This window comes from Oncorhynchus mykiss, chromosome 18, assembly GCF_057628025.1.
Source record: "Oncorhynchus mykiss isolate SJ-2025 chromosome 18, ASM5762802v1, whole genome shotgun sequence".
In the NCBI taxonomy this organism is placed as follows: Eukaryota; Metazoa; Chordata; class Actinopteri; order Salmoniformes; family Salmonidae; genus Oncorhynchus; species Oncorhynchus mykiss.
Genome location: NC_143039.1, coordinates 30,871,314 through 30,943,402, shown reverse-complemented (window position 1 = coordinate 30,943,402; position 72,089 = coordinate 30,871,314). Strand labels below are relative to the sequence as shown.

General features: G+C 41.5%; 3 protein-coding genes and 1 long non-coding RNA gene across 5 annotated transcripts; 3 read left to right on the top strand and 1 right to left on the bottom strand.

Annotated features, from left to right (window-relative positions):
• The first annotated feature begins 3,901 nt into the window (after positions 1–3,901).
• LOC149975468 (uncharacterized) lies at positions 3,902–18,059 on the top strand. The gene is made up of 3 exons (XR_016488373.1): positions 3,902–4,121; positions 16,767–16,827; positions 16,925–18,059. It is a non-coding gene; the product is annotated as an uncharacterized LOC149975468 (long non-coding RNA).
• An 11,466-nt stretch (positions 18,060–29,525) lies between these two features.
• Positions 29,526–34,685, bottom strand: LOC110495847 (uncharacterized). Its single transcript, XM_021571319.3, is given in 3 exon segments — positions 29,526–29,887; positions 29,889–31,117; positions 34,427–34,685. Coding segments are annotated over 3 exon segments (1,488 nt in total). The 5' UTR covers positions 34,566–34,685; the 3' UTR covers positions 29,526–29,767.
• A 3,809-nt stretch (positions 34,686–38,494) lies between these two features.
• LOC149975467 (uncharacterized) lies at positions 38,495–46,453 on the top strand. The gene is made up of 2 exons (XM_021571318.3): positions 38,495–38,963; positions 43,960–46,453. Exons 1-2 carry the CDS (start codon positions 38,651–38,653, stop codon positions 44,760–44,762), a joined length of 1,116 nt encoding a protein of 371 aa, XP_021426993.3. The 5' UTR covers positions 38,495–38,650; the 3' UTR covers positions 44,763–46,453.
• A 154-nt stretch (positions 46,454–46,607) lies between these two features.
• LOC110495846 (uncharacterized) lies at positions 46,608–54,324 on the top strand. Of its 2 annotated transcripts, XM_036952287.2 has the most exons (3): positions 46,632–46,906; positions 51,181–51,369; positions 52,422–54,324. In XM_036952287.2, the coding sequence occupies exons 2-3, from the start codon at positions 51,348–51,350 to the stop codon at positions 53,417–53,419; spliced, it is 1,020 nt and encodes a 339-aa protein (XP_036808182.2). In that variant the 5' UTR covers positions 46,632–46,906; positions 51,181–51,347; the 3' UTR covers positions 53,420–54,324. The 2 variants fall into 2 exon arrangements, with proteins under 2 accessions (XP_090064241.1, XP_036808182.2); XM_090208115.1 differs by lacking the exon at positions 51,181–51,369 and having other exon boundaries at positions 46,608–46,906.
• Positions 54,325–72,089: the final 17,765 nt, after the last annotated feature.

The window sequence follows — 72,089 nt, the reverse complement described above, 5'->3', positions numbered from 1 at the left end:
TAAAAGCGCAGAGAGCATCATGAAGAACAAGGAACACACCAGGCAGGTCCGAGATACTGTTGTGAAGAAGTTTAAAGCCGGATTTGGATACAAAAAGATTTCCCAAGCTTTAAACATCCCAAGGAGCACTGTGCAAGCGATAATATTGAAATGGAAGGCGTATCAGACCACTGCAAATCTACCAAGACCTGGCCGTCCCTCTAAACTTTCAGCTCATACAAGGAGAAGACTGATCAGAGATGCAGTCAAGAGGCCCATGATCACTCTGGATGAACTGCAGAGATCTACAGCTGAGGTGGGAGACTCTGTCCATAGGACAACAATCAGTCATATATTGCACAAATCTGGCCTTTATGGAAGAGTGGCAAGAAGAAAGCCATTTCTTAAAGATATCCATAAAAAGTGTCGTTTAAAGTTTGCCACAAGCAACCTGGGAGACACACCAAACGTGGAAGAAGGTGCTCTGGTCAGATGAAACCAAAATGGAACTTTTTGGCAACAATGCAAAACGTTATGTTTGGCGTAAAAGCAACACAGCTGAACACACCATCCCCACTGTCAAACATGGTGGTGGCAGCATCATGGTTTGGGCCTGCTTTTCTTCAGCAGGGACAGGGAAGATGGTTAAAATTGATGGGAAGATGGATGGAGCCAAATACAGGACCATTCTGGAAGAAAACCTGATGGAGTCTGCAAAAGACCTGAGACTGGGACGGAGATTTGTCTTCCAACAAGACAATGATCCAAAACATAAAGCAAAATCTACAATGGAATGGTTAAAAAATAAACATATCCAGGTGTTAGAATGGCCAAGTCAAAGTCCAGACCTGAATCCAATCGAGAATCTGTGGAAAGAACTGAAAACTGCTGTTCACAAATGCTCTCCATCCAACCTCACTGAGCTCGAGCTGTTTTGCAAGGAGGAATGGGAAAATATTTCAGTCTCTCAATGTGCAAAACTGATAGACATACCCCAAGCGACTTACAGCTGTAATCGCAGCAAAAGGTGACGCTACAAAGTATTAACTTAAGGGGGCTGAATAATTTTGCACGCCCAATTTTTCAGTTTTTGAATTGTTAAAAAAGTTTGAAATATCCAATAAATGTCGTTCCACTTCATGATTGTGTCCCACTTGTTGTTGATTCTTCACAAAAAAATACAGTTTTATATCTTTATGTTTGAAGCCTGAAATGTGGCAAAAGGTCGCAAAGTTCAAGGGGGCCGAATACTTTCGCAAGGCACTGTATGTCCAAACCTTTTGACTGATACTGTTAATATAAAATTATATTCATATCGGTAGATGAATTTATTTCTACTGGATGCCTTTTATGAAGATTCTTGATTGTGCTTTTATTAGTGCTGCCAGAGTTTTTATAATTTTTTGCACTTTTTTTCTCACTAATAATTTGCCTTGTCTGAAAGCTCTCAAAATACACTGCTAACGTCCAAATACATCATCTATACAGCTAAATACAACAATGCGCTGTCAACACAAGTTGCCATTGAGGTTATAGAAAGTATGCTTTATGAATTTACCAGATTTTGCTTACTGTTACTTTGGACAGAATCAAGACTTCAATATTCTTGTAAAGCCTGGAGAAATGTAACCACTATCAAATTATAGACAGAGCTATGGAGTCAAGTACTGACCATCCATAAGCATGCTTTGACGCTATACAGTGTTTGTTTAAATGTACTTGTTTCGAAACATTGGAGTAAAAATAAGCTTAGAATTTGGGTTCTGATGTTCTACAACAGTTGAACTAAGCTCATGAGGCAATGGGTACATCATTCTTTATCATTCTTAAAATGGATGTAGAAAATGCGGATTGTCCCTTTTTAAATTACAGTTCAATTTGAGCATATTCTGAATTTGCGATTATCAGCAAATCCTGCAATTAACTCGATGACATTTTGAATTGTTGACAGCACTGTTTTTTATTTTTGTGTGTTTTGCGCTTGAAGAGCAAGTCTAAACAGAAGAGGTCCCATCGTGTATCATTCAGACATGAAAAATCTTTCCACCCTTCATCATGATTCTGAAGGATGGTCATCAGATGTATAAGCCTTCTGTTTGGCTGGTGGGCCGAATCCAGAGCCCATTCCTCACTCAGAAGGGTGTACCATGCCAATGTGTCATGTAGTAAGCTGTCATCATCCCTCATCTACCCCCTCCAACAATTTTCATATTTTCATGTAGCTCTGCTCTCTGCAGCGTTCTCTCTCCTCTTTCATCTTCTTTAAGCTTCTCTCTCTCTCACTCTCTCACTCACTCACTCACTCACTCACTCTCACTCTCACTCTCACTCCCTCTCGCATCAGGCAGGAATGTGAGGAACAGAACACAAAATCTCACATCATCCGAGCCATCCTTCCATCTCTTCTTTGCTTTGGGAGGCAGAAAATTACACCCTTCAGCTCTCCAGTCTACTCTGCCAATTACCTGTGACCCGTATTCATCCGTCCCTCCAGGGCGCCCAGCCGTCCTCCTCCAAATGGGTCAGAACTGAGCTTAGCATGGTGCCCAGTACTCTCCAGCTGTCTCTCACCCACAACAAGGGCTGCGGAAGAGAAGTTTCTCTCTCCATCGCAGTCTGAAAGCTCTCCGGGCCCATTAGTTTAGTGGGTGGGAGCTTTGTGTGTGTGTGTGTGTGTGTGTGTGTGTGTGTGTGTGTGTGTGTGTGCCTACTTTTGCACTACTTCTCCAGATGTATTTTAAACCCTACTACTATGATAATGCCTTCTCATCTCCCGCTGTCTCTCAGAGAGCCCTCGTAAGTGACATATTGTTGTATTTTCTGTCAGCACACAAATTCCAGGAAAAAAAGCTCCTGTGAATAAAAGGGCGACTATTGTTTCTTTGTGCACCTGTCAAATAAAAGAAAGCTGCAGGACTGGATGGCGACTAATAATCGGTCCAATGATTAGATCATGTTGACAACCAAGACTAAAATGTGGTGTTTCATCAGGTGGAAACATTTTGAGTAAGAGTAAGTAGTAAGACACCAGTCTTCTCTCTCAAAAACACACACCCTCACACACTCTCCACCAACTCTAAATGGGGCATTTCATTCAGTCAAATATATTCGATGCTCAGTCTGCTGACTGAGGTGGGGCTTCTGCTGCCGCCCCCTGTGTGCTGCAGCTCAGAATATACATGAGTAGAAAGGAGTGTCGCTGTACATTTCTGAAATGGAATTGCATTGTTAGGTGAAGCAATTATGCAGTCGCGCGTGCACGAGCGTGTGCACATACATTATATACAAATATTTGTTTATGCAAAAACTCACTGCAGAGAACACCAGAAGAAGAACTATCACTGTATTATCACATTGAATTATTGTAATGTTTTTTTTTTAATGTCAATTAATCCCATAAGGGATGGGTTGCCAAATGGCGATTTGTCATTCCTTCATGCATTCCTTCATTATAATCCATTCATTCAGAAATGCAACTCATACACACACACATTGCCCTCTATACACAGTGCTGTCTGTCTTGTATGCTGCTGACGCACAAACATCACAGCAAGTCATGGTTTACTTACTAGGCAACACTCAAATTGATTCAATCCTCTTTGCTAACAGAAGACGAGGATGTCAAACAGAACGACTCCTTCCCTCAAACATGTAAGCCTATCTTCCCAACACACACATGATGACGGCAAAGTCTAATCCTTTGTCTTTCGCCTCTGCAGCATAGATTTACAAACTGGAGATCAACAAAGAAAATTGGCTGCGGATGATTTTCCTTCCTGTTTTAATGTGATGTTTATTCCACCATACAAGCTGTACAGTGCAGTACGCGCAGATATGCAGGGACAGATTGCAGTTAGTCCCTGTCTCTGTGACAAGACAGGAAGTGACAGCTGGTGGGATTGTGAAAGAGGAGAGGAGGTTCAGTAGGAATGAACTGAGTCAGGTTGTGTGACTGGCCGAGCATCTGGAATAAACAGGAAGCGTTCAAATTGCAGTAGGAGACAAAAAAAGTCAACTTGGCTGCCCTGAGACGTTAGCTCAGTCACGAACCCTCTGGGTGTGTTGATCCTCACAAAATGGACTATGGCCTTATTACTATATCTCAATGGGTTTGTTAACCTACAGTGGAAGGGCAGAGTGAAGTAAGTTCTACTTTACAATAACTTACTGTATGCTCTGATAGTCACCTGTATTCTGCCATAGATAAGAGCTATACAGAGTCTGAATGTACAGAGCAAGCTGGATGAGGAAGGGTTTAAGGGACTGGTAAATATGTAGTCTCGGATGTCCCAGACCTCGGAGCATTGTGAGCTAGGCAATGGCCAGAACAATGGAATATTGAGGGAGGCAACCTGTCTGTCTCTAGAGAGACTAGTAAATATGTGTAAAAGGAGTGAACGAATGCTCCAATGGAGACACAGTAGGAGCTGATTTCCTGCCAAACACCTGCCATCTTGTTTGGAGGACAGAGATATTCATTACTCAATATTGAACCAACGTCTTCTCTGTAGGAGAACAGACCAGCCTGGCAAGCGTATATAGGGAAACAACCTGTTTGTGTCTCCACATCCTTCTCTTTGTACTTCAGAGTGGTGATGATGGGAGAATGTAAATGGATTGATTACAGTCTGCCTCTTGGTCATAATAAGGATATTTATGAGAGATGGAAGACAAAACTCACATCAAAAAGCTTTCACGCCGAGTACCCAGGTAGGAATAGACAACTGTGGTAAACATTCCACGTGTTTTCCTGTGATTCCTCTGCATGTCCAGGGGGTGAAGATCAACATGGGGATAATAGATCTGATTAGATGGCTTTGATGTGACCTCCAGGAAGTAGAGTGGATATTCCCAGAATCTCAGGCAGGCGGGGGGGGGGGGGGGGGGGGGGAAGAGTGGATAAAGGAAAGGGGTTGGTGATAGGGTTACATGCAGAGTACTCTACAGTCTGTCTGTGTTGCAGATTGATATCATAGTTTGGATTCCATGAACAAAAGGAAGTTAGGGGAATTCTTGTGGTGTGTACTACATGTAGTTTAACTAGTAATTGAAGTACATTTTAAAGTAGCTTGATGGTAGTTGAACTAAAGTCTCGGTAGTGTTTTAGTAGTTAACTTTGTTTTGCCATGTAGCGGTGTAGCTAATTAATGGAACAACACACAACTTTTTTTTGCTAAAATATACATTTTTTAAATTATTAAGCTGGCAAGAATTTCCTTTCTTTTTCAGGAGCAGACCCACCTAATTCTCAATTGAAATATAGTTTTTGTGTCTAACAGGCTACATTACACATTCTGACTGCAGAGCGATCTGTTTTCTTGCAATTTGTAGTCTATGAAGTTTCAGATTTCGATATAAAAAAAATCACAAAGTAGTTTTGTATATTCTTCTCAAGGGTAGCTTTGGTGTAGCTTAACTTCTTCCAGTGTGAAGTCATTGGTAGCTTGATAAACTATGTTTTCAGAGACGGTTCCCCAACACTGTTTCTAGGCTAGAACCTATTAACTGCTTATTATCGGAAATTGACAACAGGCTCCTCCTTCTCCTCCAAGCTCACTCACTAGAGATCTGAAGAAATGGTGATTGTGTAATAACACAGGACTGAGGGCCTTCTCGGAGTATGTAAGTGGCCAAGAAGCCCTGCTGTGTCTTGCAACCGGCTGGTGTCAGAGTGCCAGACGGACTGATAGTAGCTGCCAACCTCAAATGAATGCAATATATCGACCGTCAGAGACTGAGATTATAAACGGCTTCTATTGATTTACAGTCTGAGTCAGAGATCACGTCTGTGTGTCTCTGTGGTTTTGAGAGACAGAAGGGGAGACGAGAGACAGGAAGAGAGTGAGAGATGCTTCATCTGTGTCTCGGTATTGGAACCGGAGAGATGGAGAAAGCGACTTCTAATGTCTCTCTCAGTATTGGGAGGGGGTAGAAGGCGAGAGAGAGAGAGAGAGACAGTATCGAGTGACACACAGATCCCTCTATAAACACTTTCTCTCTCTGTCAGCCAGGCCTCGGCGGGGGTGTTTGGCACTGAAGGTCAGACACCATGCCAGTTGTATAGCTTCAGACAGAAGAGTAGCCACTCAGAACCATAGAAAAAAAAAACTCAAATTTCTCCCTCAAAAGGATAGGTTTCCTTAGTTTCACAGCAAAGTAATTGGGAGATTGTGATTTAATATCTCCGCTCTGTTGAGCGAACAGCTTGAGTTGAGATAAGCTGGTGGATGAACATGAAAATAACATGAAAGCGTGACATAGGACAGTCAGAAACACACTCTCCAGAATAGACTACCATCTTAGATATTAAGAAATATGTATCTAAACAAATGGACTTTATGTTCAAGTGGACCATCTCCCAGCACCACAACCATACCCAGGAAGGATGGTAGTAGCCTATCCACCAAAGTTGGGGTCAATTCCATTCCCTGTCGGGTGGAACATGGAACTCTTCAATTAGAGAATAATCTAATTCTGACTGAATTAACTTCAGACTGACAGAGTTGACACTCACTCTGTCGTTCATTTCAAACACACGTGGGTAAAGGATTCCATAGGAATTTTGGAGAAAAGAGACATCCTTTATATATACAGTATATATACACTGCCGGTCCAACGTTCTAGAACACCTACTCATTAAAGGGGTTTTCTTTATTATCACAATTTGTAGAATAATAGTGAGGACATCAAAACTATGAAATAACACGTATGGAATCATGTAGTAACCAAAAAAAGAGTTAAACAAATTGTATATTTGAGATTCTTCAAAGCAGCCACCTTTTGCCTTGATGACAGCTTTGCACACTCTTGGCATTCTCTCAACCAGCATCATGGAATGCAATTAACAAGTGTGCCTTCTTAAAAATTAACTTATGGAATATATTTCCTTCTTAATGCATTTGAGCCAATCAGTTGGGGGGGGGGGGGGGTATACAGAAGATAGGCCAAATCCATATTATGGCAAGAACAGCTCAAATAAGCAAAGATAATCCATCATGACTTTAAGACATGAAGGTTAGTCAATATGGAAAATGTAAAGAAATTTGAAAGTTTGAAAGTGCAGTCGCAAAAACCATCAAGCGCTATGATGAAACTGGCTCTCATGAGGACCGCCACAGGAATGGAAGACCCAGAGTTACCTCTGCTGCAGAGGATAAGTTCATTAGAGTTACCAGCCTCAGAAATGCAGCCCAAATAAATGCTTCACAGAGTTCAAGTAACAGACACATCTCAACATCAACAGTTCAGAGGAGACTGTGTGAATCAGGCCTTCATTGTCAAATTGCTGCAAAGAAGCCACAAGAGACTTGCTTGGGCCAAGAAACATGAGCAATGGACATTAGACCGGTGGAAATTTGTGGAACTCCGCAACGAACTCCGCAACGTAAAGCATGGAGGAGGAGGTGTTATGGTGTGGGGGTATAATTTATTTAGATTTGTTTAACCCTTTTTTTGGGGGGTTACTACATGATTCCATATGTGTTATTTCATAATTTTGATGTCTTCTCTATTATTCTACAATGTAGAAAATAGTAAAAATAAAGAAAAGCACTTGAATGAGTAGTTGTTCTAAAATGTTTGACCGGTAGTGTATGTACACTGTATATACAGTATATAAATAATCCACTTAACGAAAAGATGGCAGCTAGTGTAATACACATCGTCATGAAAGGCCCACAAAACTGCCAGACGAAGAAGGATAAGGCACAATCAGAGTATTGTACATTTGCATTGCATTCATTTAGCACTCTAAGCCACAGTCCAGGAACAAGTCTAGGACCAAAAGGCTCCTCCACAGCTTCTACCCCCAAGCCATAAAACTGCTGAACAATTAATAAAATCGCCACCTTTACATTGATACATGTACACTTCGCCCCCCACCTACATGTACAGATTATCCACTAACCACTAACCTGCACCCCCGCACACTGACTCGGCACCGGTGCCCCCTGTATATAACCTCGTTATTCTTATTGTGTTATTTTTTATTATTACTTTTTATTTTAGTCTACTTGGTAAATATTTTCTTAACTCTTCTTGAACTGCACTGTTGGTTAAGGGCTTGTTAGTAAGCACTTCACGATAAAGTCTACACTTGTTGTATTCGGCGCATGTGACGAATAAAGTTTCATTTGATTAAAAGACGTGAACAACAGCACAGACAGAAACGAGCATCCGAAGGAAACGGCTTCGAGGTACTGTAGCAAGTGGGAGAAAACAATTACCGTGCTGAAAATAGAATCAAATCAAGTCCAGAATTCAATCTCCACAACACAAACCTCAAGGTGCCTTAAAAGTTGGTAATACAATATATTGTGTTCCTATATGAGATAGTAATACACTCTTAGCTCAGTGATCCACTCTCCTGTTTCACATACTGTAGCACTACGACATGGCTTCAACAATTTGGAACTGTAATGTCCTTGAACATTCTATATAATGGAAAGCATCCATTCTCTGCTACCTCTCTCCTCACGTCTGCTCGCCCCCCCTCTGAATTCAAAGCACTGTGCCTTCCAATTCCCTCACTCTCTCCACCACGGGAACTAAATCACTCCATTTCATCTGCAAATTGAGCATTGACCTCTTAAAGAGGTGCGAATGATGTATTGGTTTTCTCCACGCACTGCATATAGATATCCCCCTCCCCCTCCTCTCCTCTGAGTCTATCTATAGGACGTTGAAGGACGTGGAAGAATCGTGTGATCAAGGTAGTGGAAGGGTTAAACAGAGGTAGAGAGAGAGAGAGAGAGAGAGAGAGAGAGAGAGAGAGGAATGCGAGGAAGAATCTCGCTATGTTGTTAACCCTTTCACTTCATGTTGGTTTCTCAGGCTACTCTATGTGGTGGGATTGAGATACAGATGATATTTCTATACTTCAATAAACCATGGTAGACAATTGTAGAGCCAAGCACAAAATATGCAGATATGGTGTTATCCTGAGTGCAACATGTTTACTGTGACAATACTTCAATTTGGAAGCTGCATGTTTGTAATATGTCTGAAACTTTGGCAAGCTGAGTTGTTGATTAACCCAGTGAACGGTTACAGGATAGACCCCAGAGAGGCTGGTTAGGGTCGAGACTAGGAGCTCTGACTGTGGGAACAGATGAGGAGGATGACTTCATCACATGTGCTCTCTCTTCCTGGAGCCAGACTTTCCAGTGGGGGACAGGGAATAGCCAGGTTATAGTGTGTCAGCTCACTCACTCACTCACTCACTCACTCACTCAGAGATCAGCACTCAGCTAGTGGCTGAAACACAGGAGCAGTAACTAAAGTTAAAATCTGCCTCTCTGAGATTGACTGTACTCTGCAGTCAGGATGCTCCTGTCCTAGACACGTGTTTGCTCATAACGAGGGTTGATTCAGCAGGAACGTGTTTGGCAGAATGATCATCTGTGTCTGGAACACAGAGAACTCTTAGTGCCCATCTATTAGGGGTACTTGAGTCACGCAGCATTACCATAATTACACCAAACATCACCCCGCTATCTCTGTTCTGTACATCGTAATGTGGTGACACATACTAGTAGATGCTGAGTGGCCAGGCTTCTCCACCAGGACTCAATTGTCTCAAGGGTGCTTCGACTTAACATGTGTGTTTTGTATGAAAGGCACTTTCAGTACATTCATATGACTATCTGAACATGTACATGTTGCCCCATTGTAAATATTTTGGAATCCAAACGCAGAAATGTCAAATTATATTTTACTTGACGTTGTCACACTAACACTGATTGCACCTTTAGACGACAAAAAAACAGCCGTTTCCAACTTTTTGTTAACCAATCATGTCACTGGCGTAATTCCCTGCCTAAGCTGTAATAGCTTTGTCTGTTGAATTGACATCCGCAGCATTTATCTTTATCCATTGAATTCTTCGCAGTGAATCTATCACCGGGGCTTTGTGCATTCTGCCATATAAATCCTGCCCTACTTTTGTGGATCAGATTTAGACAGAGACAGTACATGCTGAGTTGCATGAAAGTGCTTTAACTCGTTTCACCACTGACAAAGGCTGTGAGAAATATGGACTCACTCCAAGCATTGGGCCTGCCTCCATCCTCTCCAACATAACCATTATTTGACGCAGTCCCTTTTTCTCTCGCTCTCTCTATAAGCCCTGTATAATTCCACACACATTGTGAAAGGCAACATCGGCTGTGGTTGGAGTCTAACGCTCGAACCATTTATTGACTTGTCACACTATCAATAGTCTATCCTATTTTCGTGCAACAACACATTTGTGTAGCTTTTCAGACTGTTATTGAGATGAAAGCTGATGATGATGACGATTATTGTGTGTGTGTGTGTGTGTGTGTGTGTAATAAGGTGGCTTTAGAATCTCTCTCAAAACCACTGAAAGCTCCACAACCACAGTAGACGCCACTGGAGAGCACATTAGGCACACCCCATTAGGCCTGTGGTTTGATCACGAAACACGCTCGTCTTCTAATGCAATCAGGTGATATGACCGCAATGATCTCTCACCCTTTTAAAAGGCACAGATCCTCGGCTTACACCGTGTACCAGTCGACACACAGGGTACTGTAACAGAGACAAGTCAATAAGTAGCCTATAATCGGGGGTTTCACCCCAGTGTAATACACGCTGCCTGATAATAGTTGAGGGATCGCGAGGCAAGTTAAAACTCAAAATATTTTTTACTTTGAAAAAAAAATCAAAAAAGTGCAATCTTCTTGTGTGTAGACTACACATTGACATTGTAATAGACAGAAAACATCCTTCAGTTATTTTGAAAAATATTGTGGTGCTTCAGGCCTGAAGGTCCTGGCAGATAGAGGAAGGAAGTGTTTTGTTGAAAGGAGCTGCAGCCACACGGTCAGATAACCACTAACAGGGAGAGGCTAGGTGGGATTACTGGAGACGACAGTGAGTAGGGGCATAATTTGGTTTTCGGTCCATGCAGGGTAACTGCTGGGAGTTCCATGACAAGAAGTAATTGGAGACACACACATACAGTTAATGAGAAGTAACTCGAGATCCCTACTGATAGATTAGATTCTGACTCTGTTATTTTAAAAGAGATAGTTATAGGCTAAGTCTGAGTTCATACCTGCTTTGACATGGTAGTGGCTGGTGGTTATGTTTTTATTTATGACTGGCCAACTAGATCAGACTTCAGGACTAGAGCTTCTTAAAGGAGCCTTGTGGCTTGGACCAATTCTATAACTCAGTTTACAGATTGACTGGTGGTGGTTAGCAAACCTGATCCAGAAGCCCGCAGGCAGGTTTTAATTGCTGTGGTGATGGGTCACACTCAAGACTGTATGGGAGTCAGGCTGTTTGCATGCAATAGTACTTGCGTGTTACAACAGAAAGGCATCTTACCTGCCATACACCCTAATCAGAATGCACAACCACTCATAACATCTCTGGAAATTATGACACTGCTTTTTTCTCACTCTGAGACAGACTCACTCTGAGTACCCACATGAAAGAATACTACAGTTTACTATAGAATATTACAGAACTTACTATAGAATTCTATAGTAAACTGTAGTATACTATACTACACACTGTGTTATCCCTCAATCATGTGTAGTACTTACTATAGAATGTTGTAGCATACTGTAGAATACTATAGTGAAAACACCGTAGCAAATACTACAATGTCTGCAAAAACACTACAGTCTGCAAAAACACTACACTTTTTTAACAACAGAAAATACTACAGTATTGAATTTGCATTTTCCCTGCTCATTCCTCTCCTCATGTCGCAATTTGTGCATACCGTAAGTGAGAAATCTACATGCCAAGTGAAGACCATATATTGTCTTCACTACATGTTATAGAAAAGAGCAGAATCTCTGAACTCTGTTCAGACCCCAGCCCGTCCTTCCTTCTTTCCTACCTACAGGTTATGAAAAATTAGATATTTTAAGATTTCTCGAGTAGGTTTCCTGAAGGAGAAAGCCTCCACTTCTATTTTTTTATTTTTTTATTGAACATTTATTTAAGTAGGGAAGTTAAAAAGGGAAACCCAGACGCAAACTACCCAGTGACGCGAGCCTAACAGACGAGCTAAATGCCATTTATGCTCACTTCGAGGAAAGCATTACTGAAGCATGCACGAGAGAACCAGCTGTTCTGGATTACTGTGTGATAACGCTCTCGGTAGACGATGTGAACAAAACCTTTAAACAGGTCAACATTCACAAAGCCGCTGGGCCAAACGGATTACCAGGACGTGTACTCAAAGCATGCGTGGACCAACTGTCAAGTGTCTTCACTGACATTTTCAACCTCTCCCTGACCGAGTCTGTAATAACTATGTTATGTTTCAAGCAGACCACCTGCCTAAAGGATTACCGCCCCGTGGCACTCACGTCGGTAGCCATGAAGTGCTTTGAAAGGCTGGTCATGGCTCACATCAACAGCGTCCTCCCGGATACCCTAGATACACTCCAATTCGCATACCACCCCAACAGATCCACAGATGACGCAATCTCAGTCGAACTCCACACTGCCCTTTCTCACCTGGACAAAAGGAACACCTATGTGAGAATGCTATTCATTGACTACAGCTCAGCATTCAACACCATAGTGCCCACGAAGCTCATGAGGACTCTGGGACTAAACACCTCCCTCTGCAACTGGATCACCTAAATTAGAGACTGTTTTTTCTGCTATCGCCCGGCAAGCGGTGCCGGAGCGCCAAGTCTAAGACCAAAAGGCTCTTCAACAGCTTCTACCCCCAAGACACTTGGGGGTACTCACTTCACCCCCACCTACATATACAGATTACGTCAACTAGCCGGTACCCCCGCACACTTACTCAGTACCGGTGCCCCCTGTACATAGCCTCGTTATTGTTATTGTGTTTTTGGGGTCAAGTTTAAGGAGCTCCTTTAGCACCTCGGACTCAGTGACTGCCTGCAGGGAGAAACTTTGTAGCGGGGCAGAGGAAAAAGAGGGAGACGCATCGGGGATAGTCGCATTAGAAGGGGTGGAAGATGAGGAAATGTTGGACAGGCAAGGAGGCAATGGCTGAGTCAAATAGGAATCCTGACTTAATGAAGTGGTGATTAAAGAGCTCAGTCATGTGCTTCTTGTCAGTAACAACCACATCATCAACATTAAGGGACATGGCCAGCTGTGAGAAGGAGGGTTTATTCTCCAGATCTTTAACCATTTTCCAGAACTTCTTGGGGTTAGACCCACAGAGAGAGAACTGCTCCTTAAAGTGACTAACTTTGGCCTTCCGGATAGCCTGAGTGCACTTATTTCTCATTTGTCTGAATGATAGCCAGTCAGCCTGAGTATGTGTGTGCCGAGCCTTTCGCCAAATGCAATTCTTGAGGTGGAGTAACTCTGCAAGATCACGGTCAAACCAGAGGCTGAACCTGTTTTTAATTCAAATTTTGTTTATGGGGGTGTGTTTGTTAGCAATACCACTGAAAATCTCAAAAAAGAAGATCCAAGCATCTTCGACAGAGGGGATCAAGCTGATTCTATATCATTTTACAGAGGCCAGTTCATGAAGGACAGCTTGCTCATTAAAGTTTTTTAGCAAGCGTCTATGACAAACCAAGACAGATCATTTCACTGAGCAGCCATTACGAACACAGGCTGTAAAACAGTGATCACTATGGTCATTACAGAAAACACCAGACTGATACCTATCAGGATTATTTTTGAGGATAACAGAGGAGAGTAGCCTTTTCTGGGTGTTTTGAGTCATACCTTGTGGGATTTGTAATAATCTGAGAAAGATTTAGGGAGTCCCATTGCTTTAGGACTTAAGTCAGGTGGTTTAGAATGTCCCAGTTTAAGTCACCAAGCAGGACAAATTCAGACTTAGTGTAAGGGGCCAGGAGAGAGCTTAGGGCAGGTAGGGTACAGGCCTGTGCTGATGGAGGATGATAGCACCCAGCAACAGTCAACAAAGAGCTATTTAAAAGTTGAATGCTTAAAACCAGCAAATCAAATTGTTCAGAGACAGACTTGGTGGAGACAACCGTGCATGAAGGTGATCCTTGGTAAAAAGATTGCCACTCCATCACCTTTGGAAGATCTGTCTTGCCGATAAAGGTTATAACCAGAAAGGTTAACATCAGTATTCAAAACACTCTTCCTTTACTACGTCTCAGTAATGACCAACACATCTGGATTGGAGCTGTGAACCCACACTTTCAATTGATCCATTTTAGGTGATAAGCTTCTAGTGTTAATTATGTATAGCTTTCCTGGAACTAGGTTAGTGGTAATCAGATGAATGGCATCTTGGCTGTTTTCTGAAAGTCATTTGGTGGAAAAATAAATCTGAGCTCAAATTACATCTCAGGCCAGCCAGGGAACCATGGAGCATTTTCTCCCATCATGCTTAGAAATCAATGTACTTTCTCCTCAGGTTCTTTAGAAAGTGAGTGGCTAACGAGGATGAGGACAGAATCCATTGTGAACACAATACAGAGAGGCCTGTACAAGATTACAAAATCTGCACCACACTGGAGAAAGGAATAATGGTGTGACAGCGGCAATGATTTTTCCTGTCATGTTCAAAATGTCCTTGTCCTCAAATTACATTTTTTTTTCTAAAGTGAAGCTACACTCTGCTTAAAAAACATGGACCGTGATTCTCTTCAGTGTCCCTTCATATGTGAAGACATAACGGTAATTTCCAGAAGCCATTCAGAGATAGGTGTTTCATGCCTTATTAACTTCGAGCCAGATGTGCCCTTGCCAGGCATATAGACTCTCTAGTTCTCCTTCCTGTCTTCCTACTTCTATATCAACAGCCCAGGGAGGGAGAGATGCTGCTTCCATTACTCTAGTTTCCCAACTAGCAGCCTGCAGTCTGAGTGGCCCATCCCCATAATAGCCTATATGTAGCTTGGTCAACCCTGATGAAAAAAAAAAAAACAGCATAAACCAGCCTTCATTTTTGTTTTCAATGGTGACCAGTCTTTGCTGTATTTTTGCTGGTGACCAACATAAATTGGTTACCCAAAAAACCAGCATCAAGTCACCTTATGCTGACTTCCAAAGTGATATCTAATTTCCATTGGAATCCAGCCTGAGTGGCAATGTCCAACAATTGGAATGTTATCTTCACCCACAATCTGCATTCAGAATGACTGCCAGTGTAAAATAGATGAATGAGACTAGCTAAGCCATCTAAACTGGAAGAACCAATAAGTGCAATACGTCCAACTAAACGATTGGATTAGTTTAGTCAAATGTATTTCATCTTTGTGTAGCATTAGATAAATTAATTGATTCATGAATCAATCAATGTACACGCAAAAACACAGATGTTGAAACAAACAATTCTAAATAATCAAACTGCGATAGACCATGCTGGGAAATATGATAATGATGGGTGTGGTTTTGCAGAACAGCTTGACCAGGGATGCACGACTCCAGTCCTCAGGGGACCGGAGTGGTGTCACACCTTTCCCCATCCCTAGCAAACACAGCTGATTAAACTCATTTCATTCTAAACTGAAGATCATGATTAGTTCATTATTGGAACAAGGTGGATTAGTTGGGGCAAAAGTGTGACACCAATCAGGCCCCTGAGGACTGGAGTTTCACATCCCTGAGCTAGAGCATGCTGGACCAGCATACACAAAACAAACAAAAAAGGGGTTCTTTGTCAGGGAAAGTCAAGGAAACAACTACAAGTTACTGTTTTTTTTTTTAGCTGAAATAAGGTCTTATTGCTGTAAGATGACAGTATGCTGCTGAATGCTGATTACTAGTCTATACCTCACTTGGGATTTGAACCCAAAACCGCCTGCATACGAATGAAAATAATTTCCTGCTACACCACCAAATCTGTGGCATGACAGAGATTGATCACAGATTTAATGGCAAAAATAAATTTATGCTCTCTGCTAAAAGTTGGCCTGAATCAATTAAATAATTTTCTGATTATCTGACAACACCAACATAAAAAATAGCAGTGCTCGGGGACATTTGATGCAAAGTGTGCATAGATGCTTTGGGGATTTGAACTTGCAAGCTTTTGGGTGGAATGACATAAATGTGTTAGCAGTGTCACCAGGTACTTTCAAAATTAGGGTACAGTTAGGGTACAGTGTTGTTCCCTGTGGTTCAAAAAGGTCAAAGGTACACATACGGTAGGAACACATAGGAATTCATGGAACTGGTCAGTTCCTTTTAGGGTACATGTGTGGATAATCTAGTGTAATGGTACATTTTTTTCTACCCAATACTTTTAATAAAAGGTACAATCATCTGCTTTGAAATTTAGGTGGGGGCAATGAACCAGTGGGGCTCATTATCATATTTGGGGGTGTAATCTAATATATGTGTATATGTGCCAACTGTCAGTGGAAGTGTTGTACCAGTTTAAGTGGTTGATGGTTGTTGTCAGAAGTTAAGCACCTCTTTTAACACTGTCAGTTCTGCAATTGTTGTAAAAGCATATGATATTTAAGAGCGTCCTTTGCATTTCACCGTAACCTAATGGGAGTGTGTTGCCTGGAAATTGCTCTAATGTTGTATTACTACATGGCAACCAGCTGACAGTAAGTTATTGAAAATTAAACAGGAATTTCCCAGTGACCAACAGCCATTAAGTTACTGGAAAATGCACAGTAGACGGTAACTTACCGTCAAATTACAGATAATCTTTAACAGTGTGTGCCTAAAGCATATCTGAAATATCCTAACCTAACCTGGTATTGGTTCTATCTGGAACCAGAGGGTTCTTCAAAAGGTTTCCCTTACAGGGACAAATGACAGAATGCCTATTGGTTCTAAACTTTTATTTTTTTTTATCATACCCACAGATCCAGTGGCATACATTCAGGTTGCTAGCAACCGAGAGGTTGTGAATTAAATGTCCAAGTGGTGAGAATTTTTATGTGATTGTTCAAAAGACCAACTGGTTGAAAAAATATCAGAATTGGGCTGCCTGCATAATCACAGTGGCTCCCTCTCTCTCCAGAAGAAACAGAGCTAGACCAGTGGCTCCCTCTCTCTCCAGAAGAAACAGAGCTAGACCAGTGGCTCCCTCTCTCTCCAGAAGAAACAGAGCTAGACCAGTGGCTCCCTCTCTCTCCAGAAGAAACAGAGCTAGACCAGTGGCTCGCTCTCAGTCTCCAGAAGAAACAGAGCTAGACCAGTGGCATCCCTCTCTCTCCAGAAGAAAGAGCTAGACCAGTGGCTCCCGCTCTCTCCAGAAAAAACAGAGCTAGACCAGTGGCATCCCTCTCTCTCCAGAAGAAACAGAGCTAGACCAGTGGCATCCCAGGGGATGTACCCGCCCTTACACTCCACTTGAGAGAACCCTCCACTAACGGAGAGCTGTCAGACAGGAAGTGCTATTTCACTTTGGTTGCATACTAAAAGTCACCCTATTCCCTACACAGTGCACTACCTTTGATTAGGGGCTAGAGGGCTCTGGTCAAAACTAGTGCACTATGTAAGGAGTGGGTTTCCATTTGGAACTTACCTGTCTGCCTCTGTCAATGGCAGCTCTTTCAATGCAGTGTTAACACACTTTTCCAAACCTCCTGCTTTCATTAATGCTGTCCTCTGTCTCCACTGACACAGTCCGACAGCTGGGTGAGCAAAGTTAGTTTAATAGAGAAGTGCTTTGTGTCAGGACGCACACTCTGGAATGGCTTGGGTGCCTAGGGAAAGACTTACTCCATTATAAGTACATTAGAAGAATCATGAAGTAAGTTTTCCATACACAAAGGGATGTGTGTGACTGTTGTGTGAAGAAGTGTACTAGCAGTGGTGAAAAAAATACTTTAAAGTACTATTAAAGTTGTTTTTTGGGGGTATCTGCACTTAACTTTATTTTTGACTACTTTACTTCACTCCATCCCTAAAGAAAATGATGCCATTTTTACTCCATACATTTTCCCTGACACCCACAAATAATTGTTACATTTTGAATGCTTAGCAGGACAGGAAATGGTCCAATTCACGCACTTATCAAGAAAAGAACATCACTTGTCATTCCTACTGCCTCTGATCTGGCAGACTCACTAAACAACACATGTTCATTTGTAAATGATGTCTGAGTGTTGGTGTGCCTCTGGCTATCCGTAAATAAAAAAAACAAGAAAATAGTGCCGTCTGGTTTTCTTAATATAAGGAATTTGAAATCATTTATACTTTTACTTTTGTACTTAAATGTAATTGCTAAAAAATAATTACTTTTGATACTTAAGTATATTTAAAACCAAATACTTTTAGACTTTTACTCAAGTAGCATTTTACTAGGTGACTTTCACTTTTACTTGAATGATTTTCTATGAAGGTATCTTTACTTTTACTCCAGTATGACAATTGGGCAATTTCTTTACCACTGTTTTTGGCTTGTCACCAAAAACACTCAAACTTTTACAGATGCACAATCGAGAGTATCCTGTCGGGCTGTATCACCGCCTGGTACGGCAATTGCTCTGCCCACAACCGTAAGCCTCTCCAGAGGGTAGTGAGGTCTGCACAACGCATCACCGGGGGCAAACTACCTGCCCTCCAAGACACCTACACCATCCGATGTCACAGGAAGGCCAAAAAGATCATCAAGGACGACAACAACCCGAGCCACTGCCTGTTCACCTCGCTATCATCCAGAAGGCGAGGTCAGTACAGGTGCATCAAAGCTGGGACCGAGAGACTGAAACAGCTTCTATCTCAAGGCCATCAGACTGTTAAACAGCCGTCACTAACATTGAGTGGCTGCGGCCAACATACAGACTCAATCTCTAGCCACTTTAATAATTCATAATTGGATGTAATAAATGTATCACTAGTCACTTAAACAATGCAACTTTATATAATGTACTCTATACCATCTACTGCATCTTTCCAATGCAGTTCAGCCATCGCTCATCCACATATTTATATGTACATATTCTTAATCATTCCTTTACACTTGTGTGTATAAGGTTGTTGTTGTGAAATTGTTAGATTACTTGTTAGATATTACTGCACGGTCGGAACTAGAAGCACAAGCATTTCGCAACACTCGCATTAACATCTGCTAACCATGTGTATGTGACCAATAAAATTTGATTTGTGTACTAGTTTCATATCCACACTGTATGTGCTGTCTTCTACCATTGCGGCTCCAAGTGGCAAGGAGAGGTAAGTGCCACGAGTTACAGAGCGCAAGAGAGAGAGCGATAATAAACTTTTGTTTGTCTACTTCACTTGCTTTGGCAACGTTAACATATATTTCCCATGCCAATAAAGACATTGAATTGAGAGAGAGATAGAGAGAGATTGAAGGTTGGGAAGGAATAGGTTGAGATGGATCATGGTGGCACAGGGCAACTTAAAGCTGGAATCAGTAATGGTAAAACTGTTACGTCAGTTCGCGATATTACAACAAAAACATTACTCCAAACAGCGAACGCCCCTCCCCCCCTCGGAAATCATTGCACATAATTACATGCGCATTAATACAGTACAGTAGCCTATGTATTGCGTTTTTTTTATTTATTACCATGATGCTATTCGGCTCCGTCTTATAAACGAAACAAAAACAATAATACATGTGCAGAGGCGAACGGTGTTTATATTCCCTTTACCCCTAGTTCAGGACTCCAGCCAATAGGACAGGCTTTGGATAGATGGGATGCCGCTAATGTCAGAAGTGACAAGTTAAGAGAACTTGCTGATCTAGTAAAAATGGAAAAAAAATCTCCCTGACGAACTCAAACATGCAACTTTTGACATCTCTTTTCCATTAGCTGCATCATTTCTAGACATGACCCAGAGGACAGTCATTGAGGAGTGTTGCTAGTGTGGCATATTCCATTGGTGGCCTGAAGATATTTTATTTCTGTGTCTTTCTTGCACTGCCGCAATTATGCAATCTGGACATTACCCAGTCCTATGCTCTGAGTCCAGACACACTTTGGTGAGTCACTGGATTGCTTGTCCAACATGATTGTTTTCAGGTGATTTTGAAGTCGGTACAATTCTTCAACCAATGCGATTTTAGCTAGCTAGATAAGCTAGCAAACGTTGCCAATAATAAAAGTTAGCTAGCTTGCTTAACATTGACAATATGGTCAAACTAGCTACATTATCCACATTGATAAATCATTTTGTGATTGTCAAAAACTGATTTGTTGTCATCTTTAGGTTGAAAAGATAAAAAGGTACAGAGATTTTTTTTTGTCTTAAAGGGGCAGTGTTACATTTTGAGACCGGCTTGAATAAGCTAAGTAGACAACAAGTAGCCAAAGGGTAGCATCATTTGTCTGACTCTCTGTAATAATGGTATGGGAATAATGATGCATTTTATTTGGAAAGTGGTTTCTTGCATCAAACAACACAACATTTTTAAGCCACCTTGTCTGAAGGACTAGTGGAGAAACAGGTTAATGTCAAGACCTGCATGTTTTTTTCAATAGTCTAATGGAATATAGGCCTACATTGAACACCACACATTGTCTGCTACTGTAGGCTGAATGATCGACCAGCTATTTCCGTGTTAAAATGTTATGGGATGTATTTTCTCTGTTGTTTTTGATGGTAGACCACTCTGGTAGGCCTACATTACAATCAAATAGCCACAGCAGCCTACTTGACCACTGTTAAAACAATAACTTAAAGTGGATACAGCCTCAGTGTTCACAGTAAACTCAGAATTTTCACAACGTTCAAGTTTACATTAGGCAGACTGAAATCCCCCCCCCCCCAACCCAAAAAAAGGGAGGGAACAATGGCTACACTTCATGTATGCAACTCAGAAATCAAGCGTTGCCTATGAATTCTCATAGGATCATGATACACTCATGAGAGAATCGACATCGCTGTGGTGAATGTGGCAAATGTTTTTTCTCTCCCCAAGCTGGATATCTTAACTATCACATGTTTCTTTCGAGTTTGTTATCTGAATAGTCATAGGAGGATTCACACAGGGGAGAAATCATATTGCTGACAGGTCTGTGGCAAATGTTTTGCTCAGGTTAGTTCTCTGAAGTATCACAATATGATTCACACAGGGGGGGGGGGGGGGATCTTATGTAGCACTGGAGGTAATCACGTGTTAAATAGAAATATCGTTTCTTTCACTCCTTCCAATCTGAATCGTCTGAGGAGACGGAGGGGAGGAACCACATTAAATACCATGACTGGCAAATCGTTCACAATTGCCTTTTATTTGACACTGCGTATGAGACATTCACACATTACACGTTTTCTGTAGAAAATGCTTTAGTGCCAGAAGTGCATTAAATAGTCACCGGAGAACACACAGAGGAGGAATCGTACAAGTCAAATGAATGCTTCAAAACAAAGCCCGAAAGCCCAACGGCTCACCTAAGGAAACACTTGATTGACCTTTACTCTGGTAGCCTTGAGGCTCGCTCTCCATTAAAGGTCATAATCAGGGCATATTCTACATAACCTGTCATTTTCCATTCTGTAAAACTATTTTTCCACTGAGATCAGAACATTGTGTAGCCCCACCATGAAACTATGCCCTGTGTGGGAGAAGGGCATCAGACAGAAGATTAAGAGGCACATTTTGTAACTTCCACCTGTGAATGGAGACCCGGATCTTGGGTGAATAATATACTGTATGCCTTTGGCTATTTGTAATACTTCAAATACAGTTACTATTGTTCATAGTTTTTTAAACTTGATTATGTTGTATAGTCATCTTCTATAACTGCCAGTTTCACTACAGATTGTGTTCTTTTTCTGTTTGTATCAGTAGGTGGTAAGACCACAAACACACCACAGCGTTCCCATCAGAGGAGATTGGTTGGAGGAGCTATATAGGATTGTCTCATTGTAATGGCTGGAATGGAATTCATGGAACGGAGTCAGACATGTGGTTTCTATAGGTTTGTGTTTGGTACCATTCCATCAGCTCCATTCCAGCCATTACAATGAGACAGTCTTCCTAGAGCTCCTCCCACCAGCCTCCTCTGGTCCCCATGCACTATAAACGGTACAGACCAGAGATAATGGGGATAACTACATGTGGGAAAGAGTTATAATAAGGTGATCTAGAATGATCATTTCTTGCATGAACTTAATTGAAAGACAAAACATTGGGCATGTTCGAGCGGGTCACCTTTTGTCAAACCTTTTAAAGTGTGTTGCACTTCGGGGACAAAAAGGATCCGACTTGTGCCTACAGGAACTTTACAACAACCGTGTCATGACGTTTCGACTGCAGTCGACTTCAATTTTCTGCAGGTGCTCCTCACCATCATCGCCTGCATTGTGGAAAGCATTATTTGTCAACCAATGATTAGAGTGTTTTTGTTTGACCCACACGAGTGGGATGAAAGACGTGACTGAAACAGAAGGCAGCTTTGCTGCGATTCATATGTATACAGTAGATGTGAACAAATGAACGTGTTATTTGAAGCACCCTCTCCTCAATTGATGATAGTGTACACACGTTCAGTATATTTACAGTTTGAGTGTGTGATATGGGGGTTTGGAGACATGTTTATGGAAACACTGCCATGTTACACTGAGCCTTGCTGTTGGAAACCACATCAGTGTCCGACTTTCGGCTGCAGTCGGATGATTCGGCCTTTCCACACAAACAAGCCCATTGTAACACAGGTGACTCCTGAAAAACTGAAGTGACAGTGTGTGCTAAATCAGGGAATGCAGATATCAATAACATAGAAGGTCATTGAATTGGGACTGGTAAAACGGTGTAACGCACTTGACACAGAGGGCTCTATTCAATCTGCATTGCTGAAGTCTTACAGATTAAGCGGTATACTTTTAAAAGGTCATTTCTGACTGAGCTGACATATACAGCATTTACAGTGAACGCAGTCTCAGCTAACATTGCCTTTACATTTCAATCGCCCTGTTACGCTGAACTTCCACGATACGGATTGAATAGAGCCCCGAGTTTGCACTTATACAAAATGCACTTAACAGGAGTCGACTGTAAATCATTACATAATAATCATCATTTGTATTTTAAGCACTTTTCAAGACACCCAAAGTCACTTTAAAATAGGGCTGCAATTTGATCCTTATTGCGGAAGTTCAGCGTTACGGCGTGATTGAAATTTAAAGGTAATGTTCCCGCATTCGCGGCGACTGCATTCAGGGTAAACACTGCAGATGTCGGCTCAAATCAGAAATTACCTTTAAATGTCTATCATACAATCTGTAACGCTTCAGCGAGAGGGATTGAATAGAGCCCATAGCGAGAATCAACACATTTTTAAAAAGGGATAAAAAATAAAAAAAATCACACATTAAAATAAGTAAGTGTATAAAAGTACACAAAACATAAGAAAATAACTAACTATTTAAACTAGACAGGAAATAAAAGCTAAGACAACAGTTAAGCCTGTGTGTCTTTAGTGTGGGCTTGAATGTGTGTATGGATTGTGAGGTTCTGAGATGGAGAGGAAGGGAGTTGCCGAATTGGGGGCTGCACTACTAAATGCACGGTCAGTCTTCCATGGAGCAAAGTCTGGTACGAGGGATGGTTGGGAGGCCAGTGTCAGAGGAGCGCAGTGAACGGGTGGGAGTGTATGAGTGCAGGAGGCCAGTGTCAGAGGAGCGCAGTGAACGGGTGGGAGTGTATGGGTGCAGGAGGCCAGTGTCAGAGGAGCGCAGTGAACGGCTGAATCCTAGGCTACGTCAAGGAAAAATAGTTGCAGAGCCTTTATGCACAAAAGAAAACAATGGGTCATTCTAAAAAAGTTACCACATTCAGTTCTTCAAATGGTAATGTTTGAAGCATTGTACAATGTAATTAGAATAGGGAAAATAGTGTACATTAATAGTAGTCCTGTAAGTTATAAGAGCATACAATTATAATTCCTCCAGCATTCCATACTTTGTGGGAAAGGGGCAGAAATACCATTCAAGTTGAGTTGCTTTGAGTTGTCTTCAGCAATCATAAAACGCTCTGATCAATATCTCTTACCAGTTTATAAAATTAGAGTGCACGGAGAATGGTGCCATTTTTATTTAACTAGGCAAGTCAGTTAAGAAACAGATTCTTATTTTTGAATTTTTACCCCTTTTTCTCCCCAATTTCGTGGTATCCAATTGTTGTAGTAGCTACTATCTTGTCTCATCGCTACAACTCCTGTACGGGCTTGGGAGAGACGAAGGTTGAATGTCATCACCGTAAGGATGGGATGGTGGCGCAGTGGTTAAGGGCGCTGTACTGCAGCCGCACTGCTTCTTAACACAGCGCGCATCCAACCCGGAAGCCAGCCGCACCAATGTGTCGGAGGCTACACCGTGCACCTGGCAACCTTGGTTAGCGCGCACTGCGCCCGGCCCGCCACCGGAGTCGCTGGTGCGCGATGAGACAAGGACATCCCTACCGACCAAGCCCTCACTAACCCGGACGATGCTAGGCCAATTGTGCGTCGCCCCACGGACCTCCCGGTCGCGGCCGGTTACGACAGAGCCTGGGCGCGAACCCAGGGACTCTGATGGCACAGCTGGCGCTGCAGTACAGCGCCCTTAACCACTGGGTGGCCTCCCGCGCCACCCGGGAGGCCACCATCCCATCCTTACGGTGATGCATGGTAGTGGCAGGGAGTGGATGTTTTTCAGCGGCAGGGACTGGGAGACTAGTCAGGATCGAGGGAAAGATGAACGGTGCAAAGTACAGAGAGATCCTTGATGAAAACCTGCTCCAGAGCGCTCAGGACCTCAGACTGGGGCAAAGGTTCACCTTCCAACAGGACAATGACCATAAACACATAGCCAAGACAATGCAGGAGTGGCTTCGGGACAAGTCTCAATGCCCTTGAGTGACCCAGCCAGAGCCCGGACTTGAACCAGATCGAACATCTCTGGAGACCTGAAAATAGCTGTGCAGCGACGCTCCCAATTCAAACTGACAGAGCTTGAGAGGATCTTCAAAGAATGGGGGGAAACTTCCCAAATACAGGTGTGCCAAGCTTGTAGCGTCACACCCAAGAATACTCTAGGCTGTAATCGCTGCCAAAGGTGCTTCAATAAAGTACTGAGTAAAGGGTCTGAATACATATGTAAATGTGAAATGTTTTTATTTATTTTTAATACATTTGACAAAAATTCTAAAATCTTGTTTTTGCTTTGTCATTATGGGATAGTGTGTAGATTGAGGAGAATGAAAAAAACGATGTAATCAATTTTAGAATAAGGCTGAAACGTAACTAAATGTGAAAAAAGTACAAGGGGTCTGTATAGTTTCCAAATGCACATGGAACAATATGATATTTGTTGATTTGCGTATACTTCGTATTTAGAAACATAAATCATGTTTTTTTCCCCCATTTTGTTTTATTTGGTTAAAACCCCTCCGCTGAGTGAAGTCTGTTTCTTTTTTGTCCTGCCCAATGTAACCAAGTAGGCTAGACCTCCGATAAAGTGTTTTGCTCATGTGTCCGCTGGGAAAATCAATCTTACGTCACCAAAGCTTTATTAAAATATCTCATTTCAGAGGAGCAAAATAGTGAGCTGGCATTCCCGTTTTAGCTATGTATTGTAGGCAGGCCTACGTTATTTTAGCCATGCTTTGGACTTGCATGAAAACGCCTATATGATCTATTCCATGCCCATCGTGAAACTAGAGATGTGAACCTCGTGTTTAGAAGGTATTTTCCTGCAACAATTGTTTATTTTCCGTTTAACATTTTTAAAGCCCAAGCCCTCCTTTACTCTAGGCTCCCTTTACCATAGGCCTACTATAACGAAGGCTGGTTCAACAGCAACATGCGTCACGTCTTTTTTTTTATGCTGCCGATTTTATGATATCATTACATTTTACATGTATTTTGTTGTTGTTAAAAAAAAAAAGATCTATTAAAACCAAAGTAAACAACATACAAGCAAACTTATTGGAATGATTACACTTCTGGAGAAGTGTGAATGCGATCTGATCTGTAAGATGTTTCCAATTTGTACAGTGCCAGTCAAAAGTTTGGACACCTACTTGTTAGCAGTTGATGTTACTCTTCAATAACACAGACCCCAAAGCAAATCAGGGGGAGGGAGGAAAAATAGGTTTATTCAAAGAGAACAAATCATGGTTGTTATGCTGAGAAATAGATGATCATTCTTCCCTGTCCTCAGTGACTCTCCACAGAACAAAAGGGACAGGATGTCATTTATAACCCCCAACCCTAGTCTGTGGTTGACCAATTAGAATTCCTTGCAGTACAAATTGGGCCAATGGCCAAATAACAAGTATCCTGTTTCAGGCTCAATGTATAGACAATTCAGACCAATGAGATCTTACCAGAATCTAACCAGATGTTGAACTGAAAAACAACTATTTCCATTGATCGTTAATTCCCTATTGACCTCTAGTCCTCTGCATTGTGTATCATCTTAAAATAGTCTTACATACTCATTCAAGGGTTTTTCTTTATTTGTACTATTTTCTACATTGTAGAATAATAGTGAAGACAAACTATGAAACAACACATATGGATATCTAAATAAATCACAGACAGTGTCACCAGAAAAGCACCATCACACCTCCTCCATGCTTTTCGGTGGGAACCACACATGTCGAGATCATCCGTTCACCTACTCTGCGTCTCACAAAGATACAGCAGTTGGAACCAAAAATCTCTAATTTGGTTTCATCAGACCAAAGGACAGATTTCCACCGATCTAATGTCCATTGCTCATGTTTCAGGCAAGTCTCTTCTTATTGGTGTCTATTAGTAGTGGTTTCTTTGCAGCAATTCAACCATGAAAGCCTGATTCATGCAGTCTCTTCTGAACAGTTTATGTTGAGATCTGTCTGAAGCATTTATTTGGGCTGCCATTTCTGAGGCTGGTAACTCTAATGAACTTATCACCTGCAGCAGAGGTGACTCTGGATCTTCCTTTCCTGTGGCGGTCCTCATGAGAGACGGTTTCATAATAGCGCTTGATGGTTTTTGGCGACTGCACTTGAAGAAACTTTCAAAGTTCTTGACATTTTCTGCATTGACTAACCTTCATGCCTTTAAGTAATGATGGACTGTCATTTCTCTTTGCTTATTTGAGCTGTTCTTGCCATAATATGGATTTGGTATTTTACCAAATAGGACTATCTTCTGTATTCCACCCCTACCTTGTCACAACACAACTGATTGGCTCAAACGCATTAAGGAAAGAAATTCCACAAATTCACTTTTAACAAGGCACACCTGTTAATTGAAATGCATTACAGGAGACTACCTCATGAAGCTGGTTGAGAGAATGCCAACATTGTGCAAAGCTGTCATCAAGGCAAAGGGTGGGTACTTTGAAGAAACTCAAATATATTTTGATCTGTTTATCACTTTTTTGGTTACTACATGATTCCATGTGTTATTTCATAGTTTTGATGTCTTCACTATTATTCTACAATGTAGAAAATAGTAAAAAATAAAGCAAAACCCTGGAATGAGTAGGTGTGTCCAGACTTTTGACTGGTACTGTGTATAAAACATTATATTTGGAAGCAGTAAAATGGTGAATGGACAAGCTCCCTTTATATTAGATCTTTATCTTTCTTTTTATCTTTATATTAGCTACTGTGAAAAGTGTATGTGTAAAACTCTCCATAGTCAGCTTTGTTTTAATATTATATGCCCACAGGAAGCAATTATGGTGCCTGTAAAGTGTATTTACACAGCCCATTTAAAACAATTTGTTTTGTTTCTAATTATTCGCTCTCATTAGCCCCATAGAACATTTTACAAAAGTACATCTATCACACATCTAGAGCATGTATTATGCAGAGTTTACTTTCCTTTCTGTGACCAAACCCTGACTTTTAAATTTTCATATTTTTCCATCATGTATCTTATTCTGGAGGCAGCTCTGCAGAGTGGTCACTAGCTGGCACAGCCACAAAGTCATAAAATCTGATTTTAAAGCTAACCTTACATTTTTGTTTTCATACATTTTTACAATATAGCAAATTCTGACTTTGCAGCTGGCCCATCTAGAGGAAATTGCTCAGTTCTGCCTCAAGGACAATTGTAATCCAAATAAATGTCAACAGAAGAGCTCTCCCAATTGTATTTCTGTTTTAGTCCTGTTCTCTTTCCTTGTGGACTTTTCATATGTTTCAGCAGCTGAACCTTGCGACTAGAGGTCGACCGATTAATTAGGGCCGATTTCAAGTTTTCATAACAATCGGAAATCAGTGTTTTTGGACACCGATTTGGCCGATTATTATTATTATAATTTTTTTTACACCTTTATTTAATCTTTATTTGACTAGGCAAGTCAGTTAAGAACACATTCTTATTTTCAATGACGGCCTAGGAACGGTGGGTTAACTGCCTCGTTCAGGGGCAGAACGACAGATTTTTACCTTGTCAGCTCAGGGGATTCAATCTTGCAACCTTACAGTTGACTAGTCCAACGCTCTAACCACCTGATTACATTGCACTCCACGAGGAAACTGCCTGTTATGCGAATGCAGTAAGCCAAGGTAAGTTGCTAGCTAGCATTAAACTTATCAATTAATCATAATCACTAGTTAACTACACATGGTTGATGATATTACTAGTTAATCTAGCGTGTCCTGCATTGCATATAATCGATGCGGTGCGTATTTGTGAAAAAGGACAGTCGTTGCTCCAATGTGTACCTAACCATAAACATCAATGCCTTTCTTAAAATCAATACACAGAGGTCTATATTTTTAAACCTGCATATTTAGCTAAAAGAAATCCAGGTTAGCAGGCAATATTAACCAGGTGAAATTGTGTCACTTCTCTTGCGTTCAATGCACGCAGAGTCAGGGTATATGCAACCGTTTGGGCAGCCTGGCTCATTGCGAACTAATTTGCCAGAATTTTACGTAATTATGACATAACATTGAAGGTTGTGCAAAGCAACAGGAATGTTTAGACTTATGGATGCCACTCGTTAGATAAAATACGGAACGGTTCCATATTTTACTGAAAGAATAAACGTCTTGTTTTCGAGATGATAGTTTCCAGATTCGGCCATATTAATGACCTAAGGCTCGTATTTCTGTGTGTTATTATGTTAACTAAGTCTATGATTTGATAGAGCAGTCTGACTGAGCGATGGTAGGCAGCAGCAGGCTCGTAAGCATTCATTCAAACAGCACTTTCGTGCGTTTTACCAGCAGCTGTTTATGACTTCAAGCCTATCAACTCCCGAGATTAGGCTGCTGTAACCAATGTGAAATGGCTAGCTAGTTAGCGGGGTGCTCGCTAATAGCGTTTCAAACGTCACTCGCTCTGAGACTTGGAGTAGTTATTCCCCTTGCTCTGCATGGGTAACGCTGCTTCGAGGATGGCTGTTGTCGTTGTGTTCCTGGTTCGAGCCCAGGTAGGGGCGAGGAGAGGGACGGAAGCTATACTGTTACACTGGCAATACTAAAGTGCCTAAAAGAACATCCAATAGTCAAAGGTTAATGAAATACAAATGGTATAGAGAGAAATAGTCCTATAATTCCTATAATAACTACAACCTAAAACTTCTTACCTGGGAATATTGAAGACTCATGTTAAAAGGAAGCACCAGCTTTCATATGTTCTCATGTTCTGAGCAAGGAACATAAACGTTAGCTTTCTTACATGGCATATATTGCACTTTTACTTTCTTCTCCACACTTTGTTTTTGCATAATTTAAACCAAATTGAACATGCTTCCTTATTTGAGGCTAAATTGATTTTATTGATCTATTATATTAAGTGAAAATAAGTGTTCATTCAGTATTGTTGTAATTGTCATTATTACAAATAAATGTAAAAAAATAAAATAAACTATTTTTTAATTTTTTAATCGGCAACAGCTTTTTTTGGTCCTCCAATTATCGGTATCGGCGTTGAAAAATCAATCGGCTGACCTCTACTTACGACGGAATCCTAGCCTGAGCAGCAGTCAGTTTGTGCATGGTTAGGTTCCCCTTGACACTAAAGCTTTTCCCACAGCTAAATGGTTTCTCTCTTGTGTGAATCAGTATGAGTCCGTTTGTGCACGTTCAGGTGCCCCTTCTGATAGAAGCTTTTCCCACAGTCACCACAACTAAAGGGTTTCTCTCCTGTGTGAGTAAATTTGTGTTTCTTTAGGGAGTCCTTCAAATTAAAACTTTTCCCACAGTCATCACAGCTAAATGGTTTCTCTCCTGTGTGAGTCAGTTTATGCATGTTTAGGGGCTGCTTGCGATTGAAACTCTTCCCACAGTCACCACAGCTAAATGGTTTCTCTCCTGTGTGAGTCAGTTTATGCATGGTTAGGTGTCCCTTCTGTTTGAAGCTCTTCCCACAGTCACTACAGCTAAATGGTTTCTCTCCTGTGTGAGTCCGAACATGTTCGGTTAGGTTCCTCTTGAGACTGAAGCTTTTCCCACAGTCACCACAACTAAATGATTTCTCCCCTGTGTGAGTCAGTATGTGTTGGGTTAGATTCCCCTTGCGATTAAAGCTCTTCCCACAGTCACCACAGCTAAATTGTTTCTCTCCTGTGTGAATCATGTGCTTGGACAGATCTCCTTCTAGTTTGAAGGTCTTTCCAAAATAGGGGCAGGTGCTGGTTTTCCCATCGTGACACAGTCTGACATGGGCCAAAAGTTTACAGGTAGATCTGTAGAAATTTTTGCAGAATTGGCATTCACGGGGTTGCTTCTTGGCGAGAGTCACATGCATCTGCAGGTCAGCTTTTAGAGCAAATGTTTCACCACAGTCACAGCAGCGGAGAGTTTTTATAGCTGTGTTGCTGGGTTTGGATCTGTGTTTCTTAAATGGTGGGTTGTGAGTCAATGGTGGGCTGGGATCTAATGTTGGGCTGCTGTCGAGTCCTATTGGGTCACTGCTTTCGGCTGTGCTGTGGCTGGATGCATTGTTTTGATTATTTGGAGGGTCACATGGAATGTTGAGAGCTTTTAGCTGAGTCACAGTACCAAAAGGTGTGAGATTCACTTGTTTCGGGTCACACTCTCGGTTCTCCAAAGTCTGGATTTGAAGAGTCAAGGGGTCCACCTGATCACATTTACTTGTCACACAGGCAGGAGTGAAAGTGGCATTTTTGGTATCAAAGAGCTCTTGAAGCCGTTCTTCCTCCTGACTGATTTGCTCCTCTTCCTCTTTAATCTGTGTGGCTTCAGTGTTCTCCTGTCCCAGACTGAAGCTCCACTCCTGTTCACAATTCTGATGCTCAGGGAGAACCTCCTCTTCAGAGACAGCTAGAGAGAGCTGCAAGGAATCTGGAGGGAATGAGAGGGGGGGCTAAGATTATCCAGTCTTTAGACATCAGGGTTACAGTGAATTTGAATTGAAAGGAGCAATCTGCAGTTCCAACAATAACAAAGCAAGTACCCCGCCACTGTTTTGGTAAAGGGATGAGGCTTGCTAAATGGAACCACTCTCAAATTCGAAGACAGAGCTATGGGTGTAAGGACTGACCAGTTATAATATCAAAATGACAGTTCTAAACATGTTGAGGCTATAAAGTGTTTGTTTACAATTACATTGTTTAGAAACACTAATAAAACAAGCTTATATATTTGGGGTTCTGTTGGGATACAAGACATCCATAAATTATATTCAAGAATCCATAGGTATATTATTCATTTTAAAAGGTTTCAAAAAAATTATGTACCAATTGCAGATTGACCCTTTAAGTCAGTAAATTCAAGAAGTAAATTGAAATTCCAATTCAAATGATCGAAAATCTAGAATCTATTTCCAATTACTTTTCGATAAACCAAAGAGAAAGCGATTTATTTCAAAAGTTTGTCCATTTATATTTATTTATTTATTATAAATTCAAATCACTTCCAGGTTTTTGTGACAGTCAGTTTTTCTCCATGCTAGTAAACCACCACCTCTAGAGGTAAACATGTTAAATTATTAAATAGTTACTCTTATGCCTGTGTTTTATAGACTGCTATGTTTAAACACTATTTTTTACATTTATATATCTATAGCACCAGTTTCCACCTCCTTCAAAAACCCCTGCAGCTTCCTCTAGAGGTATTGATGTAAAGAAAAAGTTAAATGCTTTTCATGAAACATGCTCTGCCTAATAGGGCTGTTTTTTCCATGGCAAAAAAACAAAACACGAAGCAGACAAAAATACTTTGGTCCTTTAACAACCTGTTGTATGTAAAATATTGTGTGCTATAGCTTGGAAAATACAGAAATGTGAACCTGGATGAAAATATAATGATGCGTTTGTTTCTAACATGTTGTTTACATTAGGTCGGTTTTCATGAAAAAGTTTTAAAGCCGATCCGCGTTTTGGTTCTTGCCAAGACACTAACGAGAAAATAAAATTGTCACGCCACCTATAGCACCACCCTCAGGTACTTCATAATCGTCTCTCGGGTTGTATCATATACTATTGTTGTTGTAATACCTCTACGTTCATCAATTTGACTTTGTTTTTCAAATACAAGTAGCTGAAAACACTATCTGCTGTGCCCGCTGCGGGAGCGTGATCCACCTGCAAGCTCCCCTCAGGAGCGTGTGTCAGAGGTGCCATGTGTGTGCTGTGACTTCTGCCAGCACTGCACCCACTGCTGTTGTGTGCTGTGGGACCCAGAGGGGGTGGTGGAGCTGGACTTTTAATGCGATATGTGTGACAATATAGGGATGGAGGTTGAGATTTAGTTGTTGTTTTGTTTGCTTTTATGTATGTATTTATGAATCTAATATCTATATATTTATTCATCCCATGTCGTGTTTTTCCTTCACTGAGATTACAAGTGCACATCACTGAAATTAATGTTTTATTTAATGTCTGTTATTCATATATATTTTAGCATTAAACTAGTATCTACATCGGTAAATAAGTAAAATAAGCCATTATTAGGACCCCGTCTTTCAAAGATAATTCTAAAAATCCAAATAACTTCACAGATCTTCATTGTAAAAGGTTTAAACACTGTTTCCCATGCTTGTCAATGAACCATAAACAATTAATGAACAGGCACCTGTTACAATTAATGAACAAGACACTAACAGCTTACAGACGGTAGGCAATTAAGGTCACAGTTATGAAAACTTAGAACCCAAGAGAGGCCTTTCTATTGACTCTGAAAAACACCAAAAGAAAGATGCCCAGGCTCCCTGTGTGAACGTGCCTTAGGTATGCTGCAAGAAGACATGAGGACTGCAGATGTGGCCAGGGCAATAAATTGCAATGTCCGTACTGTGAGACGCCTAAGACAGCGCTACAGGGAGACAGGACGGGCTGATCATCCTCGCAGTGGCAGTCCATGTGTAACAACACCTGCACAGGATCGGTACATCCAAACATCACACCTGCGGGACAGGTACAGGATGGCAACAACTGCCCGAGTTACACCAAGGACACACAATCCTTCCATCAGTGCTCAGACTGTTCCCAATAGGCTGAGAGAGGCTGGACTGAGGGCTTGTAGGCCTGTTGTACGGCAGGTCCTCACCAGACATCACCGGCAACAACGTCACCTATGGGCACAAACCCACCGTCGCTGGACCAGACAGGATTGGCAAAAAGTGCTCTACACTGACGAGTCACGGTTTTGTCTCACCATGGGTGATGGTCAGATTTGCGTTTATCGTCGAAGGAATGAGCATTACACCGAGGCCTGTACTCTGGAGCGGAATCGTTTGAGGTGGAGTGTCCGTCATGGTGTATCACAGCATCATCGGACTAAGCTTGTTGTCATTGCAGGCAATCTCAACGCTGTGCGTTACAGGGACGACATCCTCCTCCCTCAAGTGGTGCGCTTCCTGCAGACTCATCCTGACATGACCCTCCAGCATGACAATGCCACCAGCCATACTGCTCGTTCTGTGCGTGATTTCCTGCAAGACAGGAATGTTAGTGTTCTGCCATGGCCAGCGAAGAGCCCAGATCTCAATCCCATTGAGCACGTTGGATCGGGGAGTGGGGCTAGGGCCCTTCCCACCATAAATGTCCGGGAACTTGCAGGTGCCTTGGTGGAAAAGTGGGGTAACATCTCACAGCAAAAACTGGCAAATCTGGTGCAGTCCATGAGGAGGAGATGCACTGCAGTACTTAATGCAGCTGGTGGCCACACCAGATACTGACTGTTACTTTTGATTTTACTACCCCCCCCCCCCCCCTTTGTTAAGGGACACATTATTCAATTTCTGTTAGTCACATGTCTGTGGAACTTGTTCAGTTTGTCTCAGTTGTTCAATCTTATGTTCATACAAATATTTACACGTTAAGTTTGCTGAAAATAAACGCAGTTGACAGTGAGAGGATGTTTCTTTTTTTGCTGAGTTTAAGTCTATTTTTTAAACACAATTAAATTGATATAATAAGGTGGCCACTAACTGGGGACCAAATGCCGATTAGATTTTAAATTTTGCTAAACCACATCAAAATACCCGATAATAGTAACTAGTATTTCCAAAGAAATGTCAAACATGCTAAATGCTAACGTTAACCAGTTAGCTAACATGTTTACGACACCAATAATCACAAAACATTGGCGGCTTAATAACACTGTTGAAAATAATACATTTCTAAACACGGTCGTGTTGTACATACGAACCTATCCGCAGCAGTCTCCGTAGACGATCATTTTCCTCTTGGTACTCAGCTACCGTTTTCTCAACTGCCCCAAAAATGTCGACAGCAGCAGCCATTACACGCTCATTTAAAAACTCACGCAGCAACTGTAGTTGAGACATTTTCAATTGTTTGAGAGTTGAGGATTCAACGAATATGGCTTTGTCCACGTAAAAATGATGTTGATCACAAACAAAACAAAATCCGCTCCAATGATGATTTACTAAATCAACGCTACAAGCGACTCGCCAGCAACAATAAAACAAGTATTTCCGGGTCACGGAAGTTCAGAAATGTCCATTTGCATTACATTTGGGTTTTTAAACCATTATTCCAAGGTCAAATAAATGTCCCCAATGCAATACACTGTATACATGAAATACATATTGGCTTATAGAGAAAAAACTATTCTAGGTGCCAAAGTAGAAGTGGGGTTGGGATCACCCACTAGGGTCTGTAAAATCTAAAGTACCAGTACTGTATATATGGTGTTATTTCATGAGGGACTGAGGTCTATGTGCCCAGCAACACTTTCTATTCCACCCTCTCCATTGGTCCAAATGCAATACACAACACACCTATAAATCACATATTGGTTTACAGAGAAAAAAAACATTCTAGGTGCCAAAATAAAAGTGTGTTTGGGATTACTCACTAGGGTCTGTAGAATATATATATGGTGTTATTTCATGGGGGACTGAAGTCTAACTTACTTGATTTATTCCTGTTTGGGCCAGAACACTGCATCTCCAACATGTATTTATTTATTTGGGGTAACAGACATATACAACAAAATGTACAATGTGGACCCAGAGGATGTCACTCAATAGTATTAATTAAAATGCTTGTTTCCAAAGTGGTCCTCATTTGAACACGATATTGATATTTATTATATTCACCATGAGGAACATGATCATGTTTTATGGAAGTAATAACATATACTGCTTATAATGTATCTAGCTACATACATAAAAATAATACATTTATTTTTCTTCCTTTAGGAACCTAAATGTCACTTTTGCTTCATTGCCATCAATACTAAATATATCACATCATTACTTAATGAGATCCATGTGTTAGTAAAGCTATAAAGCTTGTATACTTTATTGTGCATATGTTCCATAATTTTTGCCTGTATTATTCATTTTACACAGTTTACAGGACATCTTATTTTGAAGGATTAAAGAAATGTGACCTGTAAGTGCCTTATAACTCTTGTTGCATTCAAATGAATGTCAAACAACCATAGAGATAGATAGAGAACTCATCTTTATCTGTGCCATTATGGCATCTGTGACAGCATGGGCAGTGCCATTGAGGCTACTACCCATAGGAATACCCACTCAGTTGAGTACTTTGACTACTTTAAAATGAAGGAAGCATGGCGGAAGCCCTCAATGGCGCTGCCCATGCTTAAACGGCCTTCTGGCCACCTCTGAGAATAGTATTGAAATATACACTGACTCTGTGACTAGGTTAATCAGCAAGTGCATAGAAGATGTTGTTCCCACTGTGACAATTAGAACTTATCCAAACCAAAAACTATGGATAGGTGGTAGCATTCGAGCAAAACTGAAAGCAAGAACCACCGCATTTAACCATGGCAGGGTGACTGGGAACATGGACATATACTGTACAAACAGACTAGCTCTGACTTACGTAAGGCAATCAAAGAGGCAAAGCGACAGTAAAGGGACAAAGTGAAGTCGCAATTCAACTGCTCAAACATGAGGTATACACTATATTTCCACAAAAGTATGTGGACACCCCTTCAAATTAGTGGATTCGGCTATTTCAGCAACTTCTGTTGCTGAGAGGTGTATAAAATCGAGCACACATCCATGCAATCTCCATCGACAAACATTGGCAGTAGAATGGCCTTACTGAAGAGCTCAGTGACTTTCAACTTGGGACAATAATAGGATGCCACCTTTCCAACAAGTTCGTTCATCAAATTTCTGCCCTGCTAGAACTGCCTCAGTCAACAGCGTGACAATTCCCCCATGCACAAAGCAAGGACTAAACATAAATGGTTTGTCAAGATCGGTGTGGAAGAACTTGAGTGGCCTGCACAGAACTCTGACCTCAAACCCATCGAACATCTTTGGGATGAATTGGAACGCCGACTGCGAGCCAAGCCTAACATCAGTGCCTGACCTCACTAATAATCTTGTGGCTGAATGGAAGCAAGTAAGTTATTTAAGCGTGTTAACCCTTGCAAGGCTGCCGGCCCAGATGGCATCCCAATTTGCGTACTCAGAACATGTGCAGACCAGGTGGCTGGATGTTTACGGACATATTAAATCTCTAATATCCCAATCCGTTGTCCCCACTTGCGTCAAGGCATCCACCATTGTTCCTGTACCCAAGAGAGCGAAGGTAACTGACCTACATGACTATCGCTCCGTAGCACTCACTTAAGTCTTCATGAAGAGCTTTGAGAGGCTAGTTAAGGATCATATCATCACCACCTTACCCAACAACATTGACCCACTACAAATCGCCCCAACAGATCTACAGATGAGGTTATTGCACTGCACACCGCCCTATCCCACCTGGACAAGAGAAATACCTATGTAAGAATACTTACAGTACCAGTCAAAAGTTTGAACACACCTACTCATTCAAGGGTTTTTCTATATTTTTACTATTTTTCTACATTGTAGAATAACAGTAAAGACATCAAAAATATGAAATAACACATATGGAATAATGTGGTATCCAAAAAAGTGTTAAACAAATCAAAATATATTTTATATTTGAGATTCTTCAAAGCAGCCACCCTTTGCATTGATGACAGCTTTGCACACTCTTGGCATTCTCTCAACCAGCTTCACCTGGATTGCTTTTCCAACCGTCTTGAAGGAGTTCCCACATATGCTGAGCACTTGTTTGCTGCTTTTCCTTCACTCTGCAATCCAACTCATCCCAAACCATCTCAATTGTGTTGAGGTTGGGTGATTAAGGAGGCCAGGTCATCTGGCATCCAGAATCTACAGACGCACCATTGAGAGTATACTGTATCCTGTCGGCCTGTCTCACCACCTGGTACAGCAATTGCACCGTCTGCAACCGCATGGCTCTCCAGAGGGTGGTGCTGTCGAAGGCACACTGCCTGCCTTCCAAGACATCGACAGCACCATGTGTCAGAGGAAGGCCAAGAAGATCATAAAGGACCTCAGCCACCTGTTCCTCCTGCTACCATCTGGAAGGAGGAGACAGTACAGCTTCAATCTCCAGACAGTCAGACTGTAAAAGTCAACACTAGCTGCCCTCTGCCCAGTACCCTGCCCTGAACCTTAGTCACTAGCCGGATACCACCCGGTTTTCTATCCTGCACCTTGGAGACTGCTTCACCCTATGTACATAGAGTCATTGAACAAGGGTCACTTTAATAGTGTTGACATACTGTTTTACTGTATTCTAGTCATGGCTCATTGTAAAACAAAAATGATCAGAGTTGTGGTGGTAAAGGACTGTATCTTAATGTAACTGATTTCTGGTTTGAGTTGGGGCTATCGTGGTGGTTGCCATTAAAACAGTTTTATTATTGCAGTTTGATACATGAAAGGATATTGTAGGATGAATGATGAATGGATATTAGGATGATGAATGGATATTAGGATGAATGATGAATGGATATTAGGATGGTTAACTAGGAAAACAAGGAAAGACCCACAGGAATCGCACAGGAATTTGGGCCTCTGAAGGAATTGTGCAGGTTTTGCCTATGCTTCTCTGGGATTTCTGCATTTTGCTTTGCACATAATCTTGAGACTAAAACAAACTCACATAGTTTGTCTGAGGTTAAGACTACTCCAGTGCTAGATCCTTTCTTCAAGTTGATAGCATGATAAACACTATGGTTTTCTCAATACTAAACAATGATTCTACAAAGCATAGGAATAACTCCCACAGTATGAGAATGCCCCAAATACAACGTTAAGCGCTCAAGGAGTTCTCAGGGTAATGCGCATTCTAGTCTCCACGCGGTAGGTGGCGCTTTCTAGCCATCTTAACTCGACCCGGATGTGGTCGTAAGGAAGGACACAGTTATCAATGATGGCGGAATATTGATGACATTAAACCAGACATTCTTACAAATATGACTATTTCTTGAACAAGCTGGCAAAAAATAACTTTGTTGGACGTTTTTAATCTTCATAGTAGTATTTGTCACCGGTTTCACAAAAGCAAAGGGTTTAAAATGTCGGAAATGCGTGTTTTGCATCAACGGATACACTCTGTCATCATGGACATACTAGCCTCCGCTGCGGTTACAGAGATTTGTAAATTAGTAGAAGATTGTTGTGGAGCATTACGTGCAGAAGTCTCTCAAAGCAAAGAGCAAATCAAAATACTACAGAAGCAACTCAGCCTGGCTGAGTCGAGTTACGGGTCGGTGAGTTGCAAAGAAGGTCAGACGCCTGTCAGCAGCGGCTCACCGATAAATAACAGTATTTCGGGCAATTCCCCCGCGGACAATGAAGATGATGCTGACGACACTCACGATGACGAAGGTTGGCTACCAATTTGTAACGGGCTGTTGTCAGCCTTTGAGCTAACGTGAATCATTGTAAACCAAGTAATGGTCAACTTGTAGCGCTGTACTCGTACTCCCAATAGAGAACAATAGTAATGGCAGTGGTGTAAAGTACTTTAAGAGATTTTATACGTTTTGAGAAAATCTTCATCAGCTAATGTAACATTTTGTGAAGTTTGAAGCGTTCATTTAATAAATACAAGCACAAAGAATTCAAATGTAATGTTAACTGACGGATATTATCTCATAGATCAAAATGTATAAGATCTCCTAAAGACAAAATCCAACTCCACCCACACGCACGTAGATCAAGGTAGTTAATGCCAACTTTTTGCGTAGCTGTCATAACTATGGCCGACTAGTTGTTTTTGAAGGGTGTTCCTGAAGTAACTGTTCACCCTGACAGCGAAAAGATGGCAGAAGCAAACGCTGATGTGGAGCGTGAATATAATGGCGGGGGACTCAAGGAGAATTGGAATATTGTCCAAAAGAATAGAAAACGGACCAAAGTTGCAAACAGTGATGAGAATGTCCTTTATCTTGTAGGAGTATGTTTTGTTAATGAGGAGCAGCTGATTTGGATTATCAATTTTGACGAATCCATTTGATATAACCAAACTGGTGGAGAGAGTGCTGTGGGTAAATTGAAGGCTATGAGGATCACGGGAGGCAGGCTTGTTTAGATTATTATTTTTTTATTCTGAGGATAAGAAGGAAAGTGGGTTGCATCTCACCCAATTTTTAGAAGTTTGAAGTGTCCTGTTCCCGAAGAGACACCGAAGGGGGTAATATCTGGCGGTTCGTGGGGAGTCGATGTTGCACAGATGAAAAATATTCCTAGAGTGATTGATGCTCGTCGGATGAATCGTGTGGTGAATGAAGAAAAAGAGACGAGTATCCTCCATTCTTTTTAATATTTTTTTTATATGTGGAGTCTCTCCCTACTCAAATGCAGTTGGGAAATATAAACTACAGTCAGAGTGTTTGTTCCAAGACCAATGCACTGTGATCATTGTCAAGCTTTTGGACATGTTTCAAGTGTCTGCTGAAGGGGAAAAGCCGAGATGTTCAAGTTGTGGAAAAGTTTGTGTGATGTTTTTTAAAAGTGATGAAAATGGGACATATTGCAATTGGGGTGGGAACCATGAACTATGACTTGCAAGCTGCCAATGGGCCGCTAGCGCTATTGTAACGGATGTGAAACGGCTAGCTTAGTTAGCGGTGCGCGCTAAATAGCGTTTCAATCGGTGACGTCACTTGCTCTGAGACCTTGAAGTAGTGGTTCCCCTTGCTCTGCAAGGGCCGCGGCTTTTGTGGAGCGATGGGTAACGATGCTTCGTGGGTGACTGTTGTTGATTTGGTTCGCGCCCGGGTATGGGCGAGGGGACGGTCTAAAGTTATACTGTTACACTATGACCGATGGGTAAAGATGGTGATATAGGATGTTCGACCTTCCAATGAAAAGTCCTGTCTTGAAACTGATGCATACAAATAATGGAATCATAATGCTAAACAATGTTTGAATGTCTTTACATAGTTTGAACTAAATACAATAATGAATTTATTTGACTATAAACAGAAATCTGTTATTCTCACTCCGGATGTATTTAATTGAATAATGCTGCCTGCAGCATACAATTGCAGACCCACTGTGGCAGCTGTTTGTGGGCCTTGTGCACTACAGCCCCTCAAGTGTAGACTGCTGTTAATCAGCAGCATCCTACCTCCCGCTAGCCTGACTACTCATCCACATCGTTTCGGCCAAGTCCAAGCCCACTAACATTTCTCCTCCACGATGAGTCTGGATCATAAAGAATGATTGTGGCTGAAAGGCCCTATTAGCATGGGCAACACTTTTGAGGGCTTCCGTCATTTTAATGTAGTCAACTGTTTGGGATTTCCAACTTCGTGGGCTGATCGCTCCTGGTGACAGTTTGACTGAATGTATGGCGCTGTCGATAGAGCAGTGGAATTAAATTCAGGATGAGTCGTCAGGCAAACCTCCTTCCTGATATTTGACTGGAAATGTCTGTAGTTTGAACCGGGGTTTGATCGGGGGTTTGGGCTTTGTCCGCTCTAGGATTCTAACTCTACGATCAATACTGCAGGTTTCATATAGCGAGAGAAATTAAAGAATTTGCGTCACAAATCCAGTCGATATCAATAATTTTACATCTGAATAGAATAAATGATCCGCTCCTCGTTCTAGCATCTTCATATTTTCTCTTAATTAACATGTATGGATCCAGAACTTAATCGAGCAGCTGATCAGAGTTTTTTAAATTTTTTTATGGACCATTGGTGGTGTTTATACCAGTATTGAGCTATACTGTTTCCATTATAATCAGTCAAGTCAGATTGCGACTGCTGGTAAAATGATTGCCCATTAATCTACACTTCAACAACTGTTTTGGTCAATCGACAACAGTACACATAAGTGCAAAATCCTGAACTCTCCTATGGGCTATCTTGTAAAGAAAATCATGGGCTATCCTATCCTAGACCCTGTTATGTCAGATAGGTGCTTATATGCGCTATCTAATCAGTGTGTAGCTGTGCTAGCAGCGCTAGTATTTACACGTTGATGGAAATTAACTTGCTAAAAAGCTGAGTAGTCCACCAGAAGCCATAAATGAAATAAAATTCAACTTCTACTTTTTCTGTCACTTGTCTGTAGGCTTGGTCCTTATGCATGGAGGAATAAATTGATTTTTATTTAATGGAATGTACAGTACCAGTCTAAAGTTTGGACACACCTATTCATTCAAGGGTTTTTCTTTATTTTTCACTATTTTCTACATTGCTGAATAATAGTGAAGACATCCAAACTGTGAAATAACACATATGGAGTCATGTAGTAACCCCAAAAAAGTGTTAAACAAATCGAAATGTAGTTTCAAGATTCTTATTTTGAGATTCTTCAAAGTAGCCACCCTTTGCCTTGATGACAGCTTTGCACACCCTTGGCATGGCATTCAGGTTATCTGATGCAGCACTCCATCACTCTTCTTCTTGGTCAAATAGCCCTTACACAGCCTGGGGGTGTGGGATGGCCTATTGCTGCTGAATGCTGTGGTAATCATGCTGGTTAAGGATGGACTACTTTTAAATCACTGACAGTGTCACCAGCAAAGTACCCCCACAACATCACACCTCCTCCATGCCCTCAAGGTGGGAACCACACATGTGGAGATCATCCGTTCAACTACTTTGCGTCTCACAAAGACACGGCGGTTGGAACCAAAAATCTCAAATTTGGACTCATGAGACCAAATGACAGATTTCCACCGGTTTAATGTCCATGGATTGTGTGTCTTGGCCCACGCTAGTCTCTTGTTCTTATTGGTGTCCTTTAGTAGTGGTTTCTTTGCAGCAATTTGACCATGAAGGTCTGATTCACGCAGTCTACTCTAAACAGTTGATTTTGAGATGTGTCAGTTACTTGAACTCTGAAGCATGTATTTGGGCTGCAATTTCTGAGGCTGGTAACTGCAGCAGAGTTAACTCTGAGTCTTCCTTTCCTGTGGCGGTCCTCATGAGAGCCAGTTTCATCATAGCGCTTGACGTTTTCTGAGTCTGCACTTTTATACTTCTTGAAATGTTCCATATTGACTGACCTGCATGTCTTAAAGTAATGATGGGCTGTCATTTCGCTTTGCTTATTTGAGCTGTTCTTCCCATATTATGGACTTGGTCTTTTACCAAATATGGCTATCTTCTGTATACCAGCTCTACCTTGTCACAACACAACTGATTGGCTCAAATGCATTAACTTGTGGAATTTCTTTCCATCTTAACTTAACAAGGCACACCTGTTAACCTTTCTTGGGTAGGGGGCAGTATTTTGACGTCCGGATGAAAAGCGTGCCCAAAGTAAACTGCCTGAAGCTAGGATATGCATGTAATTTGGATAGAAAACAATCTAAAGTTTCTAAAACTGTTAAAATTATGTCTGTGAGTATAACACAGTATAATCCCCCCCCCCCCCAAAAAAAAACATCAGTCTACCCCTATTTTCAATGGCTATCACAGGTCCTCCCAGGTTGTTGACATCAGTGGAAGCCCTAGGAACTGCAGTTTTTGGAAAAATGAGCCGGAAATTGCAGTTTTCTAGGTGGCTCCCATTTCGGCTGTAGTGTTTCCACTCCATTGTCTTTGTATGCGGGGTGCTGTCCTCAGATAATCACATGGTTTGCTTTCGCTGTAAAGCCTTTTTGAAATCTGACACAGCGGCTGGATTAACAAGAAGTTAAGCTTTATTTTGATGTATTACACTTGTGATTTTATGAAATTTAAATATTTATAATACTGTCGTTTGAATCTTGCGCTCTACACTACCGTCCCACCTGCCCATAAGAAGTTCATTTAAATGCATTCCAGGTGACTACCTCATGTTTAACACTGTTTTGGTTCCTACATGATTCCATATGTTATTTCATAGTTTTGATGTCTCCACAATTATTCTGCAATGTAGAAAATAGTAAACGATTAAGAAAAACTCTGGAATGAGTAGGTGTGTCCAAACTTTTGACTGGTACTGTATAATTAAACAGAATTTCCAAACATAGATCTGTTGTAGACCGATGCAGTACCTCAGCGAGGTCAGTTCCTCTCTGCTTACCTCATGTCAAAATAAAGGTTCCCCACAAGTTCTTGCTTTTTTTGTGCAGGTATGGTGCAGGTAAAGGACTTTTATTTTTACACGAGTTAAGTGAAGAGGAAGTGTGTCTACAACAGACTCATTCTTGGAAAGTCTGTTTAATTTATGTTCTATTAGATGCATAAGGGTCAAGCCTACAGACAATCGGCAGAGTATGTTTAAATTGAATTTTTAAAAAAATGTTGTCCTCTGGCAGACTTCTATTTATTTATTTTCATCTAATTCCTAGACTTGCTGGTGTGTAAATACTAGCGTTGCTAAAACCAGCTAATCAGCATTTCAGTTCTAACTCATCCTTTCTCCTTCCCTTCAGATTTTCAGCAGTTCTTTGTCTCTGAAGTGGAGTTTCCCCCCGAGCAGCAGCATTGTAAGCAGGAGTGGATCCCCAGTCTGGGGAAAGATGACTGGAACCCCATACAGATTAAAGAGGAACAGGGGGAATTCAGTATCATCCAGGAGGAGGAAGACACTGTATTCACTCCTGCCTGGGTGAAAAGTGACTATGATCAGTACTCAACTCAGTCCTCACAAACCCAAAGTGAAAAAGACAGAATGGACTCGACTGAACAGATCAAAAGAGAACCTAAGGAAGATGATTCATGGACAGAAAAAGGACAAAGCTCAAAGGGTAGAAAATCCATGGATCTGAAATCACCAGTGGAAAGGAGACACACAGAAGTGCAACCATTTTGCTGTAGTGATTGTGGGGAACGTTTCACTGAGATGGGAGAACTGGATGCTCATAGGAAGGCTCACACAGCAGAGAAACAGCATCGCTGTGGTGAATGTGGCAAATGTTTTACTCAAGTTGGGTATCTGAACTATCACAGAAAGACGCACACAGGGGAGAAACCTCATCGCTGTCATGATTGTGGCAAATGTTTCTTTCGAGTTGGTGATCTGACACTTCATATGAGGATTCACACAGGGGAAAAACCGCTTTGCTGCCAGGTCTGTGGCAAATGTTTTGCTCGTCCTAGTAATTTGAGGTCTCACATTAGGATTCACACAGAGAAATCTTACAGCTGTCATTATTGTGGCAAATATTTTCGTCATAAAGGTAATCTGACAGCGCATATGAGGATTCACACGAGGAAAATCACCTTGTCGCTATAGTAGCAGATCTTTCACCACTGGCGATAATCACATGAGCCATTTTTAAAGTATATTGCTGTCAGGATTGTTGTAAATGTTTCTCTAATTGTTAGAATATGAGGAGACCGAGGTGAGGAACCACATGCTACTATGACTGGCAAATATTTCATAATCTTAGGTCTTCTGAGATCTCTTTTGTTTGAGGCATGGTTCACATCAGGCAACGCTTCATGTGAATAGCAAACTCACATTTTGTGAGTATTTTATTTATTTCAGGGCAGCTTTAACCAACATCTCAAATCTCGTCTCATTGATTGGACTAGCTGAGTCCTGACTCCAATTAGCTTTTGGAGAAGTCATTAGCCTAGTGGTTCACATACTTTTTCCAACTTATACCGTGAATGTTTAGAATAATATATTCAATATAGACAAGAAAAAATACAATTTGTGTTATTAGTTTAAGCACATTGTGTTTGTCTACTGTTGTGACTTAGAGGAAGATCCAGGTAATTCCAAAGGGTTCTCATACTTTTTCTTGCAACTGTACTCCTCTGGCAGATACACACACACACACCTTTTTAAACTATTCAAAGTCAAAGATAGATCCAACCCTTGGCTTTCAGTTTAGCTCTTTCAGATTAGAAGTCGGACCTGGGCCAATTCAAGGAAAACTGACTCTGTAGTGGACTGGCAATTTAGTCCACTACAGCCTCTAGCTGACACGATGGTTAACCTGTCAACTTCTAGTGAATCTTTTTGTTTTCATTTCAACAATTTACTATCTGTGACGTGCTAGATGCCTTTTCTTAACATTGATGTTTAAAAAAAAACAACCTGTGACTGATATTCTTGATACATTTTTGCTGCAGCTCACTGCCCCCCTGATTGCTGTATTATTAACCCATATTTTTAACCTGACGATTATATATCTGGTACTACCCCTAAAGTTTGGAAGGCGGCCCATGTACTCCCCCTTCACTAAGATGGTGACCCTTGTGACCTAAATACTTATTGGCCTATTTCTAAACTTTCTTGCCTTGCTAAAATATTAGAATACTTGATTAATTCTCAGCTAAGAACTTTATCTTTGAAATGTTTTCTAAATGTACATCAGTCGGGTTTTAGACCAGGTCATAGCCCTATCTCTGCTCCATCCCTAGTTATAAATGATGTGGTTAGCTGTATAGATGAAAGGCAACATTGTGCTTCCCTCTTCATTAACCTGTCAAAGGCTTTCAGTACTGTTAATCACTCACTGCTAATACAGAGGCTTTCAATTGACCTAGACCAGGCTGCATGTAACTGGTTTAAAAGTTACTTGACAGATATAACTTAATGTATATCTCCTGATGGTGTTAAATCAGGTTTTCTGGATATTAGGAAAAGGTGTCCTTCGGGTTGATTCTGGGTCCTGTACTTTTTATATTAACAATATCAAATTGTTTGTAAAAAATTGTAACCTGCACTTGTATGCCAATGATACTGTTGTGTATGCTATTGCCTCCCCCTGTTGACCAGGCTCTATCTGAACTTCAGTCTGCCTTCATTGTATTGCAGAAAAACTTTATTGACCTAAAATTAGTACTGAAAACTAAGTAACATCTTGTTCTCTAGAGAGCATAAAAATAAGTTTGTACTTTGGATGGTCACTTTTTACCCACTATTGAGTACTTTCTTCCTTTTGAAGTTATGATAAAACATTTTATGGAAAAGTTATTGAATGATTTCTTGAAAAGAGTGGGAACCCTGTTTTTAAAAAAACATATCACAATTACTTCAAGCGATCCATGTGTTTTATAACTAGTATAATATAATTTTTGCCTTGGTTATTCATTTTACAGTTTCATGTTACATTACTCTTACTTTGAAGGATAAAAAAAAACTTGCCCCGGAAGTTCTTCATTACTGTTGGCTTCACCGGTGACGGAACACAACACACGCTAGCCAGCCATTGGCATTCTCTGGGGACAAAATGTCTAAATTGGAGTTGTTGAGAATGATTTTTAATCAACGATGTACAGGCGCTGCAGATGAGATATTCAGAGCCGTTGCAAAAACGATATCAGAGTACCAGGACAACGTTAATCTATCGAAAGAGGACAACGGCCGTCTACAGGGGCTGCTTGACGTCATCCTGAAACCTGAGATAAAGTTGTATAGAGCAGGTTTGTTACTTTCTCCGTATTCATTTTATAAACATTTGCAATGTTGGGAATTTAATTCAATGCAGCAGGAAGCTAGCCTAGGTAACGTGGCTATAAAACCTTTGATGTGCCTACAGCTAGCAAACTCGGCAGCCATGTTGAGTTGCAGTTACACATGACCAGGGGTTGTCACTAGTTACCACAGCCATACTCGGCTCTATCGTAAAATGTAATGAAAACAAACATTTGTTTTTGGTATTAAAGGTTATGTATAAGGTTAGCATTGTGTTTAGGGTTAGGTTTAAAATCAGATTTTAAGAATACAAATTGTAGAAAAGGCGGGGTTTATGACTGACACAGACCATGTATTGCAGAATCAGAGGGGAAGAGAGGCAGAGATCTCGAATGAGGGAGGAAGGGATACAGGAAATTAGTTTAACGCGTATATTGCGTAGAACGTCATTAGATATAGTCTAAAATATATATATTTTTTAAGAGCAACGGAGCTGGCAGATAGGTTTTAGTTTCTCCAGTGCAGTAGATGGCGGTAATGCACCATGACGTTGGATGCCAACCGGCGATAAACCACACCAAATACGAATCTTCATTACGCGCTATTCTGTTGCAAAACAGTTATTAAACAGAAGCGAATTAAATGGGGAGGGACCTACCAGAATTTTTCAATTAGAAACTCTCGTTTGCTCTGTTTGCTTCCATTTGGTTTTTAGAACGGTGAACGGTTTCCGTAATGAAAACGCCCCATATAAACTGTATGAGGAGATGCTTGTCTTCTCCCTAACATTTGGATTTGATGTCCACAGAGCAGAACGGCGGGCTGTCAAGCGCCTGGCTGTTCCTCTCTTTGGATTAGTAGATATATCTCGTTATTTTTAATACTTTTTGGAATATTTGACGAGGGGGTTTGAAGTCAACGGACTGCATTCAATGGAGAATGAGATGCTATGCTATCCTCAGAATATGCATTGAAGTCTCCAATTTCAACAGGGACAACTACGATATAAAATGTTTTTCCTCAAATTTACCAGGATGTCTGTGCATCATATTTATATCAGTAGCACCATACTTTGGGAGGACTGGCTCCTAGTAATCAATGGAAAACGATCAAGATATGTTTGATATCATTCTATTTACTCCCCTCCAGCCATTATTATTAGCCGTCCTCCCCTCACCAGCCTCCTGTGGTACACTTGTAATAACCTAAGTGTTACGAAAACTTCCATTAGATCAAAAAAGCCTAATTTATCAAAATGGCAAAACATTTTTATATTGACTAAATTCAACACTAATTTCCCCCCATGCAAAAACTCCTCACTTAATAATTAATGACCTGCTTAATTTTGACAGATTTGGGGTGGAGTAAAACCTCTCACTTCACCTCTTCCCCTCTGCCATGACTCCACTAGCAGCCTGCCTCTGCATCATTTCTAGCCTGAACAGCCGCTAGTAATCGCTGTTTCTGTCTTTTGACGTTCCCGCTATCGTTTGAATAGACATTGTACTTTGGCTAACACACTAATTTCCCTGCTACCAGTGATTTACATTAAACATCCTCCATTCAGGCTGCAAAAGGTGCCAGTTTCCTCCTTACTAACTTAAAGGGATAGAGGCAAATATCGGGCAGAATATGCCTGTCTTATTAAAGCACCTTTCCAGTTAATAGCCAAATCAACTGAAATCAACACAATTATTTGATTTAGGGCTGTCCCTGACAAAAAAAATCTTGGTTGACCAAAAGTTATGTTTTTTGACAAATCATTGCTCAACATTTTTAAAAGTATATATTTTTCTATATATAGACACACCCCATGTGTTTTAATAAAGTCAACGGTTGCTTTAAGCTCACAGTTTGATGCCCCAAGAGGGTGTCAGAGATCTAGATAACCAGAAGAAAAAACTTTAACCTGACGCAACTATTCCCTGTCAGCTCCTGCTGGCTTTTGCAGATTTTGCCATAACTCTCTTGAAGTTGTTGGTAATAGGCTACACAAGGAGTTGGCAACCTTTCTCATGTGGACTGCCAATGTATCTTACCATTTCTGCGGATCTGCGTGCCAGTTATGTTTTTGATATGCACATTTTCATGAAACCGTTTAATTGAATTTAAAATAACATCTTCATATCTTAATCATTAACTACATGACAACTAAATTCTATCTAAATGAAAATGATAAACCTAAAAAGTAACTTCCATTGCCAACTATGTAAAAATAGCCTACATAAAGCCAACAAAGAAAAACTATTGCAGCCTACAGGTTGAAAATACCCTGATTTAAAAAATAAATATGAAATTAATTACACTGGCTACGTTTTGCCTGTCTGCAATAAACTTGAACCATTATATTAACTTGGGTCCAGCTGGAGGCTTGTGCAAGCATACTTGTAACATTGTATAAAATATAGTGAGCTCGGGACAGACACAGCTGTAGGCTATTTGCACAAGGGATAAGAAGCAGTGCTTGACTTTGGCAGGAGCTCACCAGAGCTGAGTACCAATACCTCAAATGTTCTACTGCTTGAGCTCCTGTTCCTCTTATAGAATATTAGCTCAAAAGTATTGTGGAGCTCCTGCACCTAAATATAAGCAGTATCATGACCCAAAATGAGTACCGGAACCTATTTCAGTCCAAGTCAAGCACTAATAAGAAGCCTATTTTTATGAGGTTTCCACAGGATCAGAGCATGACATTTTCCCAGTTGGTTATCGAAAGAGAGCTGGAAGATTTTGTAATTCTCAATGGATGTAAGAACATACTTTGTTTGCTTGCTGTTTGAGGTGAAGAAAACATTACTTTGAGAAGCTCCACAGGTCATTAGTGATGGTGCATTAAGCCAATCAGAAATACTATCAGACCTCCAAATGTCCTACATTTGCTCGCAGGCCAGGTAGCCTACAGAACTACTTCTCAGCGTGCGCATTCTTACTCAACATTGACAGCAGCACTCCAAATAAAACACAATGACTCACTAAATTGACAGAACTCAAATGGAATTAAACCAAAACTTGTTTCTCACAAGTGTAGTGTAGGTTGCACACTGCAAACAATGTGTCCACTCTGATGATGAGAACAGGAAGACTGGATGAATAATATTAAATGCATTAAAATAAATGACCATAACCAAAGTAACAATCATTTGTAGATGAGTAATTATAAGAATTAATGGTAAATGTACTATTGGTGATTTATATACTACCGGTCAAATGTTTTAGAACACCTACTCATTCAAGGGCTTTTCTTAATGTTTTACTATTTTCTACATTGTGGGATAATAGTGAAGACATCAGAACAATGAAATAACACAAGGAATCACGTAGGAACCAAAAAAGTGTTAAATAAATCAAAGTATATTTTATATTTGAGACTCTTCAAAGTAGCCTCCCTTTGCCTTGATGGCAGCTTTGCACACTCTTGGCATTCTCTCAACCGGATTCATGAGGTTTGTCACCTGGAATGCATTTAAATTAACAGGTGAGCCTTCTTAAAAGTTAATTTGTGGAATTTCTTTCCTTCCTTTCCTAGGGGTGGTATATAGAAGATGGTATTTTACCAAATAGGGCTACGGCCATATTATGGCAAGAACAGCTCAAATAAGCAAAGAGAAACGACAGTTCAGCATTACTTTAAGACGTGCAGGTCAGTCAATACGGAACATTACAAGAACTTTGGAAAGTTTCTTCAAGTGCAGTCGCAAAAACCATCAAGTGCTATGATGAAACCGGCTCTCATGAGGACCGCCACAGGATTGGAAGACACAGTTACCTCTGCTGCAGAGGATAAGTTCATTAGAGTTACCAGCCTTAGAAATTGCAGCCCAAATAAATGCTTCAGTGTTCAAGTAACAGACACATCTCAACATCAACTGTTCAGAGGAGACTGTGTGAATCAGGCTTTCATGGTCAAATTGCTGCAAAGAAACCACTACTAAAACACATCAATAAGAAGAGACTTGCTTGGGCCAAGAAACATGAGCAATGGACATTAGACCGGTGGAAATGTGTCCTTTGGTCTGGAGTCCAAATTGGAGATTTTTGGTTCCAACCGCTGTCTTTGTGTAGGTGAACGGATGATCTCCGCATGTGTATTTCCCACCGTAAAGCATGGAGGAGGTGGTGTTATGGTGTGAGAGTGCTTTGCTGGTGACACTGTCTGTGATTTATTTAGAATTCACACTTAACCAGCATGGCTACCACAGCATTCTGCAGCGATACGCCATCCCAACTGGTTCGGGCTTAGTGGGACTATCATTTGTTTTTCAACAGGACAACAGGACAACAGGACAATGACCCAACACACCTCCAGGCTGTGTAAGGGCTATTTGACCAAGAAGGGGAGTGATGGAGTGCTGCATCAGATGACCTGGCCTCCACAATCCCCTGACCTCAACCAAATGGAGATGGTTTGGGATGAGTCAGACCGCAGAGTGAAGGAAAAGTGCTCAACATATGTGGGAACTCCTTCAAGACGGTTGGAAAAGCAATTTTTAAGTTGATTTAACACTTTGATTTGGTTACTACGTGATTCCGTATGTGTTATTTCATAGTTTTGATGTCTTCACTATTATTCTACAATGTAAAAAATAAAGAAAAACCTTTGAACGAGTAGGTGTTCTAAAACTTTTGACCGGTAGTGTATGTAATGGGGAATTGATATACACTAACAATCAAAAGCAAACTATTCACACTAAGCTATGAAACAATGACTGTGCCCAAATTGGCAGGAGAGGGCGCATTCTGGTCTGGGCGCATGTTCAATCTGACGTATGCATTGGCCATGCATCATTTATGGTGATATGGCCTCAGCAGAAGTCAGGGCATTCATTCTTCTTGCGTTTCCCAGAGCAGTGCAGAGATAAAGGACGTGAGTTTGTGTTTATACAGGATGTACCGCCCCCACCTACTGTCAACCAATCATGTCAATGTGGAGCTATACAGAGACCTCCGCATTGTTACAAAACTTGGGAGGCGCATGGCGATGCGGTACAGAGATTGATTTGGCCTCTGCATGCCTCTGTCACACCCTCCATATGGAGCCTCCGACCACATTTTAGAATCAAGCTTAAATCGGCTTTTAGTCTAGGCCGCCGCAATGGATTAGTTCACAGAGATTGGCGCAAATATACATTTGTTACTGCTCGACTAAAACAATCTCGGTCGACCAACAGCCTAACGACCAAACAATCGACCAGTCCATTAATTGGGGTCAGCCTTAATTTGATTTGACATTGCACAGTTGCTTATCACTTCCATAGATGTTTTTCTAGTTGTGGCTGAAGTTTGCCAACATTCGTAGTGGCTGTTTAAAGACTCCCCTGGCCCATAGACTACTTTCAAGGTGAAGAACCAACTAATATTACATTGTGAAAGGCTGAACTTGTACTTCAACAGGAACCCCATTGTTTTATGTCAGAATGTATCTACACTGTCAGTTGAGGATGAAGCGCTGCCTGACATAAGATGCAACGGCCCCTTATCTCATCAGCTTATGAATTCTAACTCTTCTTTTGTCTTTCCCTTCAGATTTTGAGCAGTTCATTGTCTCTGAGGTGGAGTTTCACCCTGAGCAGCAGCACTTTGAACAAGGGTGGAGCCCCGATCTGGGGCAAGATGACTGGAACCCCATACAGATTAAAGAGGAACAGGGGGAATTCAGTATCATCCAGGAGGAGGAAGACTCTGTATTCACTCCTGCCTGGGTGAAAAGTGATTATGATCAGTACTCAACTCAGTCCACACAAACCCAAAGTGAAGAGTACAAAGACAGAACAAAACCTAAGGGAGTGGATTATTCAAAGCCAACCCGTGGCTCTTGGCCCCAGCCCAAATCGAGGAGGACACCGACAGAAAATAGAAAAAGCTTTATCAGCTCCAAGGGGAGAAAATCAATGGATCTGAAATCACCAGTGCAAAGGAGGCGTCACACAGAAGAGAAATCATTTTGCTGCAGTGATTGTGGTGAATGTTTCACTCAGATGGGAAAACTGAATTCTCATAGGATCATGATACACTCCAGAGGTAATCAGTTTCGCTGTGATGAATGTGGCAAATGTTTTGCTCAGTGGGGATATCTGAATTCTCATATGAGGATTCACACAAGGGTGAATTGTGGCAAAATATTCACTCAGTCTGACCGTTTCGAACCCTCCTTGACCACATTGAAGGATCGCACAGGAGAGAAACTTTATTGCTGTGGTGAATGTGGCAAATATTTTTCTAACACTGGGTCCCTGAATTATCATAGGAGGTCGCACACAGAGAAGAAATCGCATCGCTGCCACGATTGTGGCAAATGTTTTTATAAATGTATGGATCTGAATATTCACAGGAGGATTCACACAGGGGAGAAACCATATCGCTGCCAGTTCTGTGGAAAATGTTATAATCAGCAGACTTCTCTAAGTTATCACATGAGGAATCACACAGAGACATCTTGTAACTGTCATTATTGTGGCAAATATATTCGTCATAAAGGTAATCTGACAGCGCATATGAGGATTCACACGAGGAAAATCAGATAATTGTTCTTTAAGATAATCAGATCTTTAATTACTGGCAGTCACATATGACAGTCATATTCATATGCACAATGTATATATGTATATGAGTGCACATGAAGATAATCAGATGAGCAATAAACTATTTTGCTGTCAGGATTGTTGTAAATGGTTCACTCATTCCAATCTGAATAGTCTGGGGAGACAGAGGGGAGGAACCAAATTAATACCATAACTGGCAAATCGTTCACAACTGCCTTTTATTTGACACTGCGTATGAGACATTCACACATTACACGTTTTCTGTAGAAAATGCTTTAGTGCCAGAAGTGCATTGAATAGTCATCAGAGAACACACAGCGAAGAACAACCTTCAAAGCCTAAAGGTTCACCCGAGGACACACTTGATTGACCTTTACTCTGGTAGCCCTGAAGCCTGATCTCTATTCAAATCAAATTGTATTGGTCACATACACATATTTAGCAGATGTTCTTGCAATTGTAGCAAAATGCTTTTGTTCCTAGCTCCAACCGTGCAGTAGTATATAACAATTCAAAACATGCCTTGGAACAAAGGAATTGGATCCTTGAAACAAAGATGTTCTGCTTAACCTGTCATTTTCCATTCTGTATTGGCAGTAACTTTCATTAAGTGTGAAACTATTTTTCCACTGAGATCAGAACTTGTGGTTAATTGTGTAGCCCGTCTCTTCCAGAAACCATTTTGTGTGCTTCATTGTTAAATATCACCCATCGTCTATAATGATGCATGTATGTCTCATTCAGAATTACTGTTCTTGTCACTCAGAAGAATAATTTGCCTTTTAGCCATTTGCCATTTTAGCAGTTGTATCTTGAAGAGGTTGCTGACTTTGCAGAGCGATCTCCCAGTAGGCCTACTGTTTGCGCCATTAAATACTTTTTCTGAACATGATGACCACCACCTGACTTGTCTCTTTTCACATTGACATCTTCATTGGAGCCTTCAAGGCCATGATACACTTGGAATTTGTTGAGGTAATGTTGCTACTGTATCATGGGCTTAAGAGTACACATGGAGAGAAACATGACTGTGTCCTGTGTGGGGGAAGGCCATCACAGAAGATTGAGGCACATTTTGTAACTTCTACCTGTTGAGTGGAGACACGCCACAGTTCTTAATTTAAAAGTCATCCAGTTTTTCAGAAGTATCTGATTACAATATTTTTGCTGGTAATGTAACTGATTAGTTGCATAAAGAGAGAATCAGCAAGTTAAAAAAAAGCAAGTTTATAAAAGTAAACAACATAACATAAGGACAGACTAATCATTTGAAGTGAACTAGACAGGAAATAAAAGCTACAACAGTGAAGCCTGTTTGAACTTGAATGTGTGTACGTGGGGGGGGGCTGCACTTCTAACAGCATGGTCACCCATGAAGCAGAGCCTGGAATGAGGGGGATGATGGGGAGGCCAATGCCAGGGGAGCAGACTCGGGTGTTCAGAGTTTTGAAATCTGTCCCGTGTTTTGGCAAGGAGTCCGTAGAAAATGGTGTTGCAGTAGTCCAGGCGGGATAAAACAAAGGCGTGAATGGGGATTTCAGCAGTGGGGTCAGTAAGAGAGTGTCTCAGTCGTGATATGTTTTTGAGGTGGAAGAAGGCTGACTTGGTGATTTACTTCCCAAAAGATTCAATCAATATCATGAATGAACAGCATTAGGTCAAAATGAATGAGAAATAGTCTTGGACAGAAGAAAGGCACTATTATCTGGAAAGTATGTATTTTCAATGTATCAATAACATCATTTTGATTCTCTAATCACCCTGAGAGAAGTTCCAAAACAAACCGGAATCCCTGTTTTTAATAATGTGAAAACAGAATTGGAACCAGAGTGTGAGTTGTCCAAACCCTGCCCTACTGTACTCTGTACTGTTTAATAATTACATAATTCAAATCAAACTTGATTCACTTAGGGGCCGATTCACCTAAAAAATGTAGGCCTTTGCTATGCACATCTCAGTAGTTGGTATTCAGACTAACCTTATGTAGGTGAGCAATGATATTTGTGGGTGTGGCTCCCTTGCGTGCACTGAATACATTTTGTTAAACCCCAGAAAGCACACCCACTGAGTGGCAGACTGAATTGATCATGTAATGTGTTCTAAATAAAAATGTCTGTTCATGTATCTAAAGCGATTCCTTTAAATAATGTGTACCTTTTTAATTTGAATTTGATCAGCAGAGGACTAATCTAGCCTACGGAGAATGCGTTCAGAATATGGAGATCAATGAAAGATAGCCATGAAAACAAAGGAATATTTGTCTGTTTCAGATCCCATGGGTAGATTAAAACCCTCTGATATTACACATTTATGGTAAAGTAAGTATTCATGAATCCTAGGTTACTTCAATGGAAAAAAAAATAGGGTTGGAGAGCTTTTATGCATAAAATAAAACTATGGTGTGTACATTAGTAGGATATAAATTAACCCTGATTGCCCGCACTGATCATGGAACTAAGTCGTGCGCTGCATGTAAAGTTCAAACTATAACGATTAGGTCTGCACTCCATTATTGTTTTCCCGATTTATACGAGGCCTTCATTAAATAACATCCACTATTACTAGCGACCCTCAGTAAAAACCACAAGAACGTGACAGAGTTTACAGAGGAAACATATTAAGGTAGGCTAAACTAAAACAATAAAAGGAATTATACGAAATGTAGTGTACCAACTAAAGGGAACTAACACTAAAAGGGTTAAATAAGTGTGGTTAATACTGACGGTCACTACCTATATAGCGGCGAATAACATTTGACAGAAAACAAATAGTAGGAAACAGGAAATGTCGTAGCATATAATTAAAACGTTCAGAATACCCATAAATGCCGCTTCTGATAGATGCCCCTTCTGATAGAAGCTTTTCCCACAGACACTACAGCTAAATCGTTTCTCTCCTGTGTGAATCATCATGTGCTTGGAAAGATCTACTTTGAGTTTGAAGGTCTTGCCACAAAAGGGGCAGGTGCAGGTTCCCATTGAGACACAGTCTGACATGGGCCTTCAGTTTACAGGTAGAATTGGCATTCACTGGGTCTCTTCTTGGCGAGAGTCACAAGCATCTGCAGGTCAGATTTTAGAGCAAACGTTTCACCACAGTCACAGCACCGGAGAGTTTTTATAGCTGTGTTGCTGGGTTTGAAACAGTGTTTCTCCAATGTGAGTTGTGATCAAATGGTGGGCTGGGATCTAATGTTGGGCTGCTGTCGAGTCCTATGGAGTCACTGCTTTCGGCTGTGCTGTGGCTGGATGCATTGTTTTGATTATTTGGAGGGTCACCGGGAATGCTGAGAGCCTTAAGCGGAGTCACAGTACCAAAAGGTGTGAGATTCACTTGTTTAGGGTCACACACTCCGTTCTCCACAGTCTGGATTTGAGGAGGAATCAAGGACTGAAGTGGGTCCTCCTGATCACATTCACTTGTCACACAGGGAGGAGCGAATATGGATTATTTGGTATCAAAGAGTTCTTGAAGCGGTTCTTCCTCCTGACTGGTCCCGACTTCCTCCTCTTGAATCTGTGTGGGCTCAGTGTTCTCCTGTCTTAGACGAAGGCTCCGCTCCTGCACACAGTGCCCAGGGAGAACCTCCTCTTCAGAGACAGCAGGAGAGAGCTGCAGGAAGTCTGGAGGGAAGGAGATGAGGAGTATAGGTTATACAGTCTTTACACATCAGGGTTGGGGCGAATTCCAATTAAAAGGGGCAATCTGCAGTTCAAACAATAACAAAGCCGACACCCCGTCATTGTTTTGGTTTAGAGCTGAGGGATGGGGCTCATTAAAAATGATAGTTTTAACCATGTTTTAAGGCTATAGTTTTGATAACAATCACATTATTTAGAAACTCTGTGGTAAAACAAGCTTATGGGGTCTGATGGGGTACGACAGTTGAAGTAAGCTTATGATGCATTATATTAGGGTTAGTTATATTCTTCAAGATTCAATGGGTATAAAACATTAGGAATGCTTTTGTAACAGTATAACTAGACCGTCCCCTCGCCCGAACCAGGGACCCTCTGCACACATCAACAACAGTCACCCTCGAAGCATCGACCCATCACTCCACAAAAGCCGCGGCCCTTGCAGAGCAAGGGGAACCACTACTTCAAGGTCTCAGAGCAAGTGACGTCACCGATAGAAACGCTATTTAGCGCACACCACCGCTAACTAGCTAGCAGTTTCACATCCGTTACACTTTCATAATATTGAGTTGCACCCCCTTTGCCCTCAGAACAGCCTCAATTCGTAAGGGCATTAACTCTACAAGGTGTTGAAAGCATTCCACCGCAGTTGTGTCAAGTTGGCTGGATGTCCACACAGGAAACTGTTGAGCGTGAAAAGCCCTGGAACCTACTACCCAGTTCAAAGGCACTTAAAACTTTTGTCTTGCCCATGTAACGGATGTGAAACGGCTAGCTTAGTTAGCGTGGGCGCTAAATAGCGTTTCAATCAGTGACGTCACTTGCTCTGAGACACATCAACAACAGTCACCCTCGAAGCATCGACCCTTAGTTCCCCTTGCTCTGCAAGGGCCGCGGCTTTTGTGGAGCGATGGGTAACGATGCTTCGAGGGTGACTGTTGATGTGTGCAGAAGGTCCCTAGTTCGCGCCCGGGTATGGGCGAGGGGACGGTCTAAATTTGTACTGTTACATTGATGCTGTTGACCCGGATTACTGGTTGCTGCGGAAAAAGGAGGAAGGTCAAAAGGGGGGTGAGTGTAACGGATGTGAAACGGCTAGCTTAGTTAGCGTGGGCGCTAAATAGCGTTTCAATCAGTGACGTCACTTGCTCTGAGACCTTGAAGTAGTAGTTCCCCTTGCTCTGCAAGGGCCGCGGCTTTTGTGGAGCGATGGGTAACGATGCTTCGAGGGTGACTGTTGATGTGTGCAGAAGGTCCCTGGTTCGCGCCCGGGTATGGGCGAGGGGACGGTCTAAAATTATACTGTTACACCCAGTCACCCTCAATTGCACACATACACAATCCATGTCTCAAGGCTTAAAAATCCTTTATCCTGTCTCCTCCCCTTCATCTACACTGAATAAAGTGGATTTAACAAGTCAAATCAATAAGGGATCATAACTTTCACCTGGATTTGTCTGGTCAATCTATGTCATGAAAATGTGTATAATTTAGGTGTTCCTAATGTTTTGTGCAGTCAGTGTATAATTAATTTGAAAGTTTTTTGTTTTTTTTACTAATTGCAGATTGCCCCTTTAAGACAGTAAATTCCAGAAGTCAACTGAAATTCCAATTCAATCATTTAAAAACCATCATCTATTTTTGATATCATAAATCTATTTCAAAACATATGATTCATCTGTAAAACTAATGAGACATTTGGTTGCAGCACACACAAAAAGTGGGTGAGGAAGTATGTTTTAATTAAGCAATAAGGCATACGCGGCAGTGCTATAAAATGAATATAGTCATAGGTACATGGCGTTGTTCTGCCTCACGCCGAAGCAGTCATTATATAGAACGATATATATTATGTAGTTATTAAATAGCACTGACTCGCATGCCTTATTGCTTTATAAAACAATTACCAACATATTGGTCAGGTTGTCAATGCTACAGACGTGCGTGTCAGTCGCATTTTAGTTTGTTTTAGCTTTTTTTCTATTGGCATTTACTTGGATATATCCATAATAATGTTGATGCGTGATTTCGCCTGGCTCAGAAAAAAATGTATGTCTCGTCTGGACACATCACTTGTTTTTGGCACAGGGGAAATCACAATTCAAGAGTGAAACATCCTTTCCGAGGTCAGACAGCAAGGCAAATGCCGCGTTCACGTGCTTTCAGAAACCTGGAACCTCAGAGGCAAAACTGACACTTTTTTTGCGTAGAGCTTCCTATTGGTTGAATCTGTTACTTCCCAATTGGGAAACTAATCTTTCTACAATGAGTTAGTAAGTCAGACATTTCTGAGTTTCTTAGTGCCGAGTAGCACGTGAACGCAACATTATAGTAACCCCCGCTGTTACAAACCAAATGGTAGCTTAGAAGCAAGGAGAAATAACGTGCGAGTTGAGATACATTCAAGAGATAATTTAGACAGCAGCATGATCTCATGAAGTGGAAGAGCAAGGATTCAGATGGAACTGTTAGCAGGCAAAGGTGTGCCTGTGTCTGCGAATATAGCACGGCTTGGAACGCTGCTCGTCCAATCAGCATTCAGGATCCATACAACCCATTTTACAAGTCCACGGGAAGCAGCAGGGTATGCAATGAAAAGTTAACAGGTCACTAATTGTTTTTACCGGAAAGCTAACCAACTAGTCAGCGATCTAGGAAACACTTTAGAGAAGAGGTTCATGTCTCTTTTTTAACTAAATTAAAACGGATATATCTCGTTATTTAAGAAAATAATAAGGTGGCCACTAACTTGGGACCATATGCCGATGAAATAGGCTAGCCGATAATAGTAGTATTTCCAAAGAAATGTCAAACATGCTAATTGCTAACCATTAGCTAAGATTTTTACGACACCATAATCACAATCACCATAATCAAGTGAGTTTTAGGCAAACTCAATGTCACACAAAAAATACACAGCTATAGGATATTTTTTTTGAAAGATAAACACAAATTGTATCTGTTCGACAGGGGTGGATATTTATTTTGTCTAACTTTATTGCGACAAATGATTATGGAAATGGCATTTTTCAAATAAATTATTGCCTAATAAGGTAATAAGGTCAAGTGATGTCATCACTTATCTAACTATAAATTAGTACATTCTTGCGTTCTATCCATGCTCGCTCTTGAGGCTACCTGAGACATGAAGCAGATACACTAAATGGCAAAGTATTTGGACACATGCTCCTCGAACATCTTATTCCAAAATCATGGGCGTTAATATGGAGTTGGTCCCCATTTGTTATGCTATAACAGCCCCCACTCCTCTGGGAAGGCTTTCCACTAGATGTTGGAACATTGCTGCGGGGACGTGCTTCCATTCAGCTACAAGAACATTAGTGAGGTTGGGCCTGGTTCACAGTCGGCGTTCCACTTAATCCCAAAGGTGTTTGATGGGGTTGAAGTCAGGGCTCTGTGCAGGCCAGTCAAGTTATTCCACATCAATCTCGACAAACGATTTCTGTATGGACCTCGCTTTGTGCATGGAGGCATTGTCTTGCTGAAACAGGAAAGGGCCTTCCCCAAACTGTTCAAATAAAGTTGGAAGCACAGAATCGTCTAGAATGTCATTGTATGCTGTACCGTTAAGATTTCCTTTCACTAGAACTAGGGTCTAACTCAAACCATGATAACACAGCCCCAGACCATTATTCCTCCACCACCAAACTTTACAGTTGGCACTATGCATTGGCGCTGCTAGGGTTCTCCTGAAATCTGCCAAACCCAGATTTGTCTGTTGAACTGCCAGTTGGTGAAGCGTGATTCATCACTACAGAGAACACGTTTCCACTGCTCCAGAGTCCAATGGCAGCGAGCTTTACACTACTCCAGCCGACGCTTGGCATTGCGCATGGTGATTTTAGGATTGAGTGGAAATCTATTTCATGAAGCTCCAGATGAACAGTTCTTGTGCAGAGGTTGCTTCCAGAGGCAGTTTGATACTTGGTAGTGAGTGTTGCACCCAAGGACATAATTTTTATGGGCTATGCGCTTCAGCACTCTGCAGTTCCATACTGTGAGCTTGTGTGGCCTACCACTTCGTGGCTGAGCCATTGTTTCTCCAGTAGGGCAGAAATTTGACAAACTGACTTGTTGGAAAGGTGGCATCCTATTAAGGTGCCACATTGAAAGTCGCTGAGCTCTCTATGGAGATTGTATGGCTGTGTGCGCGATTTTATACACCTGTCAGCAATGGGCGTGGCTATGTACCCACTAATTTGAAGGGGTGTCCACATACTTTTGTATATATAGTGTAAGCATACAGGCTGTTGCAAATGTTGGCTATTAGTGCACAATTTGCCTAAATGGATCATGGAAACACTAATCACATTTTTCTTTCGACATTCTAGCTTTTTGAGAACTTTTTTTGTGTCACTTCATTACTCCAGCTGTTTGGAAACGCTCCTTAGAGGCAATTGTCGGGTGGATTTTTATTTTGTCAAACATTCTTTATTGCGACAAATTATGATGGAAACTGAGTTTTTCAAAAATTATATTTGCAGAAGGTATGCAGGGCACGTGATGTCTTCACGTAACTATAAAGCTCCAGTGCATATTTCATTCTAAATGCCTACTGCATACTAAATATATATTTAGTTCAACTATAAAAAAAAATATTTGCAGAACCAGCCTTATCCTTACTTTCAAGAATGCCTGAATTGTTCGGCCTTGCTTTTCGGGTTAGCTGGATGCAAGTTTCACACAGCATGTATGTACCATGGTGATACGTTGGAACATGCAAATTATTTGGCAGATATTAGTTAATTAATGCATTTTATCCATGCTGGCTATTGCGGGAGACCGGAGACATTAACACAATAATGGACTAAAGGAGCCTATGAGCCAATGTATGCTTGATCTGAACATGTTGATCTGAAACAAACGCGGTGCCTACGAAGGCACGCAGAGGCCAAATTGAGCTCTGAACCACATCTCACTGGACCTCTCAAATGTTGTAACGATGTGGAGGGCTTCGTGTCGCTCCGCATTGCCATGATTAGATGGCGGGAGGTCCTGTATGAACACAAACTCACTTCCTTCACAATAGCTCTGCACTGTTCAACGAAGCGCAAGAAGTATGAATGCCCTGACTTCTGCAGAGTCATTCAAGTCCATTTTCCCTCTCCTCGACGCCTCTGCGATTACCTTTAACCTTTTTCTAAAGGAGGACGGAGGAGTTGATATAATCTAGTTGAGAAAAGACCCAGGTTTTGCGAAAATTGTTTGTGTGACGTCATTACGCACAGCCGTTTTTATCGACAAGACAGTTCAATGGAAACGCTGCTTCCGTCGGCTCACACTTGATACATGACCATCACTTTTTCAATTAAGACACTGCAAAGGTTTATTCACAAACGTTCTCACTGCATATCTTGAGTTGACTTTTGTCTTTTGAATCTTATGAATTGACTTTCCTCCTCCTTTCCATCTACTACCAGTGGTGGAAAAAATGTACCCAATCGTTATACTTCAGTAAAAGTAAATATGCTATAATAGCAAATGACTTAAGTAAAAGTTTGTCTAAAAAGTATTGTTTTAAATATACTTCAATATCAAAAGTAAATGTAATTGCTAAAATATACTTAAGTAGCAAAAGTATAAATCATTTCAAATGCATTATATTAAGCTATCTAGACAGCACTATTTTCTTGTTTTTGTAATTTATGGATAGCCAGGGGCACACTCCAAAACTCAGACATATTTACAAATGCGACTTGTTTTTAGTGAGTCTGCCAGATCAGAGGCAGTAGAGATGACCAGGGATGTTCTCTTAAGTGCATAAATGGAATATTTTCATCTCCTGCTAAGCATTCAAAATGTAATGAGTACTTTTGGTTGTCTGTGAAAATGTATGGAGTAGAAAGTACATCATTTTATTTAGGAATATAGTGAAGTAAATGTTGTCATAAATATAAATATTAAAGTACAAATACCCCCCCAAAACTACTTAACTAATACTTTAAAGTATGTTTACACTATTGTCTACTACATGGTTTAGACGACCTGCTCTAATCACTCCTGGAATCTGCTTCGTCAGATAACTAGTCACAATGTCCAACGAGACTCCAGAGCTTTTATCGGTGCTTTGCTCCGAAAATCCAAACTCTCCACTTCCTGATCATTTATACAGACAGCCACAATGCCTTCTCCTTATGCTCTTTTGATAAACTGAAAATTGAAACACAACCACTCCTGGACACTCTGACTAACTCTACCTTTCCTAATGCCTCCTTAATTTAAGGATCGGACCCTTTTTTTCCATTTTCGCCTAAAATGATATACCCAAATCTAACTGCCTGTAGCTCCGGCCCTGAAGCAAGGATACGCATATTCGTGATACGATTAGAAAGGAAACACTTTGAAGTTTGTGAAAACGTGAAAGGCATGTAGGATAATGTAACACATTAGATCTGGTAAAAGATAATGCAAAGAAGAAAAATAACTTTTATTTTTTATTTTTTTACCATTTTTGAAATGCAAGAGAAAGGACATAATTATTCTAGCCCAGGTGCAATTTAGACTTTGGCCAGTAGATGGTAGCACTGTATGTGCAAAGTTTCAGAGTTCCAGTGAAGTATTGCATATCTATTCAAAATGTTGTATCAAGACTGCCCAAATGTGCCTAATTGGTTTAATCATACATTTTCAAGTTCATAATTGTGCACTCTCCTCAAACAATAGCATGGTATTCTTTCACTAGAAAAGCTATTGTAAATTGTACAGTGCAGTTAGATTAACAAGAATTTAAGCTTTCTGCCCATATCAGATATGTCTATGTCCTGGAATCTTTTTTTGTTTGTTTCTTACAACCTCATGCTAAACACATTAGCTTATGTTTGGTCAACCGTCCCACAGACGGGACACAGATCCTGAAGAAGTTTTAATGAACCATCCTCATGACCTCAAATGGATCTCACAGAAATAGACCATTGTCGATACAAGACAAAAAACGGATGTAGTAGCCTACACGAGAAATAACTTAATAATATTGGTAGTACGCTGGGGCACCCAGGGGCGGACTTAGTGATTTGGAGACCCCAGGCAGTGTCCAGTTTAAGCCCCCTGTCATGACGTGGCCCTCTTTGGGTATAGCAAGTGCCTTCCCCCGCTCTCCCTCTTACACCTAGGTTCTGTTATCTCAGGTCGTAAATTCCTGGAGGAGACTCTCATGCAATATAGAGAGAGGGTTCACAGTAGAACAAAGGAACTTCTACCTCACAGAACTTGACAACTGAACAATGTCCATGTTTTGGAGAATGTGTAAACTTCGGTGGAGAATCCACTTTGTGTAATGTTTGTGACCTCATGAGACAATACAGCCACATTACCATAACTCTGTTTATACAAGAGTCTCCGTTATGAGTTTTGCATATGATTATTGTATAAAATGAATGAGTAAAGATTAAACTATTTGTGAAATTATGTAATGTGATTTGAAACTGTTTAATGAAAGAGAATCCAATTCCCTTTAAAGTTTAACTGAGTCATTGGCCCGCCCCATGAGCACAGACATTGATCTGGCATCATGGGACAGCCCTTTTCTGCTGTTCCGAATATAAACCCCATCTGGAGAAGCCCACTACAGACCATGCGTACATCGATTACCGAGAGGGCTAAGGTTTGAGTTGAGACCAAGCGTACCTCGATTACCAAGAGGGCTAAGGTTTGAGTAGAGACAATGCATTCCTCGGTTGTTGAATTCCTGACCAAACCACGGAGCATTGGCTACACACTGGTGGAAATGGTTAAACTCAGACTATCGATACCGACAGAATAAGAGCAAATCTTTGATACTAATAACTAGTCTGCAGCTAGAATTTATTCTATAAGAACATTTCTGAATGGGACTCTGAAATATCCATTCTAACCACAAAAGACTCCAGGGATGCAAAGAGAAGTTCAGATGAACAACAGAGATCATGACGACACACTGAGCGTAAATATATATATTGATTGCAATTATTCCCGAATGAGTGAGCGTTCATGTGCAAAGGATTAGCATTTCAATTATTATAATTATCAGCTGTGAAGTGACTTTTGTCTTTCGCGCCCTTCTCAGTCCCTTTGTCTACCAAGCGTCATATCGGTTTAGCCCACTAGGGCACATCCCCTATCATTTCCTTGTAACCATATGTACTTTGATTGTTTATGCATGCATTTCTGTGATTATTTAGTTAATTAGTAAATAAATGATTTACACAATTGATTTATGGATGATTCATAGTGAAGGCTGGGTTTGTGCAGATAACCAACAATTTGGAATGAGACTAACGTGAGGTAAATAATAATTCATTAATTAGAAGACTAATTGATCAGATATTAAAATATCTGAAAAGTTATTAGTTGGAAAATGTTTTACTTAGTAATCTGAAGATTTTTCTTGGTGCCCCAACTTCCTAGTTAATTACATTTACATGATTACTTTAATCACGTAATAATAATTACAGAGAATTGATTTGATAAAATAACAGTCTTCACTTCAATGATGCCAAAGACATGACACCCTGCCCCTCCTCTATACTACAATGGGTTTTATAGTAAAGACATAATTTAACTATAAAAATGTATTACCTTTTAATGTGCCATGAACACAACCTGTCATGAGGTTTTCATCTGATTGTCAAGCAAATCACTTCAAAAAGTAGGTTACCTTCGCATGTTCATGTAAAATAATTCCACCAACTTTCCTTCAATTCGCATGTGGCTGAAACTATATCACCGGCGAAAGCATGCGAGCGAGCAAAACAGCGCCCCTCTATCTTACTATGTGTAACCCACGTATCTGATGCTGTCTGGTCAAAAAGTATGGCATGTCATACTCTTTTTTTTGGCATCCGATACATTGGCTACACACACTGATGACGATGGCAGAATTATCAGCAGCACCTGTCTTTTTACTAAAGGTAAATTTATTAGTTTTTTCTAAATTCATTACATGTTAAAATTTCAAATAAAATTTAGTTAAACTTAAATTTTTATTTTTATTTTTAAATCAACCCCAAAAAATCTATCCAACTTAAGTTAATCGAATCAAAAGAACAAACAATTACCAAAAACAAATGCATTCATTCAAATAACATGTAACAATCATGACGAAGGACAACTTGAGGAGCAAGCAGGCAAAACAAGGGAGCCTTAGATCCAGGGGTCAATGATGGCACTCCCCCTTTGGTCCGCTCGCTCTGGGAGAAGTTCTGGTGTTTGGTCTCCCCTCTGCCCTCTTGTGGTGGTGGATGGTTTCCTAGTTCTGAGCTGGTGCCGGTTCTGTGAGAGTGAAAGTGGGAGGTACGGAGAAATGGGGAGGGTAGATCATTTGTCTATCGGCTTTGGTTGGTGCTGGAGGCGTGGTCAGTGGCATGGGGTGTGGAAGAGGAGCGATGTGGCGGCGAGGCTGGACACTGAAGACCGGAGGACGGGTCTGGGGTTTGTCTTGGTCTGGGCAGCTCGGGGGGGGGGGGGGGGCGGTTTAATGTTGATGTCGTTCCATCTTACCACCCCCAATACCGCTTTCGCCTGGTTCGGGTCTCTATGGAAATCTGTGATGGCGTGATTCCTGAGAAGGATGGTTTTACTTCTCCTCAAGGTCATTCTTTCCACGGTTTGTTGTTGGTAGACTCTGATGTTCCTTGTCTGCCACAGGACCTGCTTGATTGTGCCGATGATCCTCCACTGCTGGTGGAGGTAGGTGTTGCTACATCCACCGGGAGGACCGTTCAGGATGTTCTTCGCCGTCAAGCGAGGTAGGGTTAGCAAACTGTTGGGGGAGACAGAGGGAACAAACAGGGTCCATAGCCGCCTGGCCACGGTGCACTCAAATAACAGGTGGTAGATGTTTTCAGTGTCAGTGCATCCGTGGGGGCAGTTCTCTGTACATGGTATGTACCGACTATACATTAATACCCTAATGGGTAGGCAACCATGAACTGCCATCCATGATATATCTTTCTGTTTGTTTGTGATGCCGTGGGGATTGACGTTTAACCATACCTGTTGCAGATCTACGGCTGAGCTGGCTCAGGTGGGCGATGGTGTTCTTAGAGCGGCTGTGGGCCATGATGTCCTTCTACTTCCAGGATGCCAGCCCAGTTGTGGGCATACCTGTCCTAAAAGCGAAATGTCTCTCCACGTCTTGTAAAATGCCTTCGGAAATGATTCAGACCCCTTGACTTTTTCCACATTTAGTTACGTCACAGCCTTATTCTAAAATTCATGAAATAGTTTTATTTCCCTCATCAATCTACACACAATACCCCATAATGACAAAGCAAAAACAGGTTTTAGACATTTCTGCTAATTTATTAAAATGTAAAAACTGAAATATCACGTTTACATAAGTATTCAGACACTTTACTTTTGGCAGCGAATACAGCATCAAGTCTTCTTGGGTATTACACTACAAGCTTGGCACACCTGTATTTGGGGAGTTTCTCCCATTCTTTTCTGCAGATCCTCTCAAGCTTTGTCAGGTTGGATGGGGAATGTTGGTGCACGGCTATTTTCAGGTCTCTCCAGAGATGTTAGATCAGGTTCAAATCTGGGCTCTTGCTGGGCCACTCAAGGACATTCAGAGACTTGTCCCGAAGCCACTGAGGAGTGTCTTCTGTCTGGCCACTCTACCATAAAGGCATGATTGGTGGAGTGCTGCAGAGATGGTTGTCCTTCTGGAAGGTTCTCCCATCCTTACAGAGGAACTCTAGAGCTCTGTCAGAAGAACCTTGGGGACCTTCAATGCGGCAGACATTTTTTGGTACCCTTCCTCAGATCTGTGCCTCTACACAATCCTGTCTCGGAGCTCTGCGGACAATTCCTTTGACTTCATGGCTTGGTTTTCGCTCTGACATGCAGGTGTGTGCCTTTCCAAAACATGTCCAATCAATTACATTTTCCACAGATTGACTCCAGTAAAGTTGTAGAAACATCTCAAGAATGATCAATGGAAGCAGGATGCACCTGAGCTCATTTTCGAGTCTAATAGAAGAGGGTCTGAATACTTATGTAAATAAGGTATCTGTTTTTTATTTTGAATACATTTTCACTCCAAATGTTTTTTTTAAAAATGGGGTATTGTGTGTAGATTGCTGAAGGAAATCGTTTTATTTAATCTGTTTTAGAATACAGCTGTAATGTAACAAAATGTGGAAAAGATCAAGTGGTTTGAATTCTTTCTGAAGGCACTGGTTGGTGGGCGGGGGTGTCCTAGGAATAGGGCACAGTGTAGTCGATGGTGCTGAGTCTGAGGGTTCTGACGATGCCCTTTTCCTGCTGGCATAGGAACTGGGTTCTGAAGAAGTGTCCCGCTTTCTCGCACAGGTTGCAGGGGTGTGTGGGGGTACAGTCTGAGGTGGGATGATTGTCTTTACAGATCTTGCAGATGATGGGGTGGCAGGCTGCGACCAGATGGCCCAGTTGCCCGCAGTTCCTGCACAGTTTGGGCATGCCGTAGTAGTGGACGGAGCATCTGTTGTTTCCCAGCGTTATGGTGCTGGGGACTCTGCCCACTCTGGTTGGATCCGGTCTCAACATTACTAGCCATTTTCGTGCCCCTGTCCAATCGTTGTCTTCGTCCAAGACCCACCTAGCCACTGACTTGAGGGTGGCGAACCTGCTTAACCAAACTTGTATGTCATAGTCCTGGATGCATTCATTGTGAAACTGTACAGTAACTACAGTGCCTTGCGAAAGTATTCGGCCCCCTTGAACTTTGCGACCTTTTGCCACATTTCAGGCTTCAAACATAAAGATATAAAACTGTATTTTTTTGTGAAGAATCAACAACAAGTGGGACACAATCATGAAGTGGAACGACATTTATTGGATATTTCAAACTTTTTTAACAAATCAAAAACTGAAAAATTGGGCGTGCAAAATTATTCAGCCCCTTTACTTTCAGTGCAGCAAACTCTCTCCAGAAGTTCAGTGAGGATCTCTGAATGATCCAATGTTGACCTAAATGACTAATGATGATAAATACAATCCACCTGTGTGTAATCAAGTCTCCGTATAAATGCACCTGCACTGTGATAGTCTCAGAGGTCCGTTAAAAGCGCAGAGAGCATCATGAAGAACAAGGAACACACCAGGCAGGTCCGAGATACTGTTGTGAAGAAGTTTAAAGCCGGATTTGGATACAAAAAGATTTCCCAAGCTTTAAACATCCCAAGGAGCACTGTGCAAGCGATAATATTGAAATGGAAGGAGTATCAGACCACTGCAAATCTTCCAAGACCTGGCCGTCACCCTCTAAACTTTCAGCTCATACAAGGAGAAGACTGATCAGAGATGCAGCCAAGAGGCCCATGATCACTCTGGATGAACTGCAGAGATCTACAGCTGAGGTGGGAGACTCTGTCCACAGGACAACAATCAGTCAGTCGTATGTTGCACAAATCTGGCCTTTATGGAAGAGTGGCAAGAAGAAAGACATTTCTTAAAGATATCCATAAAAAGTGTTGTTTAAAGTTTGCCACAAGCCACCTGGGAGACACACCACACATGTGGAAGAAGCTGCTCTGGTCAGATGAAACCAAAATTGAACTTTTTGGCAACAATGCAAAACGTTATGCTTGGTGTAAAAGCAACACAGCTGAACACACCATCCCCAATGTCAAACATGGTGGTGGCAGCATCATGGTTTGGGCCTGCTTTTCTTCAGCAGGGACAGGGAAGATGGTTAAAATTGATGGGAAGATGGATGGACCAAATACAGGACCATTCTGGAAGAAAACCTGATGGAGTCTGCAAAAGACCTGAGACTGGGACAGAGATTTGTCTTCCAACAAGACAATGATCCAAAACATAAAGCAAAATCTACAATGGAATGGTTAAAAAATAAACATATCCAGGTGTTAGAATGGCCAAGTCAAAGTCCAGACCTGAATCCAATCGAGAATCTGTGGAAAGAACTGAAAACTGCTGTTCACAAATGCTCTCCATCCAACCTCACTGAGCTCGAGCTGTTTTGCAAGGAGGAATGGGAAAAAATTTCAGTCTCTCGATGTGCAAAACTGATAGAGACATACCCCAAGCGACTTACAGCTGTAATCACAGCAAAAGGTGGCGCTACAAAGTATTAACTTAAGGGGGCTGAATAATTTTGCACGCCCAATTTTTCAGTTTTTGATTTTCCACGTCATGATTGTGTCCCACTTGTTGTTGATTCTTCACAAAAAAATACAGTTTTATATCTTTATGTTTGAAGCCTGAAATGTGGCAAAAGGTCGCAAAGTTCAAGGGGGCCGAATACTTTCGCAAGGCACTGTACCTTGGATTCTGTGTCGGAAAGGCTCTGAGTTTGTTAAACAGTGCTGAGTCTTTATACTGAATTTAGACCAAAACTGTTCTAGTAACTACAGGGCTTTGAATGATTACTGTGGCCCTGGGGGTTTCATCAGGCAGTTCAGGTAAGACTGCACAAATCCCATACCTCACTGGAGAATTACCCTGCTGAAATCCATGGTTTCTGGTCTGGCGGTTGTTGTTGCTGCTCCCCGGTGTTTGTTGGCTCCATACTCTACAGTCTCCTCTTGGGGATTAGCATCAGCCTCACCATGTTGTAGTGGCACATCAGTCCTGGGGTTATCCTGGTCATCTTGTTCAGGTGGGTGGTGGTGTTGTTTAGGGAGGTCTGTGATCCTGCAGAGGGAGGAAGGACCTCACAGCAGGCAGACACACCTGGAAGCCTGTGACCCATAGGTCAATGGGGGGGGGACTCTACTGTGGCCTGCTCACTCCAGGCGTAGGTTGGTGTCTTTGGTTCTTCCTCCGCTCTTCTGGTTCTGGAAGAGATGCTGATTGGTTTGCTCTGGGTGGTTGGCGGTCAGCTGGTCCTGGTCTGGTCGGTGTTGGTGGCCTGAGGAGGGAAGATGGGTAAAAAACGGCAGGGGAGGAGGGCTGCAGGCCAAGGGTAGAGAGAATAAGGCTTGACCCTGGCAGCACTCTACTCGCCTCAAGGCTTGCAGTCCGTCGTCTCCTCCTCAGGCAGCTGGTCCGTTGCTGGTTCCGGATGCCGGGGGGTTATGGGTGGTCAGTGGACTGGCGAGTCAGGTCGGGTCATGGTCAAGCCACTCTTACCCTTCCACTTCCCCAGTCCTTAAGGTGTTCTCTGCCTTTTCCCGCTTGACCAGAAAGGCAGCGCCAGCCGAGGTCAAGCCACTGTTACTGTTGCTGCCTCCTGGTCAGTCCAAAGAAAAAGATAAAATAGAGAGAGAAAGGGACAGAACCCCAGAAAATCTCCACCATGCAGGGTTGTGTGCAATGAAGAGAACCCAGACTTTTTACTGAAGAAATGGTACATGTCTTTTTTTTTACCCCTTTTTGTCTCCAATATCGTGGTATCCAATTGGTAGTTACAGTCTTGTCTCATCACTGCAACTCCTGTACGGACTCGGGAGAGACGAAGGTCGAGAGCCGTGCGTCCTCCAAAACACAACCCAAGCCGCTTCTTGACACAATGCCTACTTAACCCAGAAGCCTGCCGCACCAATGTGTCGGAGGAAACAACATACACCTGTCGACCGTGTCAGCGTGCACTGCGCCAGGCCCGCCACAGGAGTCGCTAGTGCGCAATGGAACAAGGACATCCCTGCCGGCAAAACCCTTCCCAAACCCTGGGACAATTGTGCACCTCCCCATGTGTCTCCCGGTCGCGGCCGGCCGCGACAGAGCCTGGACTCGAACCCAGAATCTCTAGCGGCAAAGCTAGCACTGCTATGCAATGCCTTAGACCACTGCACCACTCGGGAGGCCATGGTATATGTCTTAACTTAGTTTGAGAAAAGCTAAGGGATTGGTCAAAAGATGTCTGAGTCCAATTTTATGTGCCCATTTAAACCACTGTAAATCCACTCCGCAGTCATCTATGAACTTGAAACTTGTCATAACTATCATGGACATACCTAACATGAACCACACTGAATTTGTTACTGATATATATAAAAAAAACAAGGAAACGAGTAACAACTCATTGTTTGCATGTAACTCTAAAACTCAAAATAATTTCCTCATGAACCTCA

Bases quoted from the DNA above. Each gene is read 5' to 3' on its own strand.
- LOC149975467 (XM_021571318.3), top strand. From the start codon at position 38,651: ATGTCGGAAATGCGTGTTTTGCATCAACGGATACACTCTGTCATCATG. The intron at 38,964-43,959 runs GTTGGCTACCAA...CCTTCCCTTCAG, and splicing joins CGACACTCACGATGACGAAG to ATTTTCAGCAGTTCTTTGTC.
- LOC110495846 (XM_090208115.1), top strand. From the start codon at position 46,714: ATGTCTAAATTGGAGTTGTTGAGAATGATTTTTAATCAACGATGTACA. The intron at 46,907-52,421 runs GTTTGTTACTTT...CTTTCCCTTCAG, and splicing joins GATAAAGTTGTATAGAGCAG to ATTTTGAGCAGTTCATTGTC.